The sequence below is a fragment of the Aethina tumida genome, chromosome 4 (genome assembly GCF_024364675.1).
Source record: "Aethina tumida isolate Nest 87 chromosome 4, icAetTumi1.1, whole genome shotgun sequence".
NCBI classification, from domain to species: Eukaryota; Metazoa; Arthropoda; class Insecta; order Coleoptera; family Nitidulidae; genus Aethina; species Aethina tumida.
The window spans coordinates 7,775,071-7,832,854 of NC_065438.1; the positions used below are offsets into that span (position 1 = coordinate 7,775,071).

General features: G+C 26.6%; 2 protein-coding genes and 2 long non-coding RNA genes across 9 annotated transcripts; all 4 read right to left on the minus strand.

The window, feature by feature from the left end:
* Positions 1-8,081: 8,081 nt before the first annotated feature.
* Positions 8,082-8,923, minus strand: LOC126265348 (uncharacterized). The gene is made up of 3 exons (XR_007547848.1): positions 8,532-8,923; positions 8,328-8,480; positions 8,082-8,219 (listed from the first exon to the last, which is right to left on the minus strand). It is a non-coding gene; the product is annotated as an uncharacterized LOC126265348 (long non-coding RNA).
* A 6-nt stretch (positions 8,924-8,929) lies between these two features.
* Positions 8,930-9,439, minus strand: LOC126265349 (uncharacterized). The gene is made up of 3 exons (XR_007547849.1): positions 9,326-9,439; positions 9,180-9,275; positions 8,930-9,126 (listed from the first exon to the last, which is right to left on the minus strand). It is a non-coding gene; the product is annotated as an uncharacterized LOC126265349 (long non-coding RNA).
* A 3,513-nt stretch (positions 9,440-12,952) lies between these two features.
* LOC126265290 (uncharacterized) lies at positions 12,953-24,468 on the minus strand. 6 transcript variants are annotated; one of them, XM_049966247.1, is made up of 7 exons: positions 17,051-17,313; positions 16,480-17,000; positions 16,346-16,429; positions 16,151-16,287; positions 15,699-16,101; positions 15,496-15,648; positions 15,112-15,385 (listed from the first exon to the last, which is right to left on the minus strand). In XM_049966247.1, the coding sequence occupies exons 2-7, from the start codon at positions 16,685-16,687 to the stop codon at positions 15,246-15,248; spliced, it is 1,125 nt and encodes a 374-aa protein (XP_049822204.1). In that variant the 5' UTR covers positions 16,688-17,000; positions 17,051-17,313; the 3' UTR covers positions 15,112-15,245. The 6 variants fall into 6 exon arrangements, with proteins under 6 accessions (XP_049822207.1, XP_049822209.1, XP_049822204.1 ...); XM_049966250.1 differs by lacking the exons at positions 15,112-15,385; positions 15,496-15,648; positions 15,699-16,101; ... (2 more) ...; positions 16,480-17,000; positions 17,051-17,313 and adding exons at positions 12,953-13,228; positions 13,279-13,687; positions 13,737-13,873; ... (1 more) ...; positions 14,066-14,446; positions 19,311-19,363; XM_049966249.1 differs by lacking the exons at positions 15,496-15,648; positions 15,699-16,101; positions 16,151-16,287; ... (1 more) ...; positions 16,480-17,000; positions 17,051-17,313 and adding exons at positions 17,930-18,082; positions 23,511-23,919; positions 23,967-24,088; positions 24,144-24,284; positions 24,332-24,468.
* A 1,428-nt stretch (positions 24,469-25,896) lies between these two features.
* LOC126265291 (uncharacterized) lies at positions 25,897-27,224 on the minus strand. Its single transcript, XM_049966254.1, has 4 exons — positions 26,724-27,224; positions 26,620-26,673; positions 26,526-26,561; positions 25,897-26,468 (listed from the first exon to the last, which is right to left on the minus strand). The coding sequence occupies exons 1-4, from the start codon at positions 26,923-26,925 to the stop codon at positions 26,305-26,307; spliced, it is 456 nt and encodes a 151-aa protein (XP_049822211.1). The 5' UTR covers positions 26,926-27,224; the 3' UTR covers positions 25,897-26,304.
* Positions 27,225-57,784: the final 30,560 nt, after the last annotated feature.

Genomic DNA, 57,784 nt, shown 5'->3' on the forward strand with positions numbered 1-57,784 from the left:
TAGGTTAGATAGAGCAACTGGGCTTCGTGGAAACAAGTCTGACCCACTTTTCGTAGTCACTTGTCTGGAAGTTATCCCCGTTGTAAATTAAAATGTCAACGAATTGACAACTGAACAATATTCCTCTAGATAAGAACAGGTTTCTAACATTTCCATTTGATCGAGGGTTTTTTCCTGATTAAATGGAGCATGTGAGGCAGAGGCGACGTTTATTTAATTAATAAATTTTTCTAGTACATAAAGTGTATTTTATGGACGGCTTTATTGTTTCAATTAACACATTAACTGGCATGTGACATTAAGCTGGATGTCGATGTACGACTTGGTTGTATCGTTTTTTTCTGGCTGTCTACGCCTCACCGGGACTTCCATGCCAATCGATTTTATGCCAGATTTGCTTTTGAAGCTCGCTGCCTCTAATTCGACGTGCACAACTATACTGCCCTACAAAATTATTACTTTGTGTGTTTTTTTTTTTTTGAGGGAAATCGTGCAATAAAATTCCTCTGGCGGATGGAAAATTGTCCGGTCATTCGAGTGAGGTAGAAACGAGTCCGGTCTCGTTTCCTTGAATGTTATTTACATGTTACAAACGTGCACGACAAAAATTCTCGAATGTTTTACAACACACATGTCGTTAAAACACACTTTTTGTAAATAATTTACTTCGACCTAAATGTTTTGAAATTTTATAGTCTCCAGCGAATCGTGAAAATGACACGGCACTAAAAACGAGATAACTTGTGTGTACAATAAGTAGGCAATAAAATACAGGATGGGGAATATTTGACAACCAGACGGATTAACTTCAACTAGATATGGTACAGCCGAACTTCGATTATTTGCCACAAAAACAATTCGAGTTATCAAGACTTACACGAGTTATTAAATATACACACCACACCAATAACCAGTGATAATTATTAATATTTTCTGAAAATGGGAAAAATAAAGTTTCTATTTACAATTGTTACAAAAAAATCTCAAAAAAATTAACAAAATTTGATGTAATAAATAAAATTTTGAACTTATTATGGAGTATTTCCACCTCTACTACGAATGACAGCCTCACATCTTCTGTTCATACTCAAAATCTGGGTTCGATCTTCATTTCCTTCCAAATTCTCCCAAATTTCGAGTAGAAAAAGCTCCATATCCCATAAGTTATTCGAACTTGGTCCATTAAACGTCTCCCAAGAATGTTTTATATTAGTAAAATTAATTGAAAAATAGAAAAACAACATTAAGATAGATTTTATATTTTTTAAATATTGTAATTAAAAATATATATAGGAATTAAAACAAATTTTACATATAAGGACTAAACAACAAATTCTTAAATATTTAAAAATAAATATAATGAGAAAATTTATAATATATATTTAATATTTTATTAAAATTAGTTTTATTTATTTTTTTTAGTTTGTTAATATCTTTATAAATTAGAAAATAAACTTTATCAATTTTTGTGACTAAACCTAATTTTTTAAATATATCAGATAATTAAATTTAGCAATTCAACCCTTAAAATATAACATATAATAAGTGAGAAATTTATATTTTTTTATATTAATATTGTGTTATTTCTAATTTTTTTATTAGAGTATTTTAATATATTAAAATTAATAAATCTCAATAAAAATAGTAAATTCAAAAACTAAATTCTCAATTTTTAATATATAATTTTTTTTTAACATTGTTAAACAAAAAAAACTTGAAAAATTAAATAAAAAATTAATTTTTGTTATCTTAGATTATCATAAATTTGATTTTTAGATTAATAAATTCTCAATATTTAAAAAAATAGTCACTTTAGTTTCTCTAAAGTTCATAACAATAAAAAATTAATTGAAAAATAGAAAAACAACATTAAGGTAGATTTTATATTTTTTAGATATTGTAATTAAAAAGTATATTTAGGAATTAAAACAAATTTTATACATAAGAACTAAACAACAAATTCTTAAATATTTAAAAATAAATATAATGAATAAATTTATAACATATGTTTAATATTTTACTAAAATTAGTTTTACATAAATATTTTAGATTGTTAATATCTAATTAATTTTGGTGGTATGTACTTTTAATGTAATATTTATGAATTAGAAAATAAACTTTATCAATTTTTGTGACTAAACCCAATTTTTTAAATATATTAGATAATTAAATTTAGCAATTAAACTCATAAAATATAACATATAATAAATGTCAAATTTATATTTTTTGTTATTTCAAATTTTTTTTATTTGAGTATTTTAATAAAATAAAATTAATTAATCTCAATAAAAATAGTAAATTCAAAAACTAGATTCTCCATTTTTAATATATATTTTTCTTTTTAATATTGTTAATTAAAAACTGGAAAAACTAAATAAAATACTAATTTTTGTTAACTTAGATTATCATAAATTTGATTTTTAGTTTAACAAATAATCAATTTAAAAAAAAATAGTTACTTTAATTTCTCTAAAACTCATAATAATAAAAAATTAATTGAAATATAGAAAAAACAACATTAAGATAGATTTTATATTTTTTTAGACATTGTAATTAAAAAATACATATAGAAATTGAAACAAATTTTACACATAAGAACTAAACAACAAAATGTTAAATATTTAAAAATAAATAGAATGAGAAAGTTTATAACGTATATTTAATATTTTACTAAAAGTAGTTTTACTTATTTTTTTAGTTTGTTAATATCTAATTAATTTTGGTGATATTTTCTTGTAATGTAATATTTATAAATTAGAAAATTTTTGTGACTAAACCTAATTTTTTAATTATGTCAGATAATTAAATTTAGCAAAATATAACATATAATAAGAGAAAAATTTATATTTTTTATATTAAAATTTTTTTATTTCTAATTTTTTTATTTGAGTATTTTAATAAATTAAAATTAATTAATCTCAATAAATAGTAAATTTAAAAACCAGATTATTCATTTTTATTATATAAATTTATCGAGGGTTTGGTCTAATTTATATTTTTTTTATTAATTTAACTTACTTAACAAATTTATACATTAAATTGTTTAGTTTCAATATTAACTCTTATTGTGAACAATAATTGTATTTATTTAACTTTTAATTAATCAATGAATATTAAAAAAAAATAATTACTTTAATTTCTCAAAAAGTTTTGCTTATAAAAAATTAATTGAAAATTAAAAAAAGTAACATTAAGGTGAATTTTATATTTTTTGGATATCATAATTTAAAAATAAAAACTAAAACCAATTTTTGTCGACACAAGAACTAATTCTTAATTAATATTTAAATTCCTAAATATTATATATATATATATATATATATATATATATATATATATATATATATATATTAATAGTAATAAAGATATTAAATTTAATGGACTACATTCTTCATTGTTTAATATTATTTAATTTTCTTTTTATCGATGATTTATATATAATTGTTTTTAAGGAATATATTACATTTTAATTTATAAAATTATTAATAATGAATTGAATATTGTAATAACTAACGTTCTGTGTAGATTTTAATTTAAATAACTTATTGTTAACAAATTCATACATTAAATTATTTAGTTTCAGTATTAACTAATAGTGAATTTAATAAATAATCAATATTTTTCAAAAAATATATGTACAATGTACGATGTACATCAACCGAAAAATTCATATGTGATGCGTTAATCTTGGTGTTATTCGTACAGTTAGAATGGTCCCTTAAACGTCTCCCAGATATGTTCTATTGGGTTAAGTTCTGGACTGTGAGCTGGCCATGCCATAAGTATTAATCCTAACTTCAGCAAGATAATTTTGGACAGCATGGGCTGTTTGTGGTCGAGCATTATCCTACTTTAGTACAAAATTTGGACCTATAAAAGGGGCATATGACACGATATGCTCTTCTAAAATGTCCAAAATGTAACGCTTAGCATTAAGGTTCCTATTATTTATCACCACCAAGTCGGTACTTGTTGTCACATACCATAATTGAACCTCATCAAATATGATGTTAGTTACGAAGATACATTGAGCATTTCAAAGTTAGAAATATCAAAAAACGATCTAGAGTAGAAGTTGTAGCACAGAGTAGATTTCTACCCTGACCTGGTTTTCTAGTGTGGCATATGGGTAATGAATGTAAGAGGCATATGAGGTAACTCCAACATTCTTTCACTAAAACAACCTCACAATTGTTAAAATTCATATATGTTATGAAGATGTTATAAAGTAAAAATTACACATAATTTTCACCCTGGACTCTAATGTAAACCAATTTCCTTCGAGTTCAATTCTATATTGTTGTTAATTGGAACAATTCCATTCCCTAATATTGTTAGAAACTGTTTAGTTGTACCATTCCCGAAGTTTGTCCAAATAAAAAAACTCAAATGTTTATTCCAGTGTGTCACTTTTAATGATTCGTGGTTGGTTGATCGTTTAAACCATCGAAACTGTTCGAAAATTAAGTCATTCACAGCGATCATTAATTTTGTGCGTCGACTGTGAGTGAAGCATCCGGTTTCAAATCGTATATAAAATTGTTGTTGTAGTAACAGTCGTAAAAAGATTCGCCCGTTTCACACAAGGAAACTCATGCATGTACGAAATAAACAATCAATCTGGCGGTTTTTATTATTTTCCAGGACCAGGAGGGAAAAAAGAACCATAATCTGACGTGAACTAAGCGGTTTTCCGCCGCAGCTACGTTGGAGGAAACACATTTTTTAACCCCAGTTCGAAATAGTGCAACGATACGGATATGGAAAAAAAATTAACAAATGATATGAAGGCAATGGTAATGAAGGAAAATGTATGGTCAACGATAAATTTTTCGTCCTATTGATGTTCCAGACAAATCATGAAGGAGCGGTCCCTGCGATGTTTGAAACACAATCGTTCAGTTATAAACAATCATTAATATCGTAGTCCGGTGAATAGAGTGGCCGAATTTATGTCGCCATTATACATAAAGCTTTTGTGCACACAAATACAAAATAGTCGATTGTCGATTCCATTCACAATCGCATAATTTGCATTTATTTTGCAATCAAAAATTAACGTGGGTGGGTGACCCAATGCGAAGACATAACCCAGAGCATCTGGTCATACTAGATAGACGTCTTATGGTCACTGTTTCCTGTGAAGCTTTCGCATTGAATTCGTTCTTCAGAGCAGTTAAAAAATTACTAACATTAAATCCAAACCTTAATCGGTTAATTAGAAAGCTAATATCTAATAAACAGATAGATACATCGCCGAATCTCTGACATTTACTGCGTCGTAAAGTAGGCGAAATTATTACGTAGTGATTAGTAAATTATTTATTCAACAAAGATCGGTTTTAATTAGAAACGTCTTGTTTGGGAATGAAATGTACCAAATGATCGTCGCTAAACAATCAATTTATATGTGTACAACGATCGAAACCTGTTTGTAAGGTGATATAAGAGCGTCGATTTGAATTTTTCTCTAATAAAAAAGACATAAAAGTACGTGCCTGCTAACTATATCAACGAATTAATTGTTTGAAAATACAGTTTTTAATTTTGAAATGTCGTTAAATTCGATATTATCGTCAATCGTAAAATTTTCTTCTGGAGTTTTTAAAATTGAGTCCTCGTGGTGACTTTAAATATTTTCTATCAGTTATAAATATATTACACAGATCAACAATTTGTTTAACTAATCAGTTAAGGAATTATAAAATACCCACATCGACACTTACATAATTTACTTGTGAGTAATTGTTGATTTTCCATATTAGGTGTTTTGGTCTAGACTCGGTCATGAAGTCGTTGTAGATTTTCCCACAAGCCGATCGCCTATTAATATCTTCCTGTTACGTTTTTTGTATGTGGCATCGTATCTGAAGCGTCTTGTATCATTTATTGCGTTTAATTAGAATGCAAGTATAATGAGGATTAGGCGGAGTGGCTGCACCGGTTTCCTAGTTTCAATCTCCATGCAGATTCTGAGAATGTTCGATCACAAATTATCACACACATTCACGAAATTACGATGTGCGATTTATTTAAAATTGTCTAACGGGATTTTGTTGTCATTTTATTATTAAATGAGAGTTTAATAAGAAAACTGGACTCAACTGCTGTTTAATTAAAATATATTTTTATTTATTGATTAATGAAAATGAAAGCAAAACAGAAATTAAATGTTGTTGTAGATGTTTCCCTTTTATTTGCATAGTTATCCCGTCTAAAAAATCTGTAATATACGGATCTACAAAAAATTATGTATGGTAAAATTAAATAAATTCTAATTTTATCTTGCACTTTTCCTCAGACAATAAAATACCACGATTATGAAAAAAATAACTGGGATTAAAATAAGAATACATAAATATTCATAATTAAACTGTGACATTTGTAGCATTGACTCTCATAACAATTTACACCATCTTGTTTACATTTATTTTTAAATTTTCTTGAGCAAGAATGTTTGTTACTGATTTAATTTCGAAACATTGTATATACATATCGAAAAGCGTTTGTTCCATCTGAATCCTGAGAGAGACATCATGCATGACAGAGACAGAAGAAGTCTCCCACTATTTGATCACCACTATACACATACAAAAACGTTTGATATATATAGTAGGGGCCACGTAGTGGGAGACTTTTCCTGTCTCTGTCGTGTAGGAGGTCTCTGTCAAGATTCACATAGATAAAACGCTTTTCGTTATGTATAATTTCGACAATATATTGAAGGTGAGTACGTGTAAATTTGGGATAAGTACCAATATTTTGAACTGGAATCTGTTCCATTGAAATCAGCAGAAATGTATAATTTCTTTATTGACTCATTAGATTCTGCACAAAAAAATATAATTAAAACAAAATCAGGATTTGGACAATCGTTCTAAAAATTAAATATCATTAGTTTTGCTCAAATAATAAGTAACTCACCCCAATCAAGTAATCTGTGACCAATAATGTATTTGATTTTTTGCAGCCACATTAAAATGAAATTATCCAGATTCAGTAATCTTAAAAAGTAATTTCCTTCTCACAGAGTTCAGATGTGTTAAATGATTTGCTTTTAACTTTAACAGTATTATTCCCATCAAAACACTCGATGTGATCGTCCCCTTTAATTAAATACAAGTCACAATTATAAGTATCAATTATACCAAGAAATAAAAATATGTAAAATTTACGAATCCGTTCATGACGTAAGTTAAGGTGAAATAAATAAATTATAAATATAAAAAAATAAATTGATTAAATGGAAGTACAACGTTTTATTAATTGATAATAATTTTGTATTTGTGTAATTTAATTAGAATTTAAATAAAAATTAAATTTTTAAATATAAATCTTCTGAATTTATTACATCTGCGTAATAATTTTCTGATTCTTCATCTCTTTTACATCTTGTTGTGGGTTTTAAATATCCAACTTCATCATTTTCGTTATTACATCCAACACATTCATAAAATGGGCCCTGATTTTTATTTGCAGAGTAATTTCTTCTGAAAAATGTGTAATATATTTTCGAATCTAAAACATATTCTGAAATTTACAACTAAATACTAGATACTAAAATTTTGACATATCTGCTAAAAGTAAATTTCATTTATTTTGCACCTTTAAATCTTAGTAGACTTTGTTAAAAAATTGGACTATTAAATTAATATCACATCTCATCATGAAATAGTCTAAATTCATTTTTTATACAGTAATCTCAAAAATGGTGTCAATTGAAGTAAATGATACATACTTAAATAATAAATTTCTTTAACATTAATGATTCTGTTAAGGAAATCTAATCAAAATATCTAAAATTAATTTAATTTTTTGTTATTTATTAACCTCAAACTATTAGTATGAATAAGTTTCTTATATTTGACTAAAAATCTATAAATGCTTATCTATTTTCTATTTGTAATTCACAATTAAAACATTAACTAAAATAGTTAAATTGATTTTATTAATTAATAATAATTTATTAATCAATCAAAAAATGTTCTATTTATATAATGAAAATTAAATTAAAACATTAGTTAAATGTTTAAATATAAGTTTCATAGGTCTACTACATATCAGTAATTATTTTCAGATTCTTCATCTCTTATATCTTTCGTGAACACAGATATCCATCCTCGTCGTTTTCACAGTGACGTCGAACTAATTATAAAGATGTTGCTCATCATAGTTTGTAGAGTTATTTTTTTCTAAAAATTTTTGGTATATTCCCGGATCTAAAACAAACGTACAAATTTTCTATTTGTATAATGAAAATTAAATTAAAACAGTAATTGAATGTTTAAATATAAGTCTTATGCGGTCTACTATGAATGCGTAATTACTTTCAGATTCTTCAACCCTTGTATCTTTCGTTAACGCTTTCAAATATCCATCTTCATCCTTTCCATTATCACGTCGAATATACTCATAAGGAGGTTCCTCATCATTATTTGTAGAATTATTTTTTCTACAAAATTTATAGTATATTTCCGAATCTAAAACAAATTATGTAACGTACAAATTAAATAAATAGATCTTTGTTTTACCTAAATGTATCGTGTACTTTTGCCTCAGACAATAAAATATCATAATAATAAAGAAAATAATTGGGATTAAAATAAGAATATATAAATATTCATAATTACACTGTGGAGCTCTATGTTTAGAACAGTTACCATGAAAACAAATTGTACAGTTTTGCTTACAATTATTTTCCAATTTTTTTGAGTTAAAAAGTATTTTACTGGTAGAAACTAGATCATCTAATTCCATATCGTGGGTTATATTATTTCCATAATATTTTGCAGGTGAGTACTTGTAAATTTCTGATAAGTACCAAAATCTTAATCCGAATTTTGTTCCAAAGTAAAGGGTTGAAAGGGTAAAGTTATTTACTGGCACATTATATGGTGTACAATAATTAAATATATGAATCTTAGAATTTTGACATTTCATCTAAAAGTTAAATATTAGTTAATTATTATCTAAATAATATATAACCTACTTGAAAATAGTCAAATAATAAATTTTCATGCACCACATTTATATCACATTTGTCACACATGTAAAAAGCAAACCAAATGCATTCTTTAGCAACCACTTTAAATACAAATTGGGTAGTTTCATTTATTATATAGTAATCTGAAATAATAATATCAATTGAAATATAAATGACAAACAATTAACTTACTCACTTTGACTAATATTGTATTCATTAAAGATGTTTTTCACCATATCATTTTTTACTACTTGTCTTGAATTATTAATATGTATAACCTTCTTATATTTTACTAAAAATTAATAATTATTTTTAAGTATTATTTTATTTTATATAACTTACCTAGAATATCCCCATGACTGAGTACAGATGTGTTAAGTGGCTTATTTTTAACTGTATCAGTATTATTTCCGTCAAAATATTCAACGTGATCATCTTTAATTAAATAGAATTCACAATTAAAAACTTTGACTAAATCAAATAATAATAATATATACACAAATATGTTCATGTTAAGCTGTGATACTCCAACGACAAAATGTTTCATCCTGTGCTATTTTACTATTAAAATGTTTATCTTTTATTGTGGTTAATTATTATGACGTAAGCTATTCTTCTCCTTATTCTTTTTTGTTGCCACATCCAACACATTCATGAATTGAGATCTGATTTTTATTTGTAGAGCAGTTTTTTCTGATCGGATTGAAACATCGTACGTAACTTATTATGTAAGAATTTTATCCAAATTCATCTTGTTCTTTTACCTCAAACAGTAAATAGCATGATTATGAAGAAAATAATTGAAATTACAAAAAAAATTAACTTACGTAATACTTTGTAGACGAGTAAGTGCGAATTTTTGGTAAGCACCCAAATCTGAATCTTCTTCTAGAGTAATGGTCACAATGCACAACTTTTCGAATGGATTATCAGTGAAAGTACAAAAGTCTAATATATAAAATTTAAAATTTGAATACATCTGACAAAAGTATATCATTAATTTTGCTTTTTAGTGGTAAAATTCGACTATTAAATTAAAATTACATTTGAGACACATGTAGAAAGTTAACCATACGTATTCTTTTGCAGCCACATACAATTGAAATAGTTTAAATTCATTTATTATACTATATAGTAATCTCAAAAACAGTATAAATTGAAGTAAATAGTATATACTTAAATACTAAATTATTTTAAGAGACTTATTAAATCTAATAAAATATCTAAAATTGATTAGATTTTTTATTATTTATTAGTATCAAATTATTAATATGAATAAGCTTGTTATATTTGATTAAAAATCTGTAACTTCTTACTTACTTATGTATTACTTAATAATTGTATAATTTACCTGTAATTTAATAGAGTTAGTGGCAGATTTCTAACTGTACTATTTAATTAAATAATAATATATCCAAAAATATCTTTATGTTAAACTGTGATATTTCAATAAGACCCTGTTTCTCTCTGCACTTTTTTCTATTCAAAATGTTTTATTTTGTTTAAACTTATGAGTTTATTCATGACGAAATGACTGTTATGGTAGAGTTGAAAAATTATAAACAAAATAATAAAACTGATTAAACGGTAGTTGAACATGAAAGTACAACTGAAAGAATTCGACGTTTTATTAATTAATAATAACAATTTCTATTTGTATAATTAAAATTAAATTAAAACAGTAATTAAATTTTTAATTAAGTCTTATGAGTTTACTACGTATGAGTAATTATTTTCAGATTCTTCATCCCTTGTACCCTTCGTTAGCACTTTCAAATATCCATCTTCGTCGTTTTCATCATTATGTCGAGCATCTTCATTTGTATAGTTATTTCTTCTAAAAAATTTGTAATATACTTCCGGATCTAAAACAAATTGTGTAACATAAAATTACATAAATGGATACTATTTTTACCTAAGTTTTTGTACTTTTGCCTCACAAAATAAAATACCACGATCATGAAAAAAATAATTGGGATTAATATAAGTATATATAAATATTCATAATTACTCAGTGAAACTTCACGTTGGAAACAGTTACCATCATAACAAATTATACAATTTTGTTTACATTTATTTTCTAATTTTTTTGAATTAAAAAGTTTTTTACTGGTGGAAACTAGATCATCTAAATCGAAACTATTGTTTATATTATTTCCACAATATTTTGCAGGTGAGTACGTGTGAATTTCTGATAAGTACCAAAATCTTGATCCGAATTTTTTTCCAGAGTAATGGGTTTTAATGGTAAACGTATTTATTGACTCGTTAGGTTCTGTACACCGGTGAATTAAACCAAAACTAATACTTGAATTTGCCGACTAAAAGTTAAATATCATTAATTTTTTCCAAATAGTAAATAACTTACCCGAAAAATGAACTGTTTATTAAATAGAAATGAAGTTGAATTCAGTTCACAATTGTGGCACATGGTAATAGTAAACCATATGCATTCTTTTGCAGCCACATCAAACTGAAATTCTCCAGATTCATTTATTATATAGAAATCTTAAAAAATAATATTAAATGAAATATAGGATAAATGACATTCTTAATTGCTAACCTTTCCTTTTACACTGGTCAGAACCAAAAAAAATATCCAAAATTGGATAAAAGCCTAAGGCTGTATTATATACATATATGGTTTTCTCTATGCCATTTTTTATTGTTGGTCTTAAATTATTAATACGAACAACTTCCTTATATTTTACTGAAAAGCAATAATTATTTACAGGTATTATTTTGTTCCATATAACTTACCTGGAATTTTTCGTTTACAGAGTTCAGATGTCTCGAATGGTTTAATATTAACTCCAACAGTATTATTCCCATCAAAACACTCGATGTGATCATTCTTTTTAATTAAATAGAAGTCACAATTAAAAGTATTAATTATACCAAGCAATAAAAATATTTTCAAAAAAATCTTCATTTTACACTGTTGGGTTTCAACGACACACTGTCCCATGCAGCACTTACTTTCTTTATTGTTAAATTATTTATCCTTTATTGTGGTTAAAATTACGAATCTGTTCATGACGTAAGTTAAGGTGAAGTTAATAATTTATAAATATAAAAAATTAAAATTAACTATATATACAATCGAAATAATGTGACGTAATATTAATAACGACTTTTTGTATTTGTTTATTTAAAATAGAATTTAATAATGCGTAATAATTTTCTGATTCTTCATCTCTTTTACACCTTGTTGTCGGTTTTGAATATCCATCTTCATCATTTTCGTTATTACATCCAACACATTCATAAATTGAGTCCTATTTTTTATTTGTGGAGTAATTTCTACTGAAAAATTTTAAATATATTTCCGAATCTAAGGCATATTCTGTAATTTACAACTAAATACTAGTTACTAAAATTTGGACGTATCTGCTAAAAGTAAATATCATTTATATTGCACCTTTAAATCCCAGTAGACTTTGTTAAAAAATTCGACTAGTAAATTAATATCACATCACATCATGAAATAGTCTAGATTCATTTTTTATACAGTAATCCCAAAAATAGTGTCAATTGAAGTAAATGATACATACTTAAATAATAAATTTCGTTAACAGTAATGAGTCTGTTAAGGAAATCTAATCAAAATATATAAAATTAATTTCATTTTTTGTTATTTATTAATTTCAAACTATTAGTATGAATAAGTTTATATTATATTTGTATAATTTATGTGGAATTTCATGTTGACAAATTTCACATGGATTAATTGGTAACTTTTAACATCATCCTTAATTAAATGAAATTTACAATTAAAACATTAACTATACCAAACAATAATAATATTTTCAAAAATATTTTCATGTTAAGCTGTGAGATTTCAACAAGACACTGTTTCATCCTGCATCTTTTTATGGTCAAAATATTTTATTGTGATTAAAGTTATAAGTATATTAATGACGTAAGTAAATGTGGATTTAAAATGATATTTTAATATAAAAGTACAACTGAAAGAATTACACGTTTTATTAATTAATAATAACATGTTCTATTTGTTGAATGAAAACCTAATCAAAACAGAAATTAAATGTTTGAATATGTCTTATGGGTTTACAACGTCTGCGTAATTATTTACAGGTTCTTCAACCCTTGTACACCTCGTTAACACTCTCAAATATCCGTCTTCGTCGTTTTCATTTTGACGTCGAACATATTCATAAAGATGTCGCTCATCATTATTTGTAGAGTTATTTCTTCTAAAAAATTTGTAGTATATTTCCGGATCTAAAACAAATTATATAATCTACAAATTAAATAAATAGTTATTTGTTTACCTAAATTTATCTTGCACTTTTGCCTCAGACAATAAAATAACATAATTATGAAGAAAATAATTGGGATTAAAATAAGAATATATAAATATTCATAATTACACTGTGGAACTCTATGTTCAGAACAGTTACCATGAAAACAAATTATACAGTTCTGTTTACATTTATTTTCCAATTTTTTTGAGTTAAAAAGTATTTTACTAGTAGAAACTAGACCATCTAATTCCAAATCATGGGTTATATTATTTCCACAATATTTTACAGGTGAGTACTTGTAAATTTCTGACAAATGCCAAAATCTTAATCCAAATTTTGTTCCAAAGTAACGGGTTGAAAGGATAAACTCATTTACTCGCACTTTATATGTTGTACAATAATTAAATACATGAATCCTAGAATTTCGACATTTCATCTAAAAGTAAAATATTAGTTAATCATCATCCGAGTAGGACATAACCTACCTGAAAATAGTCAAATAATAAATTTTCCTGTGGAATATTTATATCACATTTTTCACACAGGTAAACAGCGAACCAAATGCATTCTTTTGGATACATTTCAAATACAAATTGGGTAGTTTCATTTATTATATAGTAATCTCAAATAATAATATCAATTGAAACATAGAATACATTAAACGCAATTAAATTACTTACTTTCACTAATATTGTATTCATAAAATATGTTTTTCATCATATCACTTTTTGTTACAAGTCTTAAATCATTAGCACGTAATTTGACTAAAAATTAATAATTAATTTTAAGTATTATTTTATTTTATATAACTTACCTGGAATATCCCTGTGACAGAGTACAGATGTGTTAAGTGGCTTATTTTTAACTGTATCAGTATCATTCCCAACAAACCTGTGAACGCGACCATTCGCATAATTATATCTACCGAATTCACAATTAAAAACTAAATCAAATATTAATATGTTCAGTAATATGTTCATGTTATGCTGTGTTACATTCCACCGACAAAATGTTGCATCCTGTGCTATTTTACGATTAAAATGTTTATTTTTTATTGTGGTCAAACTGACAAGAATAATTATGACGTAGCTAAATGTTATGGTGAAGTTGATAAATTATAATAGGAAACTCGAAAAGAACGTACTCGACTTTAATAAATTAATAAAGACTTTTTCTATTTGTTTATTATATAAACCTTATGGATTTGTTATATCTGCGAAATAATTCCGTAATTCTTCATTCCTTTTACATCCTGTTATCGGCCTCAAAAATTCATAAATTGCGTTTTAATTTTTATTTGATTTTTCTGAAAAATTTATACTTTCGGATCTGAAACATATTATGTAAGAATTTTAGCCAAATTCATCTTGTTCTTTTACCTCATACAGTAAAATATCATAATTAAACAGTGAAATGTAACGTTCGTAACAGATACCCTCTAAAAAAAATATAAAATTTTTTATAGACATTTACATATTTTTATTTCTTTTTCTAACGTAATTGGTCACAATGTATAACTTTTCTATTGTATTATTAGATAAAGTACAAAAGTGTAATAGATAAAATTTAAAATTTGAATATATCTGCTAAAAGTAAATATCATTAATTTTGCTCAAGTAGTAAAATTCGACTATTAAATTAATATCACATTTGAGACACATGTGGAAGATTAACCATACGTATTCTTTTGCAGCCACACACAACTAAAATAGTCTAGATTTATTTATTATTTAACTATTTAATTCCTGCATTTTTTTATGGTCAAAATATTTTATTGTGATTAAAATTTCAAGTATATTAATGACGTAAGTAAATGTTGATTTAAATTGATTAAATGATAGTTTAATATAAAAGTACAACTGAAAGAATTAGAGGTTTTATTAATTAATAATAACATTTTCTATTTGTTTAATGAAAACCAAATCAAAACATAAATTAAATGTTTGAATATGTCTTATGGGTTTACAACGTCTGCGTAATTATTTACAGGTTCTTCATCCCTTGTACACCTCGTTAACACTCTCAAATCCATCTTCGTCGTTTTCATTATGACGTCGAATATAATCATAAAGATGTGGCCTATCATTGTTTGCAGAGTCATTTTTTCTAAAAAATTTGTAGTATTTTCCCGAATCTAAAACAATTAATGTAACGTACAAATTTTCTGTTTGTATAATGAAAATGAAATTAAAACAGTAATTAAATGTTTAAATATATATGGGTCTACTATGTATACGTAATTACTTTCAGACTCTTCATCCGTTGCATCTTTTGTTAACGCTTTCAAATATCCATCTTCGTCATTTTCATTATCATGTCGAACATATTCATAAAGATGTTGCTCATCATTATTTGTAGAGTTATTTTTTCTAAAAAACTTGTAGTATATTTCCGAATCTAAAACAAATTATGTAACGTACATATTAAATAAATAAATCTTTTTTTACCTAATTTCATCTTGCACTTTTGTGTCAGACAATAAAATACCACGATTATGAAGAAAATAATTGGGATTAAAATAAGAATATATAAATATTCATAATTACACTGTGGGGCTCTATGTTCAGAACAGTTACCATGAAAACAAATTATACAGTTCTGTTTACATTTATTTTCCAATTTTTTTGAGTTAAAAAGTATTTTACTGGTAGAAACTAGATCATCTAATTCCATATCATGGGTTATATTATTTCCACAATATTTTACAGGTGAGTAGGCGTAAATTTCTGATAAGTGCCAAAATCTTAATCCGAATTTTGTTCCAAAGTAACGGGTTGAAAGAAAAAACTGCCAACCATTATATGTTGTACAATAATTAAATACATGAATTCTGGAATTTTGACATTTCATCTAAAAGTAAAATATCAGTTAATTATCATCCAAATAGTACATAACCTACCTGAAAATAGTCAAATATTCTATATTCATATGAGACATTTATATCACATTTATCACAAAGGTAAACAGCAAACCAAATGCATTTTTGTGGATACATAAAAAATGTAAATTGTCTTGTTTCATTTATTATATAGTAATCTCAAATAATAATATCAATTGAAACATAGAATAAATTAAACGCAATTAAATTACTTACTTTCACTAATATTGTATTCATAAAAGATGTTTTTCATCATATCACTTTTTTTTACGAGTCTTAATTCATTAGAATGTAATTTGACTAAAATTTAATAATTATTTCTAAGTATTGTTTTATTTTATATAACTTACCTGGAATATCCCTTTGACAGGTTACAGATGTGTTAAGTGGCACATTTTTAACTGTATCAGTATCATTCCCAACAAACCTGTGAACGCGACCTCTCTCAAAATTATTTTTCATACAGAATTCACAATTAAAAACTAAATCAAATAATAATAATATGTTCAGAAATACGTTCATGTTAAGCTGTGACGTTCCGACGACAAAATGTTGCATACTGTGCTAATTTACGATTAAAATGATTATTTTATATTGTGGTTAAAATTAACAGAATAATTATGACGTGACTAAATGTTATGGTGAAGTTGATAAATTATAATAGGAAACTCGAAAAGAACGTACTCGACTGTTTACTAATTAATAAAGACTTTTCCTATTTGTTTAAATATAAACCTTATGTACTTGTTACATCTGCGAAATAATTCATTAATTCTTCATTCTTTTTTACATCCTGTTGTCGATCTCAAATATTCATAAATTGGGTTTTGATTTTTATTTGTTTTTTTCTGAAAAATTTATATTTTCGGATCTGAAACATATTATTTAAGAATTTTAGCCAAATTCATCTTGTTCTTTTACCTCATATAGTAATATATCATAATTAAACAGTGAAATGTAACGTTGGTAACAATTATCCTCGCAAAAAAATATATAATTTTTTATAGACATTTAAATATTTTGTGGACAATTAAGTGCGAATTTCTGGTAAGTACCAAAGTCTTAATCCGAATCTTGTTTTAGAATAATTGGTCACAATGTATAACTTTTCTATTGGATTATTAGATACAGTACAAAAGTGCAATAGATAAAATTTAAAATTTGAATATATCTGCTAAATGTAAATATCATTAATTTTGCTCAAGTAGTAAAATTCGACTATTAAATTAATATCACATTTGAGATACATGTGGAAGATTAACCATACGTATTCTTTGGCAGCCACATACAACTAAAAATAGTCTAGATTCAATTATTATTTAATACTTTAATTCCTGCATTTTTTATGGTCAAAATATTTTATTGTGATTAAAATTACAATTGATTAAATGATAGTTTAATATAAAAGTACAACTGAAAGAATTAGACGTTTTATTAATTAATAATAACATTTTCTATTTGTTTAATGAAAACCAAATCAAAACAAAAATTAAATGTTTGAATATGTCTTATGGGTTTACAACGTCTGCATAATTATTTACAGGATTTTCATCCCTTGTACACTTCGTTAACACTCTCCAATATCCATCTTCGTCGTTTTCATTATGACGTCGAACATAATCATAAAGATGTGGCCTATTATTGTTTGCAGAGTCATTCTTTCTAAAAAATTTGTAGTATTTTCCCGAATCTAAAACAAATAATGTAACGTACAAATTTTCTGTTTGTATAATGAAAATGAAATTAAAACAGAAATTAAATGTTTAAATATATATGGGTCTACTACGTATACGTAATTACTTTCAGATTCTTTATCCGTTGCATCCTTCGTTAACGCCTTCAAATATCCATCTTCGTCATTTTCATTATCATGTCGAACATATTCATAAAGATGTTGCTCATCATTATTTGTAGAGTTATTTTTTGTAAAAAATTTGTAGTATATTTCCGGATCTAAAACAAATTATATAATCTACAAATTAAATGAATAGTTATTTTATTACCTAAATTTATCTTGCACTTTTGCCTCAGACAATAAAATACCACAATTATGAAGAAAATAATTGGGATTAAAATAAGAATATATAAATATTCATAATTACACTGTGGAACTCTATGTTCAGAACATTTGCCACGAGAACAAATTATACAGTTCTGTTTACATTTATTTTCCAATTTTTTTGAGTTAAAAAATATTTTACTGGTAGAAACTAGATCATCTAATTCCAAATCATGGGTTATATTATTTCCACAATATTTTACAGGTGAGTACTTGTAAATTTCTGATAAATGCCAAAATCTTAATCCGAATTTTGTTCCAAAGTAACGGGTTGAAAGGGTAAAGTTATTTACGGGAACATTATATGGTGTACAATAATTAAATATATGAATCCTAGAATTTTGACATTTCATCTAAAAGTTAAATATTAGTTAATTATTATCCAAGTAGTACATAACTTACTTGAAAATAGTCAAATAATGAATTTTCATGCACGACATTTATATCACATTTGTCACACAGATAAAAAGCAAACCAAATGCATTCTTTTGCAATCACTTGAAATCCAAATAGGGAAGTTGCATTTATTATATAGTAATCTGAAATAATAATATCAATTGAAATATAGAATAAATTAAATACCCAATTAAGCTACTCACTTTCAGTAATATTGTATTCATTAAAGATGTTTTTCATCATATCACTTTTTGTTACGAGTCTTAAATCATTAATACGTATAACTTCCTTATATTTGACTAAAAATTAATAATTATCTTCGAGTATTATTTTACTTTATATAACTTACCTGAAATATCCCCTTGACAGAGTACAGATGTGTTAAGTGGCTTATTTTTAACTGTATCAGTATCATTCCCAACAAACCTGTGAACGCGACCATTCGTAGAATTCATTCTACAGAATTCACATTTAAAAACTAAATCTAATAATAATAATATGTTCAGAAATATGTTCATGTTAAGCTGTGACGTTCCAACGACAAAATGTTGCATACTGTGCTAATTTACGATTAAAATGTTTATATTGTGGTTAAAATGAAGAGAATAATTATGACGTAACTAAAAGTTAAGGTGAAGTTGATGAATTATAATAGGAAACTCGAAAATAACGTACTCGACATTTTACTAATTAATAAAGACTTTTTCTATTTGTTTAAATATAAACCTTATGGATTTGTTACATCTGCGAAATAATTCCTTAATTCTTCATTCTTTTATATTATACATCTTGTTGTCGGTCTCAAATATTCATAAATTGGGTTTTGATTTTTATTTGTTTTTTCTGAAAAACTTATACTTTTGGATCTGAAACATATTATGTAAGAATTTTAGCCATCTTGTTCCTTTACCTCATACAGTAATATATCATAATTAAACAGTGAAATGTAACATTCGTAACAATTACCCTCGCAAAAATTATATAATTTTTTATAAACATTTACATATTTTGTCGACAATTAAGTGCGAATTTCTGGTAAGTACCAAAGTCTTAATTCGAATCATGTTTTAGAGTAATTGGTCACAATGTGTAACTTTTATATTGGATTATTAGACACAGTACAAAAGTATAATAGATAAAATTTGAATATATCTGCTAAATGAAAATATCATTAATTTTGCTCAAGTAGTAAAATTCGACTATTAAATTAATATCACATTTGAGACACATGTGGAAGATTAACCATACGTATTCTTTGGCAGCCACATACAACTAAAAATAGTTTAAATTCAATTATTATTTAATAATTTAATTCCTACATTTTTTATAGTCAAAATATTTTATTGTGATTAAAATTACAATTGTTAAATGATAGTTTAATATAAAAGTACAACTGAAAGAATTAGATGTTTTATTAATTAATAATAACATGTTCCATTTGTTTAATGAAAACCAAATCAAAGCAGAAATTAAATGTTTGAATATGTCTTATGGGTTTAATACATCTGCGTAATTATTTACAGGGTCTTCGTCCCTTGTACTCGTTAACACTTTCAAATATCCATCTTCGTCGTTTTCACTATCATGTCGAACATATTCATAAAGAGGTTCCTCATCATAAGAAGCATAAGAATGTAATTAATATAGATGTTGTTCTTCATACCAATTTCTCTTGTAGGTCTCAAATTGTCAATACGAATAACTTCTCCATATTTGGCTAAAAATCAATAATCGTTTACAAGTATTATTTATTATCTTTGATAAAACTTACATGGAATTTCATCTTCACAGAGTACAGATCTATTAATCGGCTTATTTCTAACAGTAATAATATAATTCCCATCAAAGCATTTAAGGTGATCGTCTTCTTTAATTAAATAGAGTTCACAATGAGAAACAATAACTATACCAAACAATAATAATATTTTCAGAAATATCTTCATTCTAAGCTGCGAAATTCCAACAACAAACTGTTTTATCCTTATTTTATTGTACTTAAACTTATAAATATGATCATGACGTAAGAAAAAAACTTGCGGTGAAGTTGCTAAATGATTATGACGTAAGTTAAATGTTATGGTGAACTTGATAAATTATAACAGGTAACACGAAAAGCACAACTGAAAGAATTCGTAATTCTAATAATTAATAATAACATTTTCTATTTGTATAATGAAAATTAAATTAATTCAGTTATTAAATGTTTTAATATAAGTCCTATGGGTTTACTACGTCTGCATAATTATTTTCAGATTCTTCAACCTTTGTATCCGTTATCACTTTCAAATATCCACCTTCGTCGTCTTCATTATTAAGTCGAACATCTTCAATTCTAAAGTTATTCCTTCTAAAAAATTTGTAATATACTTTCGGATCTAAAACAAATTATGTAACATACAATTAAATAAGGGGATATTTTCTTTTTACCTAAATTCAACTTGTACTTTCGCCTCACACAACAAAATACGACGATTATGAAAAAAATAATTAGGTTTAATATAAGAATATATAAATATTCATAATTACACTGTAAAACTCCACCTTGGAAACAGTTACTATCATAACAAATTATGCAATTTTGTTTACATTTATTTTCTAATATTTTAGAGCTGAGAAGTTCTTTACTGGTGGAAACTAGATCATCTAAATCGAAAGCATTATTTATATTATTTCCACAATATTTTGCAGGTGAGTACGTGTAAATTTCTGATAAGTACCAAAATCTTGATCCGATTTTTTTTCCAGAATAATCGGTTGTAATGGTAAACTTATTTATTGACTCATTAGTTTCTGTACAGAGGTGAATTAAATGAAAATTAACATTTAAAAATATCACCTGAAAGTTAAATATCATTAATTTTTCCCAAATAGTAAATAACTTACCTTTAAAGGAAGGAGTTCTTTAAATGGAAATGAAGTTGAATCTATTGTACATGTACATGTGAGACACATGGTAATAGTAAACCATATGCATTCTTTTGCAGCCACATCAAATTGAAAAATTCCTGTTTCATTTATCATATAGTAATCTCAAAAAATAACATCAATTGAAATATAACATAAATGGCATACTTAAATACTAACTTTTCCTTTTACAATGGTTAAATCCAGAAAAACTATCTAAAATTGAATAAAAATGTAAGACTGTATTTTATATATATATATGGTTTTCTTCATACCATTTTTTATTATTGGTCTCAAATTATTAATACGAACAACTTCCTTATACTTTACTGAAAATATATAATTATTAATTACAGATATTTTGTTCCATATATGTTAACTTACCCGGAATTTCCTCTTTACAGAGTTCAGATGTGTTAAACGGTTTACTTTTAACTCTAACAGTATTATTCCCATCAAAACACTCGAAGTGATCGTCCTCTTTAATTAAATAGAAGTGACAATTAAAAGTATTAATTATACCAAGTAATAAAAATGTTTTTAAAAATATTTTCATGTTTTCCCTATTAGATTTCAACGACACACTGATCCATCCGGCACTTACTTCCTTTATTATTAAAATATTTATCTTTTATTGTGGTTAAATTTAGGAATCTGTTCATGATGTAAGTTAATGTTAAGGTGAAGTTGATAAATTATAAATATAAAAAAAAGAAATTGTTTAAATGGATGTACAACTGAAAGAATGCGACGTTTTATGAATTGATATTAATTTGGTATTTGTTTAATTAACAGAATTTAAACGAAACTAAATTTTTAAATATATATCTTCTGGATTTATTAGATCTACGTAATAATTTTCTGATTCTTCATGTCTTTTATATCTTGTTGCCGCTTTTAAATATCATCTTCATCATTTTCGTTATTACATTCAACACATTCATAAATTGGGTCTTGATTTTTATTTGTTTAGTAATTTCCTTTGAAAAATTTGTAATATATTTCCGAATCTAAAACATATTCTGTAATTTAGAACTGAATACTAGTTACTTTTTAGTAACTTTTTGGACGTATCTGTTAAAAGTAAATATCATTTATATTGCACCTTTAAATCTCAGTAGACTTTGTTAAAAAATTCGACTAGTAAATTAATTAATATCACATCACATCATGAAATAGTCTAGATTCATTTTTTATGCAGTCCCAAAAATAGTGTCAATTGAAGTAAATGATACATACTTAAATAATAAATTTCCTTAACAGTAATGAGTCTGTTAAGGAAATCTAATCAAAATATAAATTAATTTCATTTTTTTTTATTTATTAATCTTAAACTATTAATATGAATAAGTTTCTTATATTTGACTAAAATTATATCTACTTCTTATATATATTATTTTCAATTTGTATAATTTATTTGGAACTTCATCTTGACAAACTTCAGATGGATTAATTGGTAACTTTTAACATCATCTATAATTAAATATAATTCACAATTAAAACCTTAACTATACCAAGCAATAATAATATTTTCAATAATATCTTTATGTTAAATTGTGAGATTTCAATAAGACACTGATTCATCCTGCATTTTTTTATGGTCAAAATATTTTATTGTGATTAAAGTTACAAGTATATTGTCGTAAGTAAATGGTGATTTAAATTGACTAAATGATAGTTTAATATAAAAGTACAACTGAAAGAATTAGACTTATTATTAATTAATAATAACATTTTCTATTTGTTAAATGAAAACCAAATTAAAACAGAAATGAAATGTTTGAATATATATTATGGGTTTACTACGTTTGCGTTATTATTTACATGTTCTTCATCCCTTGTATACCTCGTTGACACTTTCAAATATCCATCTTCGTCGTTTTCATTATTATATCGAACATAGTCATAAAGATGTTGCTCATCAATATTTGAAGAGTTATTTTTTCTAAAAAATTTGTAGTATATTTCCGAATCTAAAACAAATTATATAATATACAAATTAAATAAATAGATATTTTTTACCTAAATTTATCTTGCACTTTTGCTTCCGACGATAAAATACCACGGTTATCAAGAAAAGAACTGGGATTAAAATAAGAATATATAAATATTCATAATTAAAGTGTGAAACTCTATATTCCAAACAGATACGACGAATGCAAATGATACAATTATGTTTACATTTATTTTCCAGTTTGTTTAAGTTAAAAAGTGTTTTACTGGTAGAAACTGTATCATCTAATTCCAAAGCATGGACTTTATCATTTCCACAATATTTTGCAGGTGAGTACGTGTAAATTTCTGATAAGTACCAAAATCTTAATCCGAATTTTGTTCCAGAGTATTGGGTTGTAATGGTAAACTTATTTATTGACTCATTAGGTTCTGTACAAAAGTGAATAACATCACGATTAAGATGTGAATATGGGCACTAAAAGTTAAATATCATTAATTTTACCTAAATGGTAAATAACTTACCGGAGTGCGTTCTTTAAATGACCTTAAATTACATTTGGAACACATGGTAATAGTAAACCATATGCATTCTTTTGCAGCTACATCAAATTGAAATGTTGCAGTTTCATTTATTACATAGTAATCTCAAAAAATAATTTCAATTAAAATATAGGATAAATGACATACTTAAATACTAACATTCCCTTTTATTCTCGTCAAGTATATTAAAATTATCTAAAAATTTATATTCATAGTCTAAGACTGAATCCATGGCTACCTTCATACCATTTTTTATTGTTGGTCTCAAATTATTAATACGAACAACTTTCTTATATTTTACTGAAAATCAATAATTATTTACAGATATTTTGTACCATATAACTTACCTGGAATTGGCTCCATACAGAAATAAGCTGATGGAGGTGGGATACTTTTAACTTTCTGTTAAAGTTAACACACTCAATGTGACCATCCTCTTTAATAAAGTAAAAGTCACAATTAAAAGTACTAATTATACCAAGCAATAAAAATATTTTCAAAAATATCTTCATGTTACACTGTTAGATTTCAATGACACACTGTTCCATCCATGACTTACTTTCTTTATTATTAAAATATTTATCTTTTATTGTGGTTAAATTTACGAATATATTCATGACGTAACTTAGAATGAACTTGATAAATTATAAATATAAAACATTAAATTGGTTAGATGGAAGAACAACTGAAAGAATGCAACGTTTTATTAATTGATAACAATTTTGTATTTATTTAATTAAAATAAAATTTAAACGATAATTAAATTTTTATATATAAATCTTCTGAATTTATTACATCTGCGTAATAATTTTGTTTCTTCATCTCTTTTACATCTTGTTGTCTGTTTTAAAAATCTATATTCATCATTTTCGTTATTACATACAACAAATTCATAAATTGGGTCTTGATTTTTATTTGTGGAGTAATTTCTTCTAAAAAATTTGTAATATATTTCCGAATCTAAAACATATTCTGTTACTAAAATTTAGGCATATCTTTTAAAAGTAAATCTTTTATTTTGCACCTTTAAATCGTTTATTTTGCACCTTTAAATCTTGGTAGACATCACATCATGAAATAGTTTACATTCATTTTTATATACAAATCTCAAAAATAGTTTCAATTGAAATAAATGATACACACTTAAATAATAAATTTCCCTAACAGGAAACCTAATCAAAATATCTAAAATTAACTTCATTTTTTGTTATTATAATCTCAAACTATTAGTATGAATAAGCTTCTTATAGTTGACTAAAAATCTATCTACTGCTTATTTACATTATTTTCTATTTGTATAATTTATCTGGAATTTCATCTTGACAAACTTCAGATGGATTAATTGGTAACTTTTAACATCATCTATAATTAAATAGAATTCACAATTAAAACATTAACTATACCAAGCAATAATAAGATTTTCAAAAATATTTTCATTTTAAGCTATGAGATTTCAACAAGACACCGTTTCATCCTGCATTTTTTTATTGTCAAAATATTTTATTGTAATTAAAGTTACAAGTATATTAATGACGTAAGTAAAAGGTGATTTAAATTGATTAAATGATAGTTTAATATAAAAGTACAACTAAAAGAATTAGACGTTTTATTGATTAATAATAACATTTTCTATTTGTTTAATGAAAACCAAATCAAAACAGAAATTAAATGTTTGACTATGTCTCATGGGTTTATAACGTCTGCGTAAATATTTACAGGTTCTTCATCCCTTGTACTTGTCAACACTTTCAAATATCCATCTTTGTCGTTTTCATCATCATGTCGAACATATTCATAAAAATGTTGCTCATCTTTAATTGTGGAGTTATTTTTTTTAAAAAATTTGTAGTATATTGTCGGATCTAAAACAAATTATGTAACGTACAAATTAAATAAATAGATCCTTTTTTACCTATATTTATCCCGTACTTTTGCTTCAGACAATAAAATACCACGATTATAAGGAAAATAATTGGGATTAAAAAAAGAATATATAAATACTCATAATTAAACAATGAAATATTATGTTCGTAACAGTTATCCTCGCAACAAATTATACAATTTTGTTTACATTTATTTTCTATTTTTCTTGAACAAGAATGTTTGTTACTGGTCGAAACTGGATCATTCAAGAACAACATATCATTATTATTTTCACAATATTTTGTAGGTGAGTACGTATGAATTTCTGATAAGTACCAAAATCTTAAACCGAATCTTGTTCCTCTAAATTTGGTATTAAATTCTATTGTCTTATTAAGTTTTGCACAATAACGATATACAACAATGCGATTTCCACAGTACCGCTAAAAGTTAAATATCATTGATTTTGCACTAGTAGTAAATTACTTACACTAGTCCATTTGTGTATATCGTAGTCGAATAGTATTGAACATTTGTGACACATATAAATAGTAAACCATATGCATTCTTTTGCTGTCACATTAACTTGAAATCTCATAGATTTATTTATTATATAGTAATCTTAAAAAATAATATTAATTGAAATATAGGATATATGGCACATATTTAAATACTAACTATTCCTGGTAGATCTATTAAATATAATTAAATTATCTGAAATTTAAAAAAACATCATAAAGTTATGATTGATTTAATTATATGTTTTTTATACCGTCTATTATTATTGGTCTCAAATTATCCAAATGAATAACTTCCTTATATTTGTCTAAAAATCAACAATTATTTATGACTATTATTTTCGTTAATATAACTTACCTGCAATTTCATTTCGGCAAACTTCTGTTGCAGGAAAAGCTTCTTCTGTAACTGGAACACTATTATTCCCATCAAAACATTTAACATGATCGTCCTCTTTAATTAAATACAATTCACAGTTAAAAACATTAACTATGCCAAACAATATTAATATTTTCACAAATATCATGTTGAGCTGAGAAGTAACAACAAACTGTTTCATCCTGCTTACTTTTATGATTAAATTGTTAATATTTTATTGTGGTTAAACTTACGAGTTAGTCGTGATGTAAATTAATGGTTAAATTAAATTATAAATAATATAATTAAACTGATTAAATGGTAGTTTAACACAGAAGTACATCAAGATACCAAAATCTTAATCCGAATCTTGTTCCAGAGAATTTGGTAGTAATGTCTGACTTATTTATTGTGTCATTATCTATGGTATAATAATTTAAAAGAACAATCCTATTTGGACATGATTACTAAAAGTTAAATATCATTAATTTTGCCCAAGTAGTAAATAACTTACCTTAATAAATTGATGACCAAATAATGTACTTATGTCTACATCATATTTGTGATATTTTGACAATTTGACTGCAATATTTTGTAATCAAATTAAAATTCATTTATTATATAATAATCTAGATTCATTTATTATACAATAATTTTAAAAAATCAGTTTGAAATAAAGGATTAAACACGAACTTTCCGTAGCAGACTCATTAATTATGTGAAATTGAATAAAAGCATAATTGGTTTAGTATTAATGTTTTTCTTCATACCATTTTTTATTATTGTCTCAAATTATAATTCATTATTATAACCTCCTTATATTTGAATAAAATTCTATAGTTGTTTATAAATATTATTTTCTTAAAATTTCACCATATATGGTCTAACCAAAAAACGAATAGCAACCGCAATATTCTCATTAAAACATTCAACAAACTCGTCTTCTTTGACTAAATAGAATTTACAATTAAAAACATTAAATGTAACAAGAAGTAATAATATTTTCAAAAAAATCTTCATGCTGTGCAATGAGATTTCTTAACGTACAATTTAATTCTCAAATTTGATTGCGGTTCAATTTGCGTACATGTTCATGACGTACTGAAACTGATGTACTCTATAAATAAGTAATGATTTCCGTTTAATTATTTTAAATAAACAAATGACAAATTATGGATTTTTGTCTGCAACATGAAAAATGGGCGTTTCGTGTTAAGCAATTACAGTTAATGAACATAAATGTAGAGCAATTTTTGAAATAAAAAAAAATTGGCAGTTATAGTTATAGAGACTGCTGATAGAAGTGAAAACTTAGAACTTTAATACTAAAAAATTTAGAATTCTATAATGTTTGAATTAAAATTATCAACATCTATCTGGTTTTCATATATGGTTTTTTTATTATTCAAGTATATTACGGGCTGTACACGATCATGACAATCTATAAACACAATATTTATGAATAGTATTTGTATTTACTTAAATTTCAACGTACTTGATTTTTAACATTATTTTAATTAATATTAACAATACTTAGATTTTTTCGTACTTTCAATTACTAAAATAATAAATGAAAATGTGAATGTCATTCATCATTGGACATATTTAAATAATTTTTTCACTAAATCAATTCAATGTCACATATAAGACATACACAGCTGTATAGCTACAGATATATTGTTATAAGCATGTCGGTGACGCCACCTCGGATTTCACCCATCCGAAAAGAGTATAAGGCGTATAGCACACTGCGCGTGCGCCAGTCATGAGCATGTCGGTGACGCAAACCCATAAAATTTTCCCCTACCAAGAAGTGCTCAACGCTGCTAAAGAAGTTTTCACTTCAAAAAGGAATAAAAAAATAATTTATTTGTCCCGTATTTGTCCCGTACGGATAGAATAAGATTTTGAAAGTTGATATGCGTCAGCTAATTAATCACAGCATTCGTTTTGTAATTTATTTTACCGGAAGAACTGCTACTAAACTTATATACAATGTGGGTAGGGTGTGACTACTAACTTTGTTTAACCAACTTATATTTAATGGATGTGATAATAATATTTATATTATATATAAATATATTATATTATAAATTAATAATCGAATGAAATCACCAAAAGACGAATAATTATCTGAAAATTTGGGGAACTTACAATGTCCAACTTAAAATAAAATCAATTGAAATATAATAATAAATGACCCACAATGAAATACTAACTTTCACTAAGATTGTATTAATTTTTATTTTTATCATACGTCTTTATATTTGACTAAAAATCAATAAGTATTATTTTCTTTAATATAACTTAGTCGGATTATTAACTGTAACCGTATTATTCCGTTTAAAACATTCATTTTGACGTAATCGTCCTCTTTAATTAAATAGAATTCACAATTAAAAATATTAACTATAATACAGATAACAACATCCTGCACATTATTAAGATTAAATTGTTTATATTTTATTGTGGTTAAACTTACCAGAAGGTCGTGATGTATATTAATGTTATGGTGGAATTAAATTATAAATAATATAATGAAATCGATTAAATAGTAGTTTAACACAAAAATACAACTAAAAGACATCGACCTTTTATTAATTAATAATTTATTTAATGTTTTAAATATAAATATTCCAGATTTATTACATTGGCGTAATAATTTTCTTCCTCAATCTTTTAACACGGTTTCAAATATCCATCTTTATCATATTCGTTGTTACATCCAACATCATCATAAATTGGATCTTGATTTTTATTTGTAGGGTAGTTTCTTCTGAAAAATTTGTAATATATTCCCGAATCTGAAACATATTATGTAATATAACATGTTAAATACTAACTAGAGTGTAAGTATTTTACCTAAATGTATCTTGTTATTTTGTTTCAGACAATAAAATAACATGATTAGAAAAATAATAATTGGGATGAAAATAAGAATATATAAATATTCATAATTAAAATGAAATATTACGTTGGTAACAAGTATCCTCACAACAAATTATACAATTTTCTTTGCATTTATTTTCCAATTTTCTTGCACAAGAATGTTCGTTACTGGTAGAAACCGGATTACTTAAATCTAAAGTATTATTTTTCGCATTTACACAGTATATTATATATGAGGGCGTGTGTATAACTGATAAATACCAAAAAGTATTTTTTCTTTCATCAGATTTTGTATATATTTTTATTATATTTCTCCTACAGCTACTACAAATGTTATATAAGCTATATATAGAATGTCTGCATGTATGCTAAAAATTAAACCCTTTTACATTTAGCCAATTATCCAAATACAATTGTAACTTACTTCTCTCACTTTTGTTACATTAGTATTGGATTGTATATGTATTTCACACTCGGGACACCTATAGATAACCAACCAAATACATTCATCTGCAAACCTACGTAATATGGTCGCATTAGCTTCACTTAATAAGTAGAAATCTGCAAAAATAGCGTCCTCTCTAAAATACCTAATACACGAGTCAAACTGAAAAATATCTGGAACTGAATAGAATCGTAAGTTATTATTTAATAAGAATATACGTTTGCATACTAATGTCATTTGTTGTTATTAATCCATCATAATAAACATAATCGTTAGATCTAATAACTAAAAATCAAAAATAATAAATTTTATAATTTATTTTCACTCATATAACTTACCTCGATTACCATATTTAGCAAATTTATATAAATCAATCGGTCTATATCTAACTGTAACAGTGTCATTTCCATCAAAACATGTAACTCTATTGTTGTCGTTTATTAAATACAATTCACAGTTAAAGACATTGACTACACCAAGTAATAATAATATTTTGCGAAAAATCTTCATGTTGAGGTGTGAGATTTTAAAACGTACTGTACAATTCTCAAACTTTATTAAGGTTTTATTTACGCACTTGTTCGTGAAATGAGACACTGTAACTGATGATACTTATAAATAAGTAATAGTTTCCGTTTCAATATTTTAAATAAACAAATGACAAACTATGGCACGTTATAATAGTTTACCACAATTACATATGTTGTAAGGAATATATTTGTAAGGAAAAATTTGCCTTTGTCTTGTACTAATTTCTTGTTGGTACTACTTCTTCATACTATCATTCTAAAAGAGTTTATTTAGACACAATTTAAAAACTTTGGACAACATTGGTCATATATAAATCTGAAAAATTTAATGAAAACCAAAGAAATCTTTGTTCCAAAATGTAAGTTATTGATTATTCTTCAAACTATTGATTTCTTCTAATCTAAAATTATTTTCATTCTCAGTTTTTCAAAGCTTCTTAAATTGTCTGTAAATATTATTATTAATTAAAATCCATTATATAAAAAATACTAATTTTGTTTAACCATCCTAAATTTAATGGATTTAATAATATTATTTAGATTATATAGATAATATACCATATTATAAATTAATAATTAAATAAATTCACCAAAGGTTTGAAAAAATAATTACCTGAAAATTTGGGGAATATACCATGGATTTGCCCTGGCAGAGATTTTGTCCTTTATAACATCTCGGAAGTTTAAGTAGGTAAAACGGTAGTAAATTGGGTCATAAATACAAAACCTAACTGTGGTGAATAAATAAGTCTTATTGATGCTTTTATGGCCTAGAAAAGTCATAAAGCTTTTTGACTTCTTCGAAAATTAGAAAGTGGTTTGCTTCTTTGTGGGACGCTGATGTACCAAGATTTTTTTTTTTTGAGAAGTCGTGGTACGTAGCAACAAATTAATTGTTAAGTAGGTTATTCAATTATCCAGGAATTAAAAACTGTTATTGGCATATTGTTAAAGAACAAGGTAATTACTTGAGACTATAATATTGACAGATTTTCACTGTAAAACTGATTATTATGGTACATAAAAATTAGTATTTAACTTACCAAGGTAATCATCAATTATTAGTTAAGGTTCTACAAGTAAATTTATGAAACGAGAAAAATATTCGTTGTTCTTAATACTGAGGATATCAACTTCAGTTTGACCACCACATGAAGAAATATTTGAACTGGTGCAACATGATGGAAGAGGTAAAACTTCCCATTTAACATTTGGTCTTGTGTTTTTATGAGGAATTAGAAGACATCTCAATTAAAATGAAGTTGTTAGGGCCTTCTGCAAGAAGTCACCTGGTTCAGAGATGATGCATGACAAAGAATGTGTAGAGACCGAGGAGAACGATATTTGAATACAACTGTGGCTGAGAGAAGAGCTTTTTGAGGAGGATCTGTAATCAAATTTTACTTTACAACAAGGTAATACACTGCTAGAGTTGTTTAAAATTTCTTTGAAGAGCATAATTTGGGGGTTGTGGAGTGGCCAATGAATAGTCCCGATATAAATTCGATTGAACATCTTTAGGACATTCTAGGGCGACGGATAAGAAATCTGGAACCCGCAAACAACCTTCAAGAATGAGCTCAACAAGTTCAGAGAGTTATGGAACAATGTAATTCAACATTAATGACAAATCCACATTATTTTCGGATAGTACTAACATTCAAACAGTATGTGTCAAAATTCCATGACATTCTGACCGTTAGTTTAGAAGTTACAGTCGTTTTGGTGATCCTTGTTTTGTAATTTTTGGCAAAGAAGAAAGTGCTGTCCCACCAAGACTGTTCCTTTAGTAACAAGTCGATGAAAACAATGGTTAAATTGGATGAATTAAGCTTTGAATTACTTCCCCATCTACCATACTCTCCTGATGTTTGTAGACAGGAAGCTCCAGGGAAAGAAATTTGACTTAAATGAAGAAGTAGTTGCCGAAATTATGGACTACACTAATGAGGGACGATATGTTGATGAATAAAGTGAAATTTCTAAAAAAAAATGTCTTACCTAGTTAGACTGGAGACTTATTAAGTGAGAAAAATATGTCTGGAAATAATTCCCCCGAACCATTTCGTAAAATAGATAAAGAAACATCGAACAATTACGCCATAAAAGTGTACAGAATAAAGATTGGTAGAATTGTCCTAGTTGCGGTAAGTGAGACTGTCAATTTTATTGCTTTATTGGTCCATAAAAGCAGACAAGCGACATCTCACTCACTGGTTTGCCTTCTGGGATATTCTTATTTATGGTGCGGAATATGGCACGTGCATAGTTCGAATTCAAATGCAATTGTCAAGAGAAATCTATTCGTTTTTCATCAGTTTTTGTCGCCGTAAAATCTCATTGAAATTTCCTCCATACACACCGAAAATGTACGTACGTTAAGATGGATATATTGTTTTTATACAGGTGTAATTTTGAAAAATTAGTTTTGTTGCATTACTTTGACCCAATTGTTGCAGCCGTGCTAATTTAGTGGGGAAACTTTCGCTGCGAATTGTCGGAGCTGAAACAAAAGGATTACGGACTGAAAAGCGTGCGGGATCTTTACTTTTCCTTATGAGACAACCAAACTGCTTTTGCTTACGGTGTAAACAAAGAATAATTTTGTTTGCGAGTTTATTTAAAATGTTTACGTTTCTTACTTCTTTGGAGGCGAATAATTTCTTCATAACCGTCCAATTTTCGATATTAAATTCCCGAAAACATTTTTATTGGGTGACTCATTCAAATTTAATGGAGAGCTAGGTTTTTTTTTCGTACGGGGTGCACTTAACGGCACCGCCGCATAAAGATTTCTTACCCTATTTTTGAGGGTTGTAAACCGATATTGAATTGGTTTTATGAAATTGGCTTGAGCCATTTAAACAGGGCGTAAATCACATTTTATGTACCATACGAAATCCGACGTTGCAATATAAAACGACGTTGCGGCGGCGTATTTTAATCTAATTTCGGACAAATTCGCGACGTAATGATATTTATGTTGGAAGTGTATTTATGTCGAACGTTGCGCGAAATTAATAACTCCTTTGCGATTTAGTCCGCTACATATGCGAGCGAGGGATTTACCTTCTTGTCTTTTCTGCTCTATTATTCATGATTTACTGGGATAAATAATGCACTTTTAAAATAAACGTACTACATTGAAATATATGAATTCCAAATTCATAAAGTATATAGTTTTTAAATTTATTCACGTTCGATATCAAAGATATATTTACGTTTAAAAGAATATGATGAGGGTATAAAACTATACAGTTTTATATAAGCAAAACAAACAATTTCTATTTTTCAGGATTTGAAGCTTAGTTAAGCTTGTTATATAATTAAGTTGCATCATTTAAATGCATAGGTTGTTGTAGGTCAGAGCAATAAAATATCCAAAAATTTATGAAATGTATATAAAATATATATCCTATTATAAGTCTTGAGATAATTTATCGTCTCCAAATAAATTTATTTTTTTTTTTTGTGTTGATTATTTAAGACTTTTTGTAGATTTGTAATTTTTTTATTATTAGATTTAAAACTATAAGCAATTTTTGTTTACAGCAATTAAATAACCATTTTTAATTACAATTTATAATTATTTATCAAAAATACATAAAATTGTTTCCAAGAACATTTTCTCTAGATAAATTTAGTTTTTGCTAAATATTTAAAATTTTCCGTAGATTATTATTAAAAAATATAAACAATTTTAATTTACAGCAATTAAATAACCATTTTTAATTAAAATTTAAAAATATTTAATATTTTCTCTAAATAAATATAGTTTTTTGTTGATTATTCATGATTTCCTGAAGATTCGTACCATTATTATAATTAGATTAAAAAATAAAAGAAATGTTTAGTTTATAGAAATTATATAATCATTTTTAATTAGTATATGGAAAAGTTTTAATATAATTAACTCAATTAAAGAATATTTAAAATTCTTATTTATTTTCAAAAACAATTTTCCTAAATAAATTTAGTTTTTTGTTAATTATTTAATATATTATGTAGATTTGTACTCTTGTTATTATTAAATAAAAAATAAAATCAATTTTTAGTTTAAATAATCAATTAATTTTTATATAATTAATAAAATTAATAATATTCTTGTGAATTATTCAAGATTTTCTGTAGATTTGTACTTTTGCTATCATTAAATTAAAAAATAAAATCAAATTTTAGTTTACAGCAATTAAATAACCATTTTTAGTTAATATATAAAATATATCCTATTAAAAATATTTTTATATAATTAATTAAATTGAGAAATATTTAAAACTCTTAAGATAATTTATTGTGTTCAAGAACATTTCTCCCAATAAATTTAGTTTTTTGTAAATTATTCAAGTTTTTTTGTAAATTCGTATCTTTGTTATTATTAAATTAAAAAATAAAATCAATTTTTAGTATACAGCAGTTAAATAACCAGTTTCTTGAGAAAATTTATTGGTTTCAAGAAAATTTTCACAAAATAAATTTAATTTTTTTGTTAATTATTTAAGATTTTCTGTAGATTCGTACCTTTGTTATTATTAAATTAAAAAATAAAATCAATTTTTAGTTTACAGCAATTAAGTAACCATTTTTAATTAATATATAAAATATTTCTTAAAGATATATAAAATATATCCAGAAACAGAATATGACAGTAAATTAAAATAAAAAGCCTGAAACTACACTGAAACAAATCGAAGAGACACAGATGTTAGTATAAAATGAAACGTTATTAACAAGAACTACAAAAAAATTCCTACCTAGATTTTGATTACGTAATCGCACTTCCTAACTGCTTGAACACTCGAACAGAAAAGAACAAATCTTACCACTGGTCTAAATTTTTTTTTCAAACTTATTACAGTCTTGAACAAAGATGATTGGAACACTGACAATCAAAAATAATATTACATTAATTAACTCGAATCCCTAAACAAGAAATAACAATATCAATCGTATACTTAATATAATATTACATATTTAAATATATCTACAATAACAATATTCATTGGTTTTTAATACAATATTTATTCGAATATTTGCCGATTTGAACAACCACTAGAAAATTAAAAAATGAAATCAATTTTTAGTTTACAGCAATTAAATAACCATTTTTAATTAATATGTAAAATATTTCTTAAAGATATATAAAATATATCCTACTAAAATATTTTTTATATAATTAATTAAATTGAAAAATATTTAAAATTCTTGAGATAATTTATTAGTTTCAAGAATATTTTGCTTAAATAAATTTAGTTTTTTTGTTAATTATTTAAGATTTTCTGTAGATTCGTTCATTTGTTATTATTAAATTAAAAAATAAAATCAATTTTTAGTTTACAGCAATTAAATAACCATTTTTAATTAATATATAAAATATTTCTTAAAGATATATAAAATATATCCAGAAACAGAATATGACAGTGAATTAAAATAAAAAGCCTGAAACTACACTGAAACAAATCGAAGAGACACAGATGGTAGTATAAAATGAGACGTTATTAACAAGAACTACGAAAAAATTCCTACCTAGATTTTGATTACGTAATCGCACTTCCTAACTGCTTGAACACTCGAACAGAAAAGAACAAATCTTACCACTGGTCTACATTTTTTTTTCAAACTTATTACAGTCTTGAACAAAGATGATTGGAACACTGACAATCAAAAATAATATTACATTAATTAACTCGAATCCCTAAACAAGAAATAACAATATCAATCGTAGACTTAATATAATATTACATATTTAAATATATCTACAATAACAATATTCATTGGTTTTTAATACAATATTTATTCGAATATTTGCCGATTTGAACAACCACTAGAAAATTAAAAAATCAATCAATTTTTAGTTTACAGCAATTAAATAACCATTTTTAATTAATATGTAAAATATTTCTTAAAGATATATAAAATATATCCTACTAAAATATTTTTTATATAATTAATTAAATTGAAAAATATTTAAAATTCTTGAGATAATTTATTAGTTTCAAGAATATTTTGCTTAAATAAATTTAGTTTTTTTGTTAATTATTTAAGATTTTCTGTAGATTCGTACATTTGTTATTATTAAATTAAAAAATAAAATCAATTTTTAGTTTACAGCAATTAAATAACCATTTTTAATTAATATATAAAATATTTCTTAAAGATGTATAAAATATATCCTTTTAAAAAGTATTTTTATATAATTAACTAAACTGAAAAATATTTAAAATTCTTGAAATAATTTATTGGTTTTAAGAACATTTTCCCTAAATAAATTTAGTTTTCTTGTTAATTATTTAAGATTTTCTGTAGATTCGTACATTTGTTATTATTAAATTAAAAAATAAAATCAATTTTTAGTTTACAGCAATTAAATAACCATTTTTAATTAGTATATAAAATACTCCTTAAAGATGTCTAAAATTTATCCTATTAAAAAATATTTTTATATAATTAACTAAACTGAAAAATATTTAAAATTTTCAAAAACATATTCCTTAAATAAATTTAGTTTTTTGTTAATTCGTATTTTCTGAAGATTCGTATATTTGTTAATTAATATTAAATACATCCCATTAAAAATATTTTTATATAATTGACTAAATTGAAGAATGTTTAAAATTGAGATAATTTATTGTTTTCAAGAACATTTTCTCTAAATGTATAATAAAAATATTATTTATTTATTTCACTAAATTGCAGAATTTTATAAAATGTTGAGGTAATTTGTTTCCAAGAATAATTTCTCTAAAAAATATTAGTAATTTAATTAAAATATAAAAATGTCAAGAAGTTTATATTTCTTTATTTTCTTACTATAACTAAACATATATAAACATATTCTAGTTTTGAGTAGTAAAACGGCAATTTCAAATTAAAATAAATATAAATATTTATGTGCCATTTACAACAAGGGGGTGGAAAAGTTGTGGTAAAACTGAACCGCAACAGTTTTGCGTTTCCGATGATTTTACTGCTTCTTGCGGCAGTAACGAGGTGTATTAATGGACAAGCACACCCCCGCAATAAAATATTTGTTTATTGTGGTTGAAAAAGACGACCATCGAACAATTACCCTCGTAAAACCATTTGTTGCGGCGACGGCACATTCCGGGAAGCGCAAAATAAAACATAAACAGAAGCGACCACCGAAGGGAACATTTTATTGGGCCGTTATTATTTACAGCCGGCCCTTATGCAATTTATGATAATTCGAAAAAATGGAATTCCTCCACGACGTACCCGGGAATTAATTAACGTGGACGGCGTCCAGGGGCGAATGCCAAAAATTAATGTTTGTTTTCGGGATCGGTCTGATTGATTGCCGTTGGAAATTACACGGACACCGCCCCACAAGACATTTTTGTCAGGCCCCCTGTGGTCAGGTGCTGGTCTGAGGTATAAAAACATCAATATCTAACTAAGGGTTGAAAATATTTCCCACAATAATTCCGAAAACTTAACATGAAGGAAATATTACTTAACATAGAAAATTCGAAATAAATTAAAAGTAAATTAGCAGCTTAAGAAGCTTACGGCATTATGAAATATGTGATAATTAAGTGCTACCCCAGCTTCGAAAAGGAGCTTAAACAGCGGCGAAAAATGCGAAGCATATTAAGGAAAAAGCAAACACGCTCCCAGAAATATGATAATTAATAATCGTACCTGATTTTAATCCATTGTAGTCGGACATTAAGTATGAACGTTTTGCCCCCCCGGAATATTTTATATAGTGGCTTTTAATCCGTTAAACAAGCAGTTTCAGGTAAATTCGTTCCGAAATTTACTTTCCAATTTCAACACTGACAAGAATAACTAATTAGGAACCGTTGATCTTGGGACCGCGTCGAACACTCTTTAAGTAGATTGAAAAGTCCAAACTACTTCGTAGATGCTCATTAGGGTTTTACTGCGGCAATCCCTTTTCCGATTCCCGACTCTTAAACGTCGTTAATGACTTATGCAAAATTTAGATAAATGGTACCAAAGTTTTATCTATTGTAAAAAGACTAATGTTAAGGAAAAGAACAATCCATCAACCACTTTTTGCTTAAACTTTAAACAACTTTTATTACTCTATTCATGCGATATTAATAATTGTTACTTCCTATATATTTTTGGTAAAATTATGTTTTTAATTCATGATTTATTTGATTCCCTTTTTATATTATATTTTATTTCGAAGAACTTAGGCAATATTTTGTCCAAAATTTCTATTTAATCTGCCTGGAAATAGACCAGTCATTTAAATGTGATGAATCAACCATTGGAGAAAGGTCTCAAGCAATGGACTTTTGATAACTATATGGTGGACTCCCTACTGAGAGGTAAAACGATCAAAGCAATTGTCTATTGATTTATGAAAAAGTTATCCAAAGAGGAGCTTGTTTAGTCAATGGAAAGGACAGTCTACTTCTTCAAGACAGCTCAAGACCACATGTCACATTAGAGACTAAAAGGAAGCTCCAACATGTTGAATGTAAAGTTCTCCTTCATTCATCATATCATCAAAATATTTATTCATGTGAATACTATTAAGTTTTTATTGTACAATATTTTAATTAATAAAATGGATGAATGAATACTGTATATATGTAATATATTACTAATGTTAAGGAAAAAAACAATCAATCAACTACTTTTTACTTAAACTTTAAATAATTTTTATTCCCCCAATTCATCTGATATTATTAATTATTACTTCCTATGTTTTTTGTAATATTACGTTACGTTATTAATTAATGACTTGTGTGATTCAATTTTTATATTAAATTTTATTTCTTCGATTTACAAATGACATATGGAGATGAACAACGTCAAGGTTCTCCTAAAACCCGCACCAACGAAGAAATAAAGCAATATTTCGTAAAAAATTCTTTTTCAGCATGTCTGGAAACAAGACAGTTATTAAAATGTAACGAATTAACCACCAAAAAGAGGTCTCAAAAAATGGTCTTTTGATAACTGTATGGTGGACATCCTACCAAGAGGTAAAACGATCAAAGCAATTGTCTATTGATTTATGAAAAAGTTATCCAAAGAGGAGTTTGTTTAGTCAATGGAAAGGACTGTCTACTTCTTCAAGACAGCTCAAGACCAGATGTCACATTAGAGACTCAAAGGAACCTTCAAAATGTTAAATGTAAAGTTCTCCTTCATTCATCATATCATCAAAATATTTATTCATGTGAATACTATTAATTTTTTTAATGTACAATATTTTAGTTAATGAAATGGATGAATGAATACTGAATATATATAATATATTACTAATGTTAAGGAAAAGAATAATTAATCAATTACTTTTTACTTAAACTTTAAACAACTTTTATTACCCAATTCATCTAATTTTAATAATTATTACATTCTATATTTTTGTGTAATATTAAGTTAAGTTTTTAATTAATGATTTATGTGATTCAATTTTTATATTATACTTTATTTCGTCTGTTTACAAATGACAAATGGAGATGAACAATGTCAAGGTACTTCTAAAACTTACACCAACGAAGAAATTAAGCAATATTTCGTAAAAAACTCTTCTTCAGTACGTCTGGAAACAGGCCAGTTATTAAACTGTGACGAATTAACCATTAGAAAGAGGTCTCAAGCAATGGACTACTGATAACTATATGGTGGACTCCCTACTGAGAGATAAAATGATCAAAGTAATTGTCTATTGATTCATGAAAAAGTTACCCAAAGAGAAGCTTGTTTAGTCAATGGATAGGACAGTCTACTTCTTTAAGACAGCTCAAGACCAGATGTCACATTAGAGGCTCAAAGGGAGCTTCAATATGTTAAATATAAAATTCTCCTACATTCATCATATCATCAAAATATTTATTCATGTGAATACTATTAATTTTTTTATTGTACAATATTTTAATTAATAAAATGGATGAATAATCAATCAACTACTTTTTACTTAAACTTTAAACAACTTTTATTACCCCATTTATCTGATTTTAATAATTATTACTTTCTATATTTTTTTTATAATATTACGTTACGTTTTTAATTAATGATTTATGTGATTCAATTGTTATATTAAATTTTATTTCATCGATTTACAAATGACATATGGTGATGAACAACGTCAAGGTTCTCCTAAAACCTGCACCAACGACAAATTAAGCAATATTTCGTAAACAATTCTTTTTCAGCATGTCTGGAAACAAGACAGTTATTAAATTGTGACGAATTAACCACTAGAAAGAGGTCACAAGCAATGGACTTTTGATAACTATGTGGTGGACTCCCTACTAAGAGGTAAAACGATCAAAGCAACTGCCTATTGATTCATAAAAAAGTTGCTCAAAGAGGAGCTTGTTTAGTCGAAGGAAAGGGCATTCTACTTGTTGAAGACAACTCAAAACCACGTGTCACATTAAAGACCTAATAGAAGCGTTAAAATCTTAAATCTAAAGTTCTACTTCATTCATCATATAATCAAAATAATTATTCATGTGAATATTATTAATTTTTTTATTGTACAATATTTTAAGTAAAAAATGTTGATTATTTTATTGGATATAAATTAACATTTAAATTAAACTTTGAAAGTAAAATTGTTAAGTTCCTAATATTAATAAACATTTTAGAAAACTCATACAAGCTTTAAATTATGCTACAAAAGATATGACCATAACAAACTACCATTCTTCTCCATTATTCAGTTATAATTTCATAAGTTGTATTACTTTTGTAGTTGCCGAAATCCATAAATCCTTTGAAAATTTTATCAACCATTCCGATCTAAAAATCCTAAAAGATTATCCCAAGCAATTATTTTCTAATAAATTTCTCCATTTAGAAACGTCAACCCGTGAAATGGGACGTTACCTTTTTTCGAAAGTATTCCTTAAACAAATACGTTCAGGTAAAATCGATTAGAAATTATCTGGCTTATTTGGTTAGCCGGAAACATGAAAAATCTCCACTGTTGACTTATGATAAAGTTTGTAACGCATACAAAATAATATTCCCCGTGGCCAGATTACATTTTATAACACAAACGTATCTTAATTTCCTTTGTACACGAACTTTTACAATATTAATAAAAAACACATTACAAAGGCAAAACAAAGCGAAAGTAGTGCTTGTCTTCGTAACAATAGAATAATTCCGGGCTTTGTGCCGTTCGGTATTTAAATAATAGGCGAGCGTGTGTGTGTGAGGGTGCCAAACAACTTAATTTCCCCGACGAAGGTGTCCCAATTAAGGCAACATTTTTATGTGGGCCAATTATCCACGTTCCCGACTCCCGGATGATGCTCCGCGCCACGTCAAACGAACGCAAGATGAAAAATTAGAATTTTATTAGGTCCGTACGCGGAACCTCCATTAAACGTCCCCGAACTACGCGTTAATGTTTTATGGGTTCTGGTACGCCCACCCTCGTTATTTATGTACCGTGTATTTGTTTTGGCACTTTGTAACTTCATCATCATTATCTCTTTTGTTTGCCGAATTTCATCTTGTGAAGAATGTGAGTGTTGCCCTTATGGGTTCTGAAAAAATTAACATTTTATTGATTTACTTGAATGTGTAATTTAAAACAACCCACGAAACAAAAAACATTGTTAACAATTCTCTTTTAGGTCCGTTCCAAAGGTAATTTATTGTTCACGTGTTTCCCCTAATTACTGCACCACTAAAACCTACATTTGTAGATGATTGATAATTCATAAACGAATTAATTGTCTCCAAATAATTACTTTTAATTGCGTTTAAAAATAATTGTGTCCATCAATTACTTAAACAGAATCGTGGGAAGTCCCGTGAGGCAAAACTCCCTCAAAATTTAATTTCATCAAGGTGAATTAATACCTCAATTGTACAATACGGACTGTAGATTCGACGTGTAAGCACCCCGGTATGTTGGTTCAGGTGTATCGTTCGTCGTTACGTTGTTTGCGGTCGCCGGCATGTTTGTGCAGGTCTTGCATGTGCACGGAACAAAGGTTAAAGAGGATCGGAGCTTCCATGCGTTGATGCACGCCAAACCGACTGGAACGTGGCACAATAAGTTCCTCGAGTTTTTGCTCAATATGGAGTAATTTGTTTATACCACGTAAAGAATTTCAAACATAAAATTGTACGATAAATTACCAAACATTTGCCTCCATAACAACATGCAAAAGTAAAAGACGACGGAACTTTTTCTGTTCCGTTAAATGTAAATTAATCCCCCCCGTGTAATTTATTATTTACATCCCACCCCGATTTTAAATTGCAGCCACATTTAGTCGTTTTTTGTCTGTTATGTGAAACTTTTTGAGGCCGACCGCAGAGTAATAATAATCTCGCTAAGTTAGTTATAAATTGACAGTCTTTAACTGCATAGGGATATACTCATTTAAAATTTATGGCCTTAATATACTTAAACTACGAAGTTAGGGGATAAACATAATTTATCTTAAAGCTCTGTACTCTCTCCAGCTCGAAATTATAATCTTTTAAGCGTTTCTTTATAATCGGAAACTTAGATTGATTAAGTTTTGAACTTTATTTTTCTAATATTAAATTACTATTTAACTTTATAATAATTAGACGCTTCACGGGGTGACTTTACGTCCTCTAATCACCGGGTAATTAAACGTTTAATACAAACTTTTATGTTTTAATTATGAATTTCGTTAGGTTCCTTTTTAATAAACAATTCAACGGACATTAAGACGAGTATTTTCAATTCTGTTTGAGTAATTAAGTTTTTTCACCAATTAGCTATAAATTAAATGTAATTATTGGGGGAGAATTAATTTCGTTAATGTATTTATCAGTCATTGGAATTTATTATTTAGAATAGTAATGGAATTTTTAATTTGCTTTAATCAAATATAATCTTAGAACAAAGTAAAATTGAAAAAACACATTAATAGCAGCAGCTTCAAGAGTTTGTAAATATTTTAATAAATTGAGTGCATGTAAGATTATAAATATCATCATAAAATTATTTCCCTGAAAATCCTTCATACAAGAACGAGGGAGCGAAGCTTTTACTTTTCCCTGAGGGATTTTTATTAGCAAAAAATTCGTTTATTTCAATTTTATACGGTGAAGAGACGCATGAAAGTTTGTAATAAAGGAAGGCAAAAAAGAACATCGTCAATTTAAAGAATATTGTGATTAGTGAGAGAGGTTGCTGTTTTTCCGGGACACAATGCTTTATTGAAATCTTAACAAATTACCTCCGCAGGAATATAAAACCCGAAATCCTTAATTTTGATTTAAAAAGCGCCTGTAAGCAAGATAAATACGCCGGCTCCCATCTAATTCCGGGGCCCTTGATTTCCACCGGAATATAAATTGTGTCAAGATCAATCCGGGCAGTTGGTTTAATTTTCCTGCGTTAATACAAACCGTTCAATTTTTATCGGCCTGCCAGGAATCGGAATTGATACGGATGGTTGGGAGTTTCTGGCCCTGTTTATGCCGTGCATCCGTTCCTTGATTTAATCGCATTAGTTTGCAGGAGCCGTTCGATTGGAGAAGATTACGACGTGCCATAAACCGCAGGATTCAGACGCGAGAACCCGAACTACCCCATCGATGTGTGCTTCCGACTGTATTAGTCTAATCGAGCTCCGCCACCGATTACCATCTATTTTTTTTACCACTCGGAGACTGTTCTACATTGTGTCACCTGATTCTCATCCACTGAGAAGGATGACTTTAGTTTTTGCAAGAAGTCTAATTAATTAAATTAAATTTAAATAATTGAAATTTATCATAAAATACTTCAGAATAGCTTCGTATAATTCACGAATAACATTGTTTATCGATCGTCTTCACCCTATATTGTCTTGAACAACGATGCTCTTAGAAGACCTATTGTCAGTTGTTTTTATACAAGTTTAACTACAGAATTTTATTTCGATATATTTATTAAATATAAAGTTACAATCACTTTTTAATTGATATGTGTTTCATTGTGACTAGTTTATTGTCAGTATGTTTTATTTTATTTTTTATATATGAATAAAATGCCTGTAAGATTTTCTTCTGATAATTTTGCCACCATAGCTACAATTTTGAAACATGGCATTCTGATCAACAACAAGTAGCCTAATATACGATATAATGATAATGTCTTTCATCAGTAGAATGTTGAGTGAACTTAGTCTTAAAGTTCAAAGATATTTTCGACACCCTCAGTTAAACAGGAGTCTTGGTACACATCACCTGGATATGTCTAAACATAGTGAGAGATATCATGAGTAACTCATGGTTCCAACTATTGCTTTTGAAGGCTGCTGTGGTCCCCACACTCACCAGACTGCAATCCATTTAAACACGTATGGGTCTTCAAAGAATAATTTACACTCGAGACCACCAACCTCAAAATTTGGCGGAGCTTGCAATACCCTTAGAGGCTCTTAGAGAAAAATGGTGAGTAATAAATCAAGAATTTGTTAGTTCATGCAATGTATATGTAAGTTATAGACCAACATTGGTTTTAAAATACTCACTCACTACAAAAAGCAGAAATATGAGTTTTTAATACTAAACATTCTGAATAATTTATTCTTAATGAATATTCAGAATATTTTAATTATTTTATTCTAAAATATTCTATTTTAATTCCATCTTTATATTTTAAATTAATTAAAAAATAAACAGCTTAGAATATTCTGTAATAAAATACGAATAACTCTTTTACTGAGGAATAAAAATATGTAGAATGTTTAATTTAAAAAATTCTGCATATATACTCTGAATAATTTTATTTTCAAATAATAATAATAAATGAATAATTATTTTATACACGAGTAAACATTTATAAAATATTAAAAAAACACATTCTAAATAATTTTATTCTTAAAGAATAATCTAAATATTTTAATTATTTTATTTTAAAATATTCAATTTAATTTTTTTAATTACACCATTATATTTAAAATTAATTAAAAAATATTAAAATAGAAAAGAACATAGAATGTTTTATTAAAAAAAAATCTGAATAATTTTATTTTTAAAAAATAATCTGAATATTTTAATTATTTTATTCTCAAAAAATAAAGTACGAATAATTATTTTTATATGTAGAATTTTTGATTATAAATATTCTGAATAATTTATTCTTAACAAATATTTTGAATATTTTAATTATTTTATTCTAAAATATTCTATTTAAATTTTTTAATTACAGCTTTATATATTTAATTAATTAAAAAATGTACTGTTTAGAATATTCTATGATAAGATACGAATATTTCTTTTACTATGTAAAACATATGTAGAACATTTAATTTAAAAAATTCTGTGTATACTCTGAATAATTTTATTTTCAAATAATAATAAATGAATAATTATTTTATAGATGAATAAAAAAATATTCTGAATATTTTATTTAATTTATTTTAAAAAAATAAATTAGGAATAATTATTTTATAGCAGAATAAAAATATGTAGAATTTTTGATTTAAAAAAAACATTCCAAATATTTTGAATAATTTATTTTTTACGAATATTCTGAATATTTTAATTATTTTATTCTAAAATATTCTATTTAATTTTTTTAATTACAGCTTTATATTTTAAATTGATTAAAAACTGGACTGTTTAGAATATTCTACATTAAAATACGAATATTTTTTTTACTAAAGAATAAACATATGTAGATAATTTAATTTAAAAAATTCTGTGTATACTCTGAATAATTTCAAATAATAATAAATGAAAAAATATTTTATAGATGAGTAAACATTTGTAAAATATTTTATTAAAAAAATATATTCTGAATAATTTTATTCTTAAAAAATATCCTAAATATTTTAATTATTTTATTCTAAATTATTCAATTTAAATTTTTTAATTACACCATTATATTTTAAATTAATTAAAAAATGTACTCTTTGGAATATTCTGTAATAAAATACGAATAATTCTTTTGCTGAAGAATAAAAATATGTAATTTTTTTTAAGAATAATTGAAGAATTAACTTCATTGAATTCTACGAAGAATTTTACTTTATAGAAGTTCTTTTCTGTACATTGTGGGCGAAATGTGTTGAAATCTGTAAACTAATGTTATGAGTGAATTATTCTTGTCAGGTGGTAATGAAACGACAATAACCTCTCGATCCGTCCCCGTCTCCTTATATCATCTTTCCATTCTTTATAATTCCATCCGAGTCCCGACTCGTTCTTTGGGAATGCGAGGAATTGACAAATGAAGTAATACGCCGCGTCTCATTGTTTATGTGTATTCCAAATATCCATTCAAATCAGCCACCGGCAAAAGGACTTACATGGCGCGCGTTCCGCTAGATTTCAGGAACGAGAGTCTCGACAGGACGCCGTTTGAATTTTTAATCGGGAGCCGGCTGGTAAGAAGTGCGTACGGAACGTAATTAGCCCGTGTTGAATTTTTAATTGTATTATAACAGACAATGGGTCTTACGGAAAATAAACGCCTTGGTCCGCGGATGTGTCTGAAATATAATTAATCACGTGGCCCCTTTGATCCTATCGTTAAGTGGAAAACAATAAGAGATTATCAGCGATAGGATTGTTCGCAGCGGGTGTTGCGGCGGAGACGTCGCGAGATTTTAAATTATTTATGTTGTGGCGGGAAGTAAATAGTTCATTTACAATAACCGGATGTTGCACGGCACGACAGCCCACTGACTCAATCAAACGCGGGCGTTGAAGGCGACGTTCTGGAGCAGGAACTGTGTCATAATATTGAGACGAGGCAATAAGACAAAATGCAAATTCACCCACTAAAATCACACAACAGAGACGCCACATTTATTCACCGTTCGCTCCAGATGCTTATTTTGACGCAGATTGTCACGTTTATTGTCGTTTTTAATCCAGTTCACGTGCGTTCAATTCAACCGGGACAATCCGAGTGGAAGACAAGGTGTGGTTTCGTGCCCATGCGATTTTAACCATGAAACGATTGATTGGGATCTTTCGGGGGTTGATGTTCCGGTGGTGCGTGTGCGATGGGTAAACAAAGTAATCTGATCTGATAGCTGTGGTCGATACTGTTTTGCTACATAAATGATTCGTTACGGATCAGATGATGAAATCTGGACATCCAATTTAAAATGATTTGCTGTTTGAAATGTGTATGTATTACTAAAATCTAAAGATATGTCTGAGGAAAGTAAGGTAACACACCAATTTTAAAAAATATTATTTTTCTAAAAAAACAATAAAAATTAACAAAATTTGACGTTAAAAAAAAATAAAAATTTGAACTTAATATGGGGTATCTACCACCTCTACTACGAATGACAGTCTCACATCTGTTCATATTCAAAATCTGGCTTCGAATTTCATTTTAGTCCAAATTCTCCCAAATTTTTGATGTTTAAAATGGTTCCTAGACAAAATGAATATTATGAATATTTTTTATAAAGTACCATAATATTTTTTTTGTAGAAGGATATGAAATAGATTTTAATTAAAAAAGTGTCTCTTTGAAATATTCTATAATAAAATAAATATCCATTTTGTAAAAAATACTAAATAATATTTCTTTTTTTGTATATTAATATAAATATATAGAATATATTATTAATAACAAGTATATAAATTTTAAATATTCTAAATAATTTTATTCTAAAAAATAATACATTTATAAAAGATCTATTTTAAATTTTTTTATTATAAAATAATCATCTTAAGTATTTTAAGTTAATTTAAAATAAGAATAGGAACAAATTCGTTTATTTTAAAAAATATATGAAATATGAATTATTATATTGAAGAATAAAAATAAGTAGAATATTTTCTTTAGAGAAATTGTCTAAATATTCTAAATTTTTTCTAATACATGAATATGTTTCTGACTTTTTTAAATATTGTGATTATTTTTTGGTGAAATATTTTAATTATAATTTTTGAATTCAACCTCTATATTTTATATTAATTTCGAAAAAGAATTAATTTGTTTATTATTTATATTTGTTTTGTTTAAATAATGTTTCTTTGTGATATTCTGTAATAAAATATGAATAATTATGTATAGAAGGAGAACAAAGAATATTTTATTAAAAAAGTGAATATTTTAATTATTTTATCCTAAAATAATCTATTTAAATTTTTTAATTACGCCTTTATATTTTAAATTAATTAAAAAGTATACTGTTTAGAATATTCTGTGATAAAATACGAAAAATTCTTTTACTGAAGAATAAACATATGTGGAATATCTAATTTAAAAAATTCTGTGTATACTCTGAATAATTTTAGTTTCAAATAATAATAAATGAATATTTATTTTATAGATGAGAAAACATTTGTAAAATATTTCATTAAAAAAAATAATTTGAATAATTTTATTCTTAAAGAATATTCTAAATATATTAAGTATTTTATTCTAAAATATTCAATTTAAATTTTTTAATTACACCATTATATTTTAAATTAATTAAAAATGTACTATTTAGAATACTCTGTAATTAAATACGAATAATTCTTTTACTGTAGAATAAGAATATGCAGAATAATTTTATTTTTAAAAAATATTCTGAATATTTTAATTGTTTTATTCTAAAATACGAATAATTCATTATTGAAGAATAAGAATATGTAGAACAATTTTATTATTATATTAAAAAATATTCTGAATATTTGAATTATTTTATTGTCAATAATGAATAATCTGAGTAGATTAATTATTTTATTCTAAAATGTTCTATTTAATTTTTTTAATTACACCACTATATTTTAAATTAATTAAAAAATGTAGTGTTTAGAATATTCTATAATAAAATACGAATATTTCTTTTACTAAAGAATAAACATATGTAGAATATCTAATTTAAAAAATTCTGTATACTCTGAATAATTTTATTTTCAAATAATAATAAATGAATATTTATTTTATAGATGAGGAAACATTTGTAAATTATTAATTCTTTTACTATAGAATAAGAATATGCAGAATAATTTTATATTTTAAATTAATTAAAAATATACTGTTTAGAATATTCTGTATTAAAAAATGAATAATTCTTTTATTGAGGAATAAAATATGTAGAATATTTAATTTAAAAAATTCTGTATATATTCTGAATAATTTTATATTCCATTAATAATAAATGAATAATTCTTTTATAGATGTGTAAAATATTTTATTAAAAAAAACATTCTGAATATTTTAATTATTTCATTCTAAAATATTCTATTTAAATTTTTTAATTACACCGTTATATTTTAAATTAATTAAAAAATGTACTGTTTAGAATATTCTGTAAAATACGAATAGTTCTTTTACTGAAGAATAAGAATATGTAGAATAATTTTATTCTTAAAGAATATTCTAAATATTTTAACTATTTTATTCTTAAAAAATAAAGTACGAATAATAATTTTATAGTAGAATAAAAATATGTAGAATTTTTGATTAAAAAAACATTCTAAATATTCAGAATAATTTATTTTTAACGATATAAATATTCAGAGTATATATTTTAATTATTTTATTCTAAAATATACTATTTTACTTCCATCTTTATATTTTAAATTAATTAAAAATATACTGTTTAGAATATTCTGTATTAAAATACGAATAATTAATAATAAATAAAGAATAAAAAATTCTGTATATACTCTGAATAATTTTATTTTCAAATAATAATAAATGAATAATTGTTTTGTAGATGCGTACACATTTTTAAAATATTTTATTTAAAAGAGATATTCTGAATAATTTTATTTTTAAAGAATATTCTAAATATTTCAATAATTTATTCTAAAATGTTCAATTTAAATTTTTTAATTACATCTTTATATTTTAAATTAATTAATTATATGTACTCTTAAGAATATTCTGTAATAAAATACGAATAATTATTTTAAAAAGGATAAGAATATGTAGAATATTTTCGTCTCTCAAGAATGTTCCAGATATGTTCTATTGGGTTAAGGTCTGGACTGCGAGGTGGCCAGCCTATAGCATTAATAATTAACTGGCAATTTACGTTTAGTGTAACTTACAATAAAGCATTTCTTTACATTTAACTGGAGGTTGTTATTCTGACTTCATGTCACCAATGAGTCAATATCACTTTATAGAATAAGGGCTTGTACAATACAGTCAACTTGATAATATAGCTTCAGATCATCAACATAGGCTAGATTACAGCATAAGATCAAACTTAACAAGTCATTGAAGAATAAAAGGAATAATAGGAATCTCAAGTTAGACCCCTGAGGTACGCCAAAGTGTGCAGTGAGCAGTGTAAGTGTGAGATCTAAATCCGTTGTAGTGGACAAGTTCTGTTTCACATATAACTCTCAATTATATTAATAAGACTATCACTAAGACTAAAAGTATTAAGTTTGTTCAATGGTATCAAATGCACGTGAATAGTCTGTATAAATGACAGATTAAAAAGAAAATGGGGATGATAAATAAAAAATTATAAGTGATGCTTTAATTTCTTGGAGCAGTGTAGTTTGACCAAAGCTGCATTTGCGACTTCAGTATTTTCGACAACACTTCACCCCTTTCAATAAACCATTTAAACATGTCATTGAAAGTTGTAATCAAAAGATCAAAGCGCCCTTTGGAGATGAGGATTTTTTCGCCGCTGCACTTGGTAAATGTTTGCATACGTTTTTAAATTTAATTCCCCCATTTATCACACAAAGGCGAATTTGTTATTGGGGTTTTTATATAAAGAGAGAGAAGGCGGTTGAAAAAAATTACGATTCAAAGTCGAACTCCATACCGGAAGGATTAAGAGCCGCGCCGACGGCTCGACGTCCTTTGAATAATATGCACTCACTTCTCTATGAATACTAACATAATTTAGAAAAGTTTTCGGAATATCTTGGGGGCAATCCCGTGGCGCTTCCACGAAATAACTATTCATGAATTTATAAATAATTCGAAACAAATCACAAGCCAACGACGCGTTTTGATGGATCATTCTTTGTGAACTTTATCAATGTTTTTGTAATTTTCGAGGCTGGCCTCTCTTTTCTGGGATTCTTTCAGAGTTTTAATTGTGTTATTTTTGTGAAAGCGTGCTAAACGGTCTTAAATTTCTTGTTGCATAAAGTATCGTCTTACACACTTCCTCTTCATTTGTGCACACGTAAATTATGGCCGGAAACGTATTGACAGCTCTAATAATAAATGTAAACGTGTTAATTTCCATTTTTTCCTCCGTTATCAAAATCCACACCTGGATCAAAATACGTACGTGAACTTATGGCAAAGTTGAAGCTAACCCAAATTCCGGTCGTTTTAGTTTTGGAGTTCGTTCCGAAGTTTTCAAGTGACACATATATCCCGATAGCAAAAAATCTACGAACGCTTTTCAGCACTTAGCTTTTCTCGGACAAAAAGAAAATAATCGAAACTTTATGTCGCATTTTATAACTGGCAACCCTTTTTAATACGCAACAAAAGTTTTGTTTGTGGAGATCAATCGTTTGGTTCATTTGGTTTGTTACTCCCTTTAATTATGATTTAAAATGTGTGGGAACAGTTTATCGTAAACATTAGTTCGAACGTCAATAATCTCGTACGATCAGTAAACACCAAATAAAGAAAATTTAATGTTTGCTCACATCATCAAAGTGCCAGATTAAACGTTTCCGTATACACGAAACAAGCAAACAACAAATATTAATATATCCGTTCGTCTCACCCAAACCCAGAATGATTTACCATATGTGTATATTCTGGAAACGTCCCTAATTGCTTTAGTATTTCAAAAATTTCCATGCCCTCTGAAGTTTATCGAGCGAACGGCATTTGTCACCTCAGGGACACTAATGATTTATACAACCCCGGGAGTGGTAAGAAAAATAATATTTTGAATAATGCCCGCACATATGTTATCGGTGATGCGTTCAGTCTTTGGACCAGATGGAAAATTCATTAAATCGAATCGAAACACAGACTGACGCGACTGATGAATTGTTGTTGATGAGGGAGGAGAAAAAGTAGTTAAAGGAATTTAAATGAACCGTTGGCCAGAACTATTATAGAGTCACTTTGAGGAGGTCCCCACTTTAATTTCAACTCTTTCTGACGAACTAGTTGGGTAGGAAAAATATTCAGTGTGCAGATGAAAACATTGAATACAGTCCACAAGAAAGAGTCATAGAGTAATTCCATTAGTGCACCCTCCAGAGAATCAATTTGATCGCATCCGAAACAAACCAAACAATTCGTGGCTGTAACGGAGTCTTATGTCGCCTGTACAAATACTAACACACCTAATAAGTATCTTGTTAGTCTGGAAATGCCTCGGGCTGTCAAAGCAGAGAGACAGGCACACTCAGAAAGGATCCGTTTCCATGTAAGATGATCCAGCCCGGTTCTGTGGGGGCGGTCAAAGGCGGGACGGGTCGACTGCCGGTTTGCCGGTTCCGTATTGTTGCGGACCTCGCGACGCTTTTGCCTTCTCACTCTCAAAGACCAGACGCTCTAATTCCGCAACGTACCTCTCTCTACCTGCTGGGCCACTCGATATTCTTGTCCTTAACAGTTTCCCATTTCTGCACTACGTTTTGGCTAAATATTTCATCAAGGACTGAATACAATGAATATACATTTACATCTATTCATTTGTTAAGAGTAACACCTGTCTTTGACGCTAATGAAGTCGAGGGTTTCGAGCACTTTTAGCACCATAGACGGCTTCAGGAAGAAAAACAGTTACACAATGATATAATAAATAAATTTCCTGTTCACAACACTCATTCACAATAATCCCAAGTGAACTAACTAATAAATGATTATGCACTACAAACAATTATGTCCATTTAAAATATTAACAGTTGGTTAACCACACATAAAATATTAGTTAATTCGTTATTATTTTATACTTTTTTAATAAATTACTATCCATATTTTAAACCAATGAGTGTGAAATAAATTTACCACTGATATACATGGTATAAAAATTCTTAATGGTGTTTCCCTTTTCGAGGGTGTTTGACAATCGAAAATAGATATAATTTATTGTACGTTACTTGACACTCGCTCTATTTTCGGCCTTTGTACTCCGCCATAGAACCAGGTGCAACCTTGCGGACTTTCTTCAGTTAAATGTCACCGATTTTTAAGTCTAAATGGGCTTAATTGATATACAAATGTCTACGAAAATGTCACAAGTTTCTTACGCCCTTGGCAACAGATCAAGAAAAATATCTCATTAGTTATTCCAGAGCACTGAGAGATTTATTGGTTGAAAATTTATGTTATTACGTAAATTAATAATAATCTAAATATTTTTGTCATTTTATTGACTTACTTTAAGTTTATAAAAAGCTTTTATTACTTATTTCGCAATCCCCAAAAGGTTGTAAAACAGATATGAATAATATTTATTTCTTTTTGATCTCTTGTTCTTCATGTCTTGTGTTTTATGATCAAATTAAATTTAATTCTGAAATAAGGCATTTACAGATAACTTAGGAATAATTCTTTACTTCTTAGTTTATATACTTCTTCAATTTTTTAGTTCTATTCGTCCTTCTTTATTTCTATTAGTTCTTATAGTTCTTATAGTTCTTATAGTTCTTATAGTTCTTATAGTTCTTATAGTTCTTATAGTTCTTATAGTTCTTATAGTTCTTACAGTTCTTACAGTTCTTACAGTTCTTACAGTTCTTACAGTTCTTATAGTTCTTATAGTTCTTATAGTTCTTATAGTTCTTATAGTTCTTATAGTTCTTATAGTTCTTATAGTTCTTATAGTTCTTATAGTTCTTATAGTTCTTATAGTTCTTATAGTTCTTATAGTTCTTATAGTTCTTATAGTTCTTATAGTTCTTATAGTTCTTATAGTTCTTATAGTTCTTATAGTTCTTATAGTTCTTATAGTTCTTATAGTTCTTATAGTTCTTATAGTTCTTATAGTTCTTATAGTTCTTATAGTTCTTATAGTTCTTATAGTTCTTATAGTTCTTATAGTTCTTATAGTTCTTATAGTTCTTATAGTTCTTATAGTTCTTATAGTTCTTATAGTTCTTATAGTTCTTATAGTTCTTATAGTTCTTATAGTTCTTATAGTTCTTATAGTTCTTATAGTTCTTATAGTTCTTATAGTTCTTATAGTTCTTATAGTTCTTATAGTTCTTATAGTTCTTATAGTTCTTATAGTTCTTATAGTTCTTATAGTTCTTATAGTTCTTATAGTTCTTATAGTTCTTATAGTTCTTATAATTCTTATAGTTCTTATAGTTCTTATAGTTCTTATAGTTCTTATAGTTCTTATAGTTCTTATAGTTCTTATAGTTCTTATAGTTCTTATAGTTCTTATAGTTCTTATAGTTCTTATAGTTCTTATAGTTCTTATAGTTCTTATAGTTCTTATAGTTCTTATAGTTCTTATAGTTCTTATAGTTCTTATAGTTCTTATAGTTCTTATAGTTCTTATAGTTCTTATAGTTCTTATAGTTCTTATAGTTCTTATAGTTCTTATAGTTCTTATAGTTCTTATAGTTCTTATAGTTCTTATAGTTTTTTTAACTCTTTTAGTTCTTTCAATTTTTTGGTTGAAAATTTCTGATATTAAGTATATTAATAATAATCTAAATATTTTTATTATTTTATTGTTTTACTTTATGTATACAAAAAATCTTTTATTACTTAATTTCGCAATCCTGTAATGGTTATAAAACAGAAATAAATAAATCTATGACCAAATTTAGGTAATTCCCGAAATAGGTAATTCAGGATTAATTCCTCTTTATTTCCGTACTCTATGCTTTTATACTTCTACTTCCGTAGTTGTATACTTATATACTTTTATATTTCTTAATTCTCCAAATCTTTATTTTTTACATATTTATCTCATAAAAATTTATTTAACAACAATAAATAAATAAGAGAAAAATTAAACAAAAGATTCGTAAGAAGAAACAAGAAAGATTTGAAGGTTGAAAATATATGTTATTAGTTAAATTGATAATAATACCTTTGTCATTTTATGGCATTACTTTAAGTTTGTATAAAAAAAACTTTTATTACTTAATTTCGGAATCCTGTAACGGTTATAAAACAGAAATAAATAATATATATTTCTTTTTGATCTCCTGTTCTTAATGCCTTGTGTTTTATGATCAAATTAAATTTAGATAAATCCCGAAATAAGTCATTTACAGACAACTCAAGAATAATTCGGTGGATTATTTGTCGTCGTAAACTAGATACTAAACCTGTTAGCGTTAAAATAATTTACACCCTGGGATGTTATTTTATTTTAGCGAAATGCATGCGAGACTCTCATATATCATTTGCGTTTACGTTGAATTTTGACTGCTTATTGCTTTTAATTTATATGCGAATTTAATATATCACCGTCGTTGAAATATTTCAAGTATTACTCATAATGAACTTAATATTTCACGTCTAATATTAGACGAGCATATGAATGCACACGTTCCACGTTTTTCTCTATTGGATATCGCATTTCTTGAAAATACCGTAAATGTAATAAATATTAGATACACAAAGGTCCCAACATCCATCAGTGCTATTAAACTTCTTGAGCAACGTTTGTCCCCAGTTGGAAATTGAATATGATAGAAACCATCCACGTGAAAGCCGCGGCAGACTAAAAATAACTGCGGGAATCACGCAAAAATCTAATTTAAAATTAATCCGCCCGCATTTGTACGACCCCTCCGAAAACCGTATCAATTTCACAGAAATCAACTATTTCCGGATTTGCGGAACACGGATTCATTTGTGTAAAATTACAATGGACATCTACCTAGCCCCAAAATAATAAAAAAGGAATGAAAACGGACGTCAAGTTATGTGACCCTTGATGCTCACTTGGCACCGTACAATGGGAACGAAGGCCGCCCGATGCATTGTCGCATATTCTCAACCATGGACCCGGATTATCCTTACACAATGTGCCAGTGCGTTTTTCCTATACAACGTATGAAAATATTCGCCGGCTGAACGAGTAAATATCCAAACCCATCAGCTTAAAACAGATGCGGACACCGATATTATTATTCACAAAAATCCCTGAGCCGTTGAAAAAATAATCCTCACGGTAATGTTTGCACACAGTTTTAAATTACAGATTTATTCCTGAGACACCGTCGCAAACTGACACTTAATATCTATGACCAAATTCAGGTTGTCTAGTGGATTATTAAAACGTCTCTCCCCTTCACAAAATGACGTACAAAGAAAACATTTACCTTAAAAGAGCTGAGCCATTAAATATGTATATAGTTAAGTGAGTGTAGACACAAAACCAACCAGAAATTAACCGAATTAAATTTTCAAAAGGGTTCTGATTAAATAATGCAAGTTATTAAAAGGGCCAACTTCTAGACACATCCAAGTTGGCCGCAATAAAAAAATCAAAAATAAACAAAACCCGAAAGTTTCGCCCTGAAATATTAATCGGGTTTTAAAGGGGGGTAATTAAGTTTCACCTTCAGAATTCGATAACCGACGGAAGGTACACCAGAAAGGCAGTTTTTAATTGACGGTGGATAAAAAGTGATGGTACATTTAATAAAACAAAACGGATATATATATATATATATAATAATTATAATAAAAATAACTTTTCCACTTCCCGACTTCTCTATTTCTTTAATTAAATACTTCTTTACTTCATTATTCTCTTCTTTTCTACTTATTTACTTCTCACTTCTTTACTTCTTTATTTCTCTACTTCTCTACTTTTTTACTTCTTTATTTTTCAATTTTTTATTTCTCCACTTCTTTATTTCTTTACTTCTTTCCTTCTCTACTTCTCTACTTTTCTAATTCTCTACATTTTTACTTCTCTACTTCTATTTTTTTATTTCTCTACATCTTTATTTCTCTACTTTTTTACTTCTTTATTTTGCTACTTCTTTCGTTGTTAAAAGGGCCATTTTCATTATTTAGTTCTTTACTTCATTAATTATTTACTTCTTTACTTCTTAAACTCTTTACATATATACTTATCTACTTCTTTCTTTTTTACTTCTTTACTTCTCTACTTCTGTACTTCTCTACTTCTTTCCTTCTCTACTTCTTTATTTCTCTACTTTTTTACTTTTTAATTCTTTATTTCTCCACTTCTATACTTTTTTACTTCTTTATTTCTCTACTTCTCTACTTTACTACTTCCATACTTCTTTTTCTATTTTTTTACTTCTCTACTTCTTTATTTCTCTACTTTTTTACTTTTTTATTTCTCTGCTTCTTTGCTTATTTACTTCTCTACTTCTTAGTTTCTTTATTTACTTCTCTA

Bases quoted from the DNA above. Each gene is read 5' to 3' on its own strand.
- LOC126265291 (XM_049966254.1), bottom strand. From the start codon at position 26,925: ATGAAACAGTTTGTTGTTACTTCTCAGCTCAACATGATATTTGTGAAA. The intron at 26,562-26,619 runs GTATAAAAAACA...TTTAAATTTCAG, and splicing joins GAGACCAATAATAATAGACG to ATAATTTAATTATATTTAAT. The intron at 26,469-26,525 runs GTTAGTATTTAA...TTATTTTTTAAG, and splicing joins TAATAGATCTACCAGGAATA to ATTACTATATAATAAATAAA.
- LOC126265290 (XM_049966247.1), bottom strand. From the start codon at position 16,687: ATGCAACATTTTGTCGTCGGAACGTCACAGCTTAACATGAACGTATTT. The intron at 16,288-16,345 runs GTAAGTAATTTA...TTATTATTTGAG, and splicing joins TGAATACAATATTAGTGAAA to ATTACTATATAATAAATGAA. The intron at 15,386-15,495 runs GTAATTACGTAT...TAATTGTTTTAG, and splicing joins AACGGATGAAGAGTCTGAAA to ATTCGGGAAAATACTACAAA.